The 60,948-nt window shown below is 52.0% G+C and overlaps 2 non-coding genes across 2 annotated transcripts; both read left to right on the top strand.

The window, feature by feature from the left end:
• Window positions 1–15,121: 15,121 nt before the first annotated feature.
• On the top strand, window positions 15,122–15,194 carry TRNAF-GAA (transfer RNA phenylalanine (anticodon GAA)). Its single transcript has one exon. It is a non-coding gene; the product is annotated as a tRNA-Phe (tRNA).
• Window positions 15,195–17,287: 2,093 nt separating this feature from the next.
• TRNAA-CGC (transfer RNA alanine (anticodon CGC)) lies at window positions 17,288–17,359 on the top strand. The gene has a single exon. It is a non-coding gene; the product is annotated as a tRNA-Ala (tRNA).
• The last annotated feature ends 43,589 nt before the right edge of the window (window positions 17,360–60,948 follow it).

Genomic DNA, 60,948 nt, shown 5'->3' with positions numbered 1-60,948 from the left:
CAGGTATTCTTAATACCTTATGTCACCCTATTGTTGTTCTCCTAATTCTAGTTTTTATTAGTATTGCTTTATCTGCAATACTGTATGTTTTAAATTGGCGAATGATAAAACAAATAAGACACTTGAGGTATGACTATCAGCACCTACAACAAATTGAAACAGGCAGAAATCTTATAAAGGACCTGGAGAAGAATGGGATAATATAAAGAAAATTAGTATAGGGTTTAGTATAGAGTAAAAGAATTTACTAACTTTTTAGAAAAGGGGGGACTGAGAGAAGGGATTAAGGAATTTTAGTAGTTGAATGATTAATAGGAGGTAGAAGATTGAATCAGTAGGTAGGGGTTTGATACTTTGTTCCTCACAAGGCCGGCTCAGCCTGATAAGGCCGACTTAGCTATGGTGTAAATTAACTGAGGCGCCTCACAAGGACAGCTCCCGATAAAGACTAAAAACTTGTCTCAAGAAGCCAGCTAAAACTGACCCTGCGCTATGGACAAAAGTAAGAAGACAACTGAGCCTGCGCAAGAACAAAAGGTCACTCGCGGTGACGAAGAGGAACTATCAGCCTTCATCCCCACGACCCCCGACGACCACCACTAGGAGGCAATGCGCAAGCGCAGATGGGAGGGGTCTATGGAAATGACTTCTTAGAACTCATTTTAATACAAAGCGGGGACAGGTCATGCATATGTATAGGCGTATTACAAAACTCTATGAATATGTAATATTTTACTGTATATATTTATGGTGAGTGCCGCACTGGCGCGCGCACGATTTTGGTGGGACTACCCCCCGTGCCGCCCAGCGCTGAATAAACATACCTACTTTACAATCTCATAGATTGTGGAGTCCGGTTTCCGCAAGTCAGATATCATCCATATAATGATAAATTACGACTTCAGGCAATGTGGCGCGGGCTGGACTAAGGGCCCGAGCCACGAACCATTGACATATGGTGGGACTATTTTTCATGCCTTGCGGGAGCACCATCCAATGGTACCGTTGACTCAGCTGGGCTACATTGGTCGCGGGTACAGTAAAAGCAAACCTCGGCGCGTCATCTGGGTGTAGCGGAATGGTAAAAAACCAGTCCTTAAGGTCTATTATAGTGTTGTGCCAGTTCATAGGTATCATGGTTGGTGAAGGGAGACCTGGCTGTAGAGCTCCCATGTCCTCTATGGCCTCATTTATACGTCTTAGATCATGAAGGAGCCTCCACTTTCCTGATTTCCTCTAGATGACAAAAACTGGTGAGTTCCATGGGCTCGCGGATGGCACAATGTGCCCAGCGCGCAGCTGCTCAGCAACAAGGTCCTGCAAGTGATGCAGCTTGTCCGTGGGGAGGGGCCACTGATCCACCCATGTGGGCTTTTCACAGGACCATTGCAACTTCAGGGTGTGCTGCCGATGAGTAGCCCCTAGGATAAATTTGTCCCCAGCATGATTCCCCATTGTGACAAACAGTCTCGTCCCCACAGCGTGAGAGGGGCCGGAAGAACGAACGGTCAGACATTGGCCTGCCGACCCTCCGGTCCCTCGATTTGAATTAATTGAACACTCTGCAGTGGTGCTGTTTGCCCTCTGATACCTGTAAGGGCAATCGGGACCTGTTTCGTCGGCCATTGAGCTGGCCAGTGTGACTGCGCAATGACTGTCTCGTCAGCTCCGGTATCAATAAGGCCGCTGATGCGCACAGACTGCTGAGGGCCACCGCCTGACAGGCAGCAAGTCAGCTGCGGTCGCCCCGCAGCGACAGGCTGCGCCCACCACCGTTGTGGCGTGCCGGTGGAACCAAAACCTTCACCCCTCCGTTCCTGAGGCTCTGCCGCAGGAGGGGCAGCTCGAAAGTAGACGAGCTATGCTATTCGTGCTCCTGCCGGCACGTAACAGGGCGGAGTAGGCGTCCACAACATGATTTTAATTTCTCCCGTATCGTCTGCATCGATAACCCCAGGGAGAGCGAACAAGCCCTGTAACGTGGCGGATGAACGTCCAGTAAGAGTGCGCTGTAACCGCCACCTAGCAACCCCCACACTCCGGTGGGCACCGCTTGAACAGCTGTAGAAGTCAGGTTCACTGGGTGGGATGGGGCCAAGTCCACGCCGGCACTTCCCCATGTCCAGGCGGATAATTCGGAGGCACGGATGCCAGCAGGGGGCTGGGGGCAGTTTCCATCATCGCATGGGGGGCTGCTTGTGTCATCGCGCGGCCCCTCCCTGCACTCCTGCAACCGTTTCCCTGGATAGGCTGACCATCTTTATCATACCGCGACTGGCATTGATTCGCGAAGTACCGGCCCTTCCTACATTTTGGACACGTTCCCAGCTGTGAGTCAGCCAGTTCGCGCCTCCGCCCGCCTGCCTGCGGGCACTGCCTCTTAAAGTAACCGGTGCAGCCACAGGTGAAGCACAGCTGTTGACTAAACTTAAAGTTTGCAAAAGCAGTAGCCATCGCCACAGCCTGGTGCTCCGTGATCCCCACACGGTTGCATTCCTCTATCATTTCAACTACCGTAGGGTTTTTTAACGGACGGAGCATCTTCTGGCAATCTGCGTTAGCGTTTTCAATTGCCAATTTTTGTAATAATATTTTAGCGCTTCCTCATTCTCTACTTGTTTGTCCAAAGCATCTTTTAATGTCTTGATAAATTTCATATACAGTTCCTGTGGTCCCTGCCTAATATTAGTAAACGAGCGTTGGGGCTTCCCTACATTGGGGACCTTCATAAATGCTAGGTAGGCAGGATTCTTTGAATCATTTAGGGCTTCCATTGGGAGTTGTGCCTGGACAGAGGCAGTGGCATATCGACCCTCTCCTACCAATGCGTCAACTCCCAATAATCTCAGTGGATCTGCCGCGGGACGCTCCAAATATTCCAGTGCTTTTGCCTCACAGCGTCGCCGCCACTCCCCATTCCAGAGCATAAACTGAGCAGAGGAGAGCAACAACTGCGCCAGCGTTCTACAATCGAGCGGACACAACGTATGACTCCTCATGACCGACCCTAGCATGTTCGCAGAGTAGGGGGCACTGAGGCCAAATTCAATCACTCCCCTTCCCAACTCCTTCACTACTTGGAAATTCAGAGCCTCCCACCGGGGCCTTTGATGAGCTTCATAAATCATCGGGAACGCCCGGACCTCACGGAGCTTAACTGCGAGGTCAGAGTCCCCTTCTTTCTGTGCCTCCCTTTGAATCCCCTTCCACACATCATGCAGATGCGGGGGATATAAATCCGGCTCTTTCTCTGGATCGACCAGTCCCGGATCGAACGGATTGGGATCATCACTGCTGCTACCCTGCTCCCCGCAGGCAGCCACCGCTCCAGCCTCGGTGGCCGGGGGCGCAGAAGGCCCTTTGGCCACAGATGCACTCCCTCCTGAGTTTTCACCTCTCAGCTTGTCTTTAGCACTGACGTGCTTTTTTAGGGTCTCATTCAGAGTCCTCCAAGGCGCTAGCAGTCCCGCAGCCACCGAGTCCGAACGAGTGGCAGCATCCCAAAGCTGGGTGCCTGCTTCATCCCAAATTTTTGGATCATAAATGTTAGTAGAATCGACTCCCTTAACGGTGGTTGTCACCCACTTCAGGAGTCGTCTCAAGTCCCCATTATCCATGGTTACTTGATATTTCTTCAGGATCAATTCCATGGTCCTGCAAAAAGTTTTTTCCTCCTTTGTCATGTTTAAACCCATGACTACCGCCCCCCGCTGCTCACCTCTGTTCTGCAGAGACAATTACGCGATGTCACTATCCTGTTTCCTTTCAATAGCTTTTATCCCGTTTCCTTTCAACGGCTTTGCAGTTAAATGGGGGATCGTCACCGGATCGGCAATTGCCGACTTTATGGCCCTTCAGACAGAATGTCCCTGGCCCTGTTCGGGCGCCATTTGTGGTGAATAAGGACACAGACTCCGTCTGAGAGGGCACAAAGACGTAGATGAAAATCCCGTATTATACAGCACAAGCGCCTTTTTATACCTCACATTATGCCACGTATGCACTTCAAAGAATTCCCTAGTACATCCCCTAAGCAAAGGTCATCTCGACACTCTTCCGCTAATTTCCTTATCTTTGTCACGCCCTCAGAATCGTTAACTGCCACCTCTTATCTTCCTTTTTCCCAGGGCTTCTTTCACTTCACCTTCACTTCCCATGGCTTCCTGTTTACCAACGCTATGATACTGCTTGTACTCTCAGACATTGATTCCTCCACACCAGCCCATGTCCTGGCTCTGACCCATGGGGTTTGGGGTGCCCTTTCTCTGTCTGGTCCATGACCTGTGGGTTTTGGAGGTGTTGTGTGCCATCCGGACGGTGACCCATGGGGTTTGGCGTTCCCTGTCCCTTTCTGTTCCATAACCTGTGGGGTTTGGGAGTGTCCTGCCAGCATCCTAGCTGTGACCCACGTGTTTTGGGGTGTCCTGTCCCTGTCTAGACCATGATCTGTGGGATTTGGGGTGTTCTGCATGTGTCTTCGCCTTGAGCCACAGGGTTTGGGGTGCCCTCTCCCTGTCTGGTCCATGACCTGTGAGGTTTGGGGGAGTCCTGCCCATATATTTGCCCTGACACACCAGGTTTGGGGTGTCCTGTCCCTGTCTGGTCCATGACATGTGGGGTTTGGGGATGTCCTGCCCATGTCCTGGCCCTAAGCCACGGGGTTTGGGGTTCCGGGTTGCTATCTGGTCCAAGACCTGTGGGGCTTGGGGGTGTCCTGCAGGTGTCTTGGCCGTGAGCCACGGGGTTTGGGGTGCCGTGTCCATCTCTGGTTCATGACCTGTGGTGTGTTGAGGTCTCCTGTCCCCATCATGGCCCTTACGCACGGGGTTTGGGGTGGCCCGTCCCTGTCTGGTCCATGACCTGTGATGTTTCGGGATGTCCTGCCCATATCCTTGCCCTGACCTATGGGGTTTGTGGTTCCGGGTGCCTGTCTGGTCCATGAGCTGTGGGGTTTGGGCTTATCCAGCCCATGTCGTGGCTCTGACCCATGGGGTTTGGGGTGCCCTTTCTTTGTCTGGTCCATGACCTGTGGATTTTGGGCTTGTCCAGCCCATGCCCTGGCTCTAACCCATGGGGTTTTCAGTGCCATTTCTCTGTCTGCTCCATGACCTGTGGGGTTTGGGGGTGTCCTGCCAGCATCCTATTTCTGATGCACATGGTTTGGGGTGTCCTGTCCCTGTCTAGACAATGACCAGTGGGGTTTGGGGTGTCCTGCACATGTCTTGGCCCTGAGCCTCGGGGTTTGGGGTTCCCTGTCCCCTTCTGGTCCATGGCCTGTGGGGTTTGAGGATATCCTGCCACTGTCCTTGCACTGAGCCATGTTGTTTGGGGTGTCCTGTCCCTGTCTGCTCCATGACCAGTGGGGTATGGGCTTGTCCAGCCCATGTCGTGGCTCTGACCCATGGGGTTTGGGGTGCCCTTTCTCTGTCTGTCCATAACTTGTGGGGTTTGGGAGTGTCCTGCCAGTGCCCTAGCTGTGACACGCGTGTTTTGGGATGTCCTGTCCCTGTCTAGACCATGACCTGTGGCGTTTGGGGGTGTCCTGCAGGTGTCTTGACCCTTCGGCAAGGCTTTTGTGGTGCCCCGTTCCTGTCTGGTCCATGACCTGTGGGTTTTGGGCTTGTCCAGCCCATGTCCTGGCCCTGACCCATAGGGTTTGGGGTGCCCTTTCTCTGTCCTGTCCATGACTTGTGGTGTTTGGGGAGATCCTGCCCATATCCTTACCCTGACCCATGGGGTTTGGGGTTCCAGGTCCCTGTCTGGTCTGTGACTTGTGGGGTTTCGTAATGTCCTGCCCATGTCCTGGCCCTGAGCCACAGGGTTTTGGGTTCACTGTCCCTCTCTGGTCCATGACCTGTGGGTTTGGGGCTGTCCAGCCCATGTCGTGCCTCTGATCCATTGTGTTTGGGGTGCCCTTTCTTTGTCTGGTCCATGACCTGTAGGGTTTGGGAGTGTCCTGCCAGTGTCCTAGCTGCGACCGACGTGTTGGGGTGTCCTGTCCCTGTCTGGTCCATGACCTGTGGGTTTCGGAGTGTCCCAGTTTCGACTGGGATAGGGTTAAGTTTCTTCCTAGTTCTGTGTTTTGGATTTAGCATGAGGAGAATGTTGATAACACACTGATGTTTTCAGTTGTTGCTAAGTGCCCTCCTAGTCCAAGGACAGCTCCCGTGCCTACTGACTGAGCTAGGTACACAAGGTGGGAGGGAACATAATCAGGACAGCCAGCCCAGCTAGCTAATGGGGTATTCCATACCATGTGACGTCATGCTCAGTATATGAATGGTAGGCGTGATCCAGGAAGTACCGATCGTTACTTGGTTATCGGTCAGCGCGGGTGGTGAGCAATTGCATTGTGCATCACTCATTCTGTATATTCTATCATTATTTATTAATATTATTTTCCCTTTTCTGTTCTATTAAACTATCTTCATCTCAACCCACGAGTTTTTCTCACTCTTACCCTTCCGATTCTCTCCCCGTCCCGGTGGGGATGGGGGGAGTGAGTGAGCGGCTGCGTGGTGTCTGGCTGCCTGCCAGGTTGAACCACGACAGTCCTTTTTGGCGCCCAACATGGGGCTCGAAGGGTTGAGATAACGATAGATCTGACCAAAGTGTGTTAAGGCAAAATTGTTATAAGCATTCGTTATATTGATTGGTCACAATGTTGATGTATTGGCTGTCAAAGTTGTGGGGCTGGCTCTCAATGTTGGGTCATGTAATACCTTGCTTGCAGTATGTGTTCCCTTTTGTGCTGTTTATCATTATTCGGAACTGGGCCAAGATTATCATTTTGCTGCTGTTTTATGAGGTGATAAAATCATTGGTCATAAGTCTAATCTGGTATCTGTACTCGGCACTGCCGTCATTTCTGTACCTCGGGAATCACCTCTTAGAAATTATTGGTAATTGCACTTTTTTCTCCTCGGAGAATGAATTTAAGGGGGAGACGGGATGGGACACTTTCTCCCACTTGTTCATCTTCCCTTCCATATTGTCAGAAAGTCCTTTTTCTTCTATCCTCTTCACAAAGATGTCTACAATATTCCCTGAGAATTTTGAATATCCTTGGGATGTTCAAACAAGCATGTTCATATTGCTATGTCTCCTGAATGTGGTTCAGGCCTTGTTTAGGTTTAAACAACTCTTCAGGAATACTGTCCAGAGATCAACCCTCAGGAACAAGAAAAGAGGGAGGGCAAACGGCGGTGCCTCGTTGGGACGGGCGGAGCGGCGAGTCTCAGGGGCGGTGGGCAGCGGGAGATCAACCCCGGCAACAGACACGGTAGCTACTCAAAACCCCACGACAGGTACTGCGGCTACTTCAACCCCCACGACAACCCCTGTGGCTACTCAAACCCTGGCAACAGTCACCGTAGCTTCTCCAACCCCTGCGACAAGCACTGCAGCCACTCAAACTCCGGCAACAGGCACTACAGTTACTCCAACGCCCATGACAAGCACTGCAGTTACCCAAACCCCAGCAACAGGCACTACAGCTGAACCAGAGGACCAACCCTTGCTGGCATCCGTTGCCCCTGTACGGAAGAGGAAATCTTGGAAGCAGAGGTCAGATCATTTAGAAAGGGATGATGGGAGAGCAGGGACATCACGAGGAGAGGACGAGGAAGAGGAAGAACTCATAAACGAGACAGAAACCACCCGGATCAATATCCCTGAGTGAGCTGCAAAATATGCGGAAAGATTTCAGCCGTCGTCCAGGCAAGCACATTGTTACCTGGCTGGTCCGGTGCTGGGATAATGGGGCCAGTAGCCTGGAATTAGAGGGGAAGGAAGCCAAATAGCTGGGATCCCTTGCTAGGGAAGGGGGCATTGACAAAGCGATTGGAAAAGGGACACAGGTCCTCAGCCTCTGGAGGCGACTGCTGTCAGGCGTGAAGGAAAGGTATCCCTTCAGGGAAGATGATGTATATCGCCCAGGCAAATGGACCACTATGGAGAGAGGTATCCAGTACCTGAGAGAATTAGGCATGCTGGAGGTGGTTTATAGTGACCTGGACAATGACCAAACACCCAAAGATCCAGATGAAGTCCAGTGCACGCGACCCATGTGGCGGAAGTTGGTACGGAGCGCACCAGCGTCGTATGCCAGTTCGTTGGCAGTACTGTGCTGGAAAGAGGAAGAAGCACCAATGGTGGATGTTGTGGTTAGCAGACTCTGGGAATACGAAGAAAGTGTCTCCTCCTCCCTTGTCTCAGCTGTGGAGGAGCTGTCCCGGAAGGTCCAGCAACTCGAAGAAGGTATGTCCTATTCTCCACCTGTATGGACCAGTATCTCATCCATTAGGAGTCAGCGTCCTACTGCTCAAGAGAGAGGATATAGAAAGTACACACCACGGGGCACCCTGTGGTTTTACCTGTGTGACCACGGAGAGGACATGAGGCAGTGGGATGGAAAACCTACCTTCATCCTAGAGGCACGGGTACGCGAGTTGCAAGGAAAAACAGTGACACAAGGGGGTTCTCCAAAGAAAAATGCTGCTCCAGTTTTCAGGAAAAACCTGTCTCACGACGGTCCAGTTTCCAGTGAACAGTTCCCCAGACAGAGTAGAAGACCGATCTTACTTTGGATTGTAATGGTGATGACGAAATTCTTGACTCGCGTTTGCAAGAAGTGAGAAGCGGATACTATGACCAGAACTAGAGGGGCCCTGCCTCCGGCCAGGTGGAGGAAAGGGACAACCGGGTTTACTGGACTGTGTGGAATCGATGGCCTGGCACATCAGACCCACAGGATTATAAGGCGCTCGTAGACACTGGTGAACCCTGATGCCATCAAGCTATAAAGGGGCATTTGTATTTCTGGAGTGACAGGGGTATCCCAAGAGTTAACTGTATTGGAGGCCAAAGTGAGCCTGACCAGGAATGAGTGGCAGAAGCACCCCATTGTGACTGGCCCAGAGGCTCCGTGCATCCTTGGCATAGACTATCTCAGGAGAGGGTATTTCAAAGACCCAAAAGGGTACGGGTGGGCTTTTGGTGTAGCTGCCCTGGAGACGGAGGAAATTAAACAGCTGTCCACCTTGCCCGGTCTCTCGGAGGACCCTTCTGTTGTGGGGTTGCTGAGGGTTGAAGAACAACAAGTACCAATCGCTACCACAACAGTGCACCGGCGGCAATATCGCACCAACCGAGATTCCCTGATTCCCATCCACGAGCTGATTCGTCGACTGGAGAGCCAAGGAGTGATCAGCAAGACTCGCTCACCCTTCAACAGTCCCATATGGCCAGTGCAAAAGTCTAATGGAGAGTGGAGACTAACAGTAGACTACCCTGGCCTGAACGAAGTCGCCGCCACTGAGTGCTGCCGTGCTAGAACTCCAATACGAACTGGAGTCAAAGGCAGCCAGGTGGTACGCTACCATTGACATCGCTAATGCCTTCTTCTCCATCCCTTTGGCGGCAGAGTGCAGGCCACAGTTTGCTTTCACTTGGAGGGGCGTCCAGTACACCTGGAACCGACTGCCCCAGGGGTGGAAACACAGCCCTACCACTTGCCATGGACTGATCCACACCGCACTGGAACAGGGTGAGGCTCCAGAACACCTGCAATACATTGACGACATCATCGTGTGGGGCAACACAGCAGAGGAAGTTTTCAAGAAAGGGGAGAGAATAATTCAAATCCTTCTGAAGGCTGGCTTTGCCATAAAACAAAGTAAGGTGAAGAGACCTGCACAGGAGATCCAGTTTTTAGGAATAAAATGGCAAGACGGACGTCGTCAGATCCCAATGGATGTGATCAACAAATTAACAGCCATGTCCCCACCAACTAGCAAAAAGGAAACACAAGCTTTCTTAGGCGTTGTGGGCTTTTGGAGAATGCATATTCCAGATTACAGCCTGATTGTAAGCCCTCTCTATCACGTGACCAGGAAGAAGAACGACTTCAAATGGGGCCCTGAGCAACGACAAGCCTTTGAACAAATTAAAGGGGAGATAGTTCATGCAGTGGCCCTTGGGCCAGTCCGGGCAGGACAAGATGTGATGAATGTGCTCTACACCGCAGCCAGGGAGAATGGCCCTACCTGGAGCCTCTGGCAGAAAGCACCAGGGGAGACTCGAGGTCGACCCTTAGGGTTCTGGAGTCAGGGATACAGAGGATCCGAGGCCCGCTACACTCCAACTGAGAAGGAGATATTGGCAGCATATGTAGGGGTTCGAGCTGCTTCGGAAGTGGTTGGTACTGAAGCACAGCACCTCCTGGCACCCCGACTGCCGGTGCTGGGCTGGATGTTCAAAGGGAGCGTCCCCTCTACACATCATGCAACCGATGCTACGTGGAGTAAGTGGGTCGCACTGATCACACAACGGGCCCGAATAGGCAACCCCAGTCGCCCAGGAATCTTGGAGGTGATCACGAACTGGCCAGAAGGCAAAGATTTTGGAATATCCCCAGAGGAGGAGGTGACGCGTGCTGAAGAGGCCCCACTGTATAACAAACTGCCAGAAAACGAGAAGCAATATGCCCTGTTCACTGATGGGTCCTGTCGCCTTGTGGGGAAGCATCAGAGATGGAAAGCTGCTGTATGGAGTCCTATATGCCAGGTTGCAGGAAGTGCTGAAGGAGAAGGTGAATCGAGCCAGTTTGCAGAGGTGAAAGCCATCCAGCTGGCCTTGGACATTGCTGAATGATAAAAATGGCCAGTACTTTATCTCTATACTGGCTCATGGATGGTGGCAAATGCCCTGTGGGGGTGGTTGCAGCAGTGGAAGCAGAACAACTGGCAGCGCAGAGGTAAACCCATCTGGGCTGCCGCGTTGTGGCAAGATATTGCTGCCCGAGTAGAGAACCTGGCTGTAAAAGTACGTCACGTAGATGCTCACGTACCCAAGAGTCGGGCCACTGAGGAACATCAAAACAACCAGCAGGTGGACCAGGCTGCTAAGATTGAAGTGGCTCAGGTGGATCTGGACTGGCAACATAAGGGTGAATTATTTATAGCTCGGTGGGCCCATGACACTTCAGGCCACCAAGGAAGAGATGCAACATATAGATGGGCTCGTGTTCGAGGGGTGAACTTGACCATGGACACTATTGCACAAGCTATCCATGGATGTGAAACATGCGCTACAATCAAGCAAGCCAAGCGAGTAAAGCCTCTTTGGTATGGGGGACAATGGTTGAAATATAAATATAGGGAGGCTTGGCAGATGGATTACATCACACTCCCGCAAACCCGCCACAGCAAGCGCTATGTGCTCACCATGGTGGAAGAAACCACCGGATGGCCCAGGCAGCACAGGTTCATGGAAGGCAGGTCCTGCTTGACCAACCTGATCTCCTTCTATGACCAGGTGACCCGCCTCGTGGATGAGGGAAAGGCTGTGGATGTGGTCTACCTGGACTTCAGTAAAGCCTTTGACACTGTCTCCCACAGCATTCTCCTAGAGAAGCTGGCGGCTCACGGCCTAGACAGGTCCACTCTTCACTGGGTAAAAAACTGGCTGGCTGGCCGAGCCCAGAGAGTTGTGGTCAACGGAGTTAAATCCAGTTGGCGGCCGGTCACAAGCGGTGTTCCCCAGGGCTCAGTACTGGGGCCGGTCCTGTTCAATCTCTTTATCAATGATCTGGACGAGGGGATCGAGTGCTCCCTCAGTAAGTTTGCAGACGACACCAAGTTGGGCGGGAGTGTTGATCTGCTCGAGGGTAGGAAGGCTCTGCAGAGGGACCTGGACAGGCTGGATCGATGGGCCGAGGCCAACTGTATGAGGTTCAACAAGGCCAAGTGCCAGGTCCTGCACTTCGGCCACAACAACCCCAGGCAACGCTACAGGCTTGGGGAAGAGTGGCTGGAAAGCTGCCCAGAGGAAAAGGACCTGGGGGTGCTGATTGACAGCCGGCTGAACATGAGTCGGCAGTGTGCCCAGGTGGCCAAGAAGGCCAATGGCATCCTGGCCTGTATCAGAACTGGTGTGGCCAGCAGGAGCAGGGAGGTGATCGTGCCCCTGTACTCGGCACTGGTGAGGCCGCACCTCGAATCCTGTGTTCAGTTTTGGGCCCCTCACTCCAAGAAGGACATGGAGGTGCTGGAGCGTGTCCAGAGGAGGGCAACAAAGCTGGTGAAGGGCCTGGAGCACAAGTCTGATGAGGAGCGGCTGAGGGACTTGGGTTGTTCAGCCTGGAGAAGAGGAGGCTGAGGGGAGACCTCATCGCGCTCTACAATTACCTGAAAGGAGGTTGTAGCGAGGCGGGTGTTGGTCTCTTCTCCCAAGTAACTAGCGATAGGACAAGAGGAAATGGCCTCAAGTGGCGGCAAGGGAGGTTTAGATTGGACATGAGGAGAAATTTCTTTACTGAAAGAGTGATCAGGCCTTGGAACAGGCTGCCCAGGGAAGTGGTTGAGTCACCGTCCCTGGAAGTATTTAAAAGACATGTAGATGAGGCCCTTAGGGACATGGTGTAGTGGGTATGGTGTGTTGGGTTGACGGTTGGACACGATGATCTTAGAGGTCTTTTCCAACCTGCATGATTCTATGATTCTATGATTCTATGATTCTATGGCTGGAAACATACCCTGTGCCCCATGCCACCGCCCAGAACACCATCCTGGGCCTTGAAAAGCAAGTCCTATGGCGACATGGCACCCCAGAAAGAATTGAGTCAGACAACAGGACTCATTTCCGAAACACTCTCATAGACACCTGGGCCAAAGAGCACGGCATTGAGTGGGTCTATCACATCCCCTACCACGCACCAGCCTCCGGGAAAATCGAACAATACAACGGACTGTTAAAGACTACGCTGAGGGCAATGGGTGGTGGGACATTCAAGCATTGGGACACACATTTAGCAAAAGGCACCTGGTTAGTCAACACTAGGGGATCTGTCACTCGAGCTGGCCCTGCCCAGTCCAAACCCTTACGTACTGTAGAGGGGGATAAAGTCCCTGTCGTGCACATAAGAAATATGCTGGGGAAGACAGTCTGGGTTACTCCTGCCTCTGGCAAGGGAAAACCCACCCGTGGGATTGCTTTTGCTCAAGAACTGGGTGCACTTGGTGGGTAATGCGAAAGGATGGGGAATTCCGGTATGTACCTCAAGGGGACTTGATTTTGGGTGAAAATAGCCAATGAACTGAATTGTATGATGTTAAATGTTATATGATATTGTATATCATTATTTCTATGGTTGCTATCAATGGTATAGCAGTAAAAATCACCCAGATTAACGAAGAATGAACTAACTCTGATGAAACCGAGCAAAGTGCAATGATGATAGAACCGGACGAGCGCAGCAATACTGAAATGAGAACTGGCTTCAGGATGCAACAGTCCAACACCACACACCATCTCTCCTGCCCTGAAAGACTGTTATGACAGATGGAGCCCAAAGTCATGGACTAAATGAACTCAATGGACATTTTAGAGGGATGTCCCTTGGACTAAGGGAATGATATCTGTGTGTATATATAAATATAAAGACAAGAAAGGTGATGGTGATTAATTAGAATGTATTGGAAATTGTGAAACCTAAGCATGACGTAAATGGTATAGCACAAGGGGTGGATACTGTCCTGGTTTCAGCTGGGATAGAGTTAAATTTCTTCCTAGTGCTGTGTTTTGGATTCAGTATGAGAAGAATGTTGATAAGACTCTGATGTTTTCAGTTGTTGCTAAGTATCTTGTCAAGGACAACTACCCTCTGCTACCAAGCTAGACTGGGAGGAGGGAACACAGCCACGACAGCCAGCCCAGCTGGCCAACGGGGTATTCCATACCATGTGACGTCATGCTCAGTATATGAACGGTAGGCGTGATCCAGGAAGTACCGATGGCTACTTGGTTATCGGTCGGCACGGGTGGTGAGCAATTGCATTGTGCATCACTCCTTTTGTATATTCTATCATTATCATTATTATTTTCCCTTTTCTGTTCTATTAAACTGTCTTCATCTCAACTCCTGAGTTTTTCTCACTCTTACCTTTCCGATTCACCTCCTCTTTTACTAGCAAGACCGGCCTTCAGGAATACCAGGTGCCAGAGATGAGGGGGGCAAGTCTGGAGACCAGCAGACATACTCCTGGTGGAAGAGGATCAGGTCAGGGAATACTTACGTGACCTGGATATACATAAGTCCATGGGCCCTGGTGCGATGCACCCATGAGTGCTGAGGGAGCTGGCAGATGTCCTTGTGAGGACACTCTCAATAATCTTTTATCAATCATTGAAACTGGGGGAAGTGCCTGAAGACTGGAAGAAATCAAATGTCACTCCTATCTTCAAGAAGGGCAAGAAGGAGGACCTGGGGAACTACAGGCCAGTCAGCCTCTCCTCGATCCCTGGGAAGGTGATAGAGCACCTAATCCTGGAAAATATTTCCAGGTACATTGCACTGGTTTTGGCTGAGATGGAGTTAATTTTCTGCAGAGTTAATTTTCTGCAGCTCTCACAGACCATAGGTGCTATGGTTGGGATTTGTGACCAACACAGTGTTGGTGTGGTCTTTTCCTGCAGCCCATGGAGAAGACCATAGTGGAGAAGGTAATCCCCGCAGTCCGTGGAGGAGCCAACACCAGAGAAATTGAATAATTCCTGGAAGAACTGTGGCCTGTGGAGAGCCCACAGTGGAGCAGGTTCACCTCGAAGGACTGTAGCTTGTAGGAGGGACCCCATGGGAAAAGTGTGAGAAGGAAGGAGCAGCAGAGAGGAACTGTTATGGCCTGACTACAACCCCCATTCCCCATCTGCTAGCGCTGCTCAAGGGGGAGGAGGTAGAAGAGCTGGGAACAAAGGAGGGAAGTTGAGCTGGGGAAAAAAGGGTGGGGAGGAGGCCTTCCATGGGGAAGGAGATAAGGTCTTCCAACAGCCCCACACTTCTTCCACCCTCAGCCTGTGCAGTTCCACGTGCTTGGCCTGCCCCCTTGCTTTGCCACTGTCGTGTTGGTCCTAAAGTCCCCCACACATTTTGGCATGGCCAGTGTAAGCTGGCCTCCACCCAAATCTGGAGCCCACCTGGCCATGGAGGCAGGGAGAGGCCAGGTCCCCTCTGCCCAGGGCTGGGAGCAGCTTCTCCCTGGGAACCTCCCCAAGGAATGCTCCTCACGTGTGTCAGCGTGTGGCCTGGCAGGGGTGGAACTGGGAGAAGGGCTGCTGGAACAGGGCCTAAGTAGCTCAGCTGGGAGAGCATTAGACTGAAGATCTAAAGGTCCCTGGTTCAACCCTGGGCTTCTGCAGGAGTTTCCTCCCTTAGTTTTTTGCAGAGCCTCTCTGCCTTCTTCCAGCCTACCCTGGCCCTCCTTGCTCCTTCACCTCTTGCCAGAGCACTGCCCCTGCACTGTAGCTGCAGATCTGCGGGTTAGAAGGAGCCTTCCTCTTGCACCACAAGTCCCCAGCCTCCCTCTGGGCAGGACTCTACATTCAGTGCTTCTTTGGGGTGGTCTCCATCTGTCGCTCCTTCCCTGCTCCACAGCAACTGGGATCTTTCCTTTGTGGGGTCTCTGCAAAGACCTTGTCTCTCTCCTCTTTGTCATTCTTGATGGTGCGCAGACAGCTCCCATCCTCACACACATCCTTCGCCTGGACCTTCACCTGGCAGTACCCAGACCAGAACATACTGCCCATCGGGGAGACCACTGTCCCCCCAGTCCCAGGGAGACGCACTCCCTGGAGCTGAGGCCCCAATGGCAGCATCCTCCCTCCCTCTTGTCACAGCAAGACCTCTGACGTGCCAAGGACAGAGGACAAAGCCATGCCCAAATATACTCACCCACCAGACAGGACTGTCTAGACCAGCCGCAGCCCCCCACAGCCATCAGTCCCTGCACAGAGGAAGAAAGACCTGCTCACGAGCTCCAACAAGCTGCGGGGCTCCCCTCTTGCAGCCTCCTGCTGTTACAGAGCCTTGCTCGCCCATCAGGAACACAGTGACAGCTGTGACCCAGGCCATCTCCCTCTGTCTCCAGTCTCAGCCTCTCCCCAGTCAGGCCAAGGAATGGCACATACTGGGCTATAGTCCCACAGCAACGTGCATGTTCTAACCCTGTGCGGTTCTGGTGCCTCATAGCCGGCTCCTCAGGGATGCACCTCCAGAGAAGTTTGGCTTTTGTCGTGAGTGAGCGCAAGTGCGAGGAGGGGAGAGGGAGAGACGGTCTGTCCAAGCCAAGTTACTGTCTCGTCAGCTTTGAGCACGAGCTTGAAAATGCTTGGCCGCGGGGGTAGTGCCTGCAGGATTATCACTGCTCCAAAAGAGTCCTTCTAGATCTTTCTGGAGCAAGAACGGGAGAGTCGTTGCTGAGGATAGGTTTTGGGGCCATGTATGCAAAGCAGAAGAGATGAGCAGTGCATCCCCTTAACTCCACTCAACGACTCCAGAAGTTCACAGTGACTGTGGTCTGGTTTTGATTCCCCTAAACCCTCTCTGCTAGGCAGGGGCTCAGCAGGGAAAAATCTATGGCATTGGGCAACACAATTGCCCCAGCTGTACCACCATGAGGACACCATCCCTGCGTGTGGTTGTCCTGGTTTCAGCTGGCATAGAGTTAAATTTCAGCGAGCAGCTGTGTGGTGTTTGGCTCCCTGCCGGGTTAAACCACTCCAGCGGTCAAACCCTCACCTTTGAGTTAAGAGCTGCACATGCCCACCCCCCCTGCCACAGAGACCCCAGCCAGGGCCGTCCAGGGCACTGCTTTGCTGTCAGGACAGTCACCAGTGCTGGAGGAACGGGAAGGTCCCTGAGCCAGACCCACATCCCCAGCCCCGTGGAGATGGAAGCCTGTGGTCCAACTCACCTCCAGGGAGGCTGGGAACAGAGGGGTGCAGGGGGAGGCCCGGTGCCCGGAGGAGGGCGTGTAAGATGTCTGCCTCCATGTCCCCTCCATGGCATGCCCTGGGATGCCATCAGAGCCTGGGGGCACATCAACCCAGGGAGCGCATTTCCCTCACCCTGCTGCACTGCTCCTGCTGTGGAGTTCGGGACAGATGTGGCCCAAAGGGGTGTTGCTCTGGGTGGCAGAGGAGGCTCAGGGGAAGGGGTTTTCTCCTCTTCATTGACCCATGCTGGAGTGGGCCCGAGCGTGGGAGCAGCACCCGCAGCAAGAGCCTTCTCCTGCCCCCTTGCCCTGCAGAGACGTTGAAGGGGCAGCGCTCTGCAGTGCAGCCCTGTGCCAGGATCAGACCCCAGCGGAGATGCAGTCCCAACTTCTGCCATCTCAGGAGGATTCGAGTGCTGTTTTCTGCAGAGGGTGCCTGGGCACCCAGGGGACAACAGGGCTGTGCTGTCATAGACACGTCACGGGAGGAGAGTGTCTCTGCCGCTGGCCGGTGTCAAGGGGATGTAGCTCAGTGGCAGAGCGCCTGCTTCGCGTGTGGAAGGTCCTGGGTTCAACCCCCAGCATCTCCAGGGGTGCTTTTGCCCTGACTCCCCAGCCTCAGGCAGGTGTGGGCTGGAGCTGGGCACTGGTCCTCCTGCCCACCCAGGGCTTGGCTGTGAGGTGAGGAGGGCTGTGGGAGGGCTGTGTGCCCTGCTGAGTCCTCTCCTGGAGGAGAAGCTGTGCTGGACCTGAGCTCACGGTACTGCCCTGCGCCACAGACCCACCCCACCCACCGCCCAGGGACAATGCTTGGCAGCAGAGTGTGCTTGTGGGGAGACCCAGGGAGGGGACAGATGTCAGCAGCACATTACAATCATTTCTGGCTGCACTGAGAGATGTGGTTTGAGGGTGCTGGTCCAGCCCAGGTGTCCTCTGGGACCAGGGCCACTCTGCCCTGGTGGCTTTCCAGGGGTAAGGGTCTGAGATTGTCTCCAGGTGGAGACCCCATACCACATGGGAAGCACCCCTCTGTGCCAGCAGGTAGGGGCGTCTGAGTTGGACAAGCCTGGGCAGGGCTGTGGGACTCCCAGCTGGAGGAATGACATTTCTTACCCTGAGCCTGTCTCCAGGTCCTTCTTCCACCATCACCGCTGGCTTGAGCGGAGCCTCAGCTCAGGGAACCTGGAACTGCTGAGGTCAGGCACAGCCCTGCAGAGGTGGGACTGGCGGGGCCAGCGCCCACCTCTTGTTCCTGGGGTGTTTGGTGTCTCTGTCGACGCTGTGCTGGTGGGATAAGGGAGGCACAGGTCTGTCCACAGCCGTGCACAGGCGGGGAGGGCCAGATGGTGCCTCGGCTGCTCCCCCGGCAAAAACACCCACAACAAAAATGGGGTGTGAGACACCTTCCACTGCAGGGTGCCCAGCCCCTGGGAATGGTGACCCCAGACTAAGAGCAATAAGGCTGCTCTGCCATGGGCTTTCCACAGCCGTGCTCTGCCTGGCGTGGGGCAGCAGTGCTGAGGGTTGGTCTCCCTGTGACCACCCTCAGTTCCCCCTCGGGAGCTGCAGGAGAAACCACCGGTCTGGGGCACAGTGACAATCCTGCTTTGCTGCAGAGAATGGACCCAGCCTGCAGGGCCAGACTGTTCAGGCCCCAAAATGCCAGGTGTGCTGCCCCCCAAGCACACCCAGGCCTGTGGCTTATCTCCACGAGGAATAGGAGGCAAACCTTTACCAGGTGCCAGAGTAAGGGAGAAATATTCCACCTGTGGGAGGGCAGAGCTGGTGGAGAGGTGGCACAGGACAGGCACTGGGCTCTTCTCCCCGGTCCCCACTTGGGCCACCTTGAGTCTGCAGGTCAATGTCCATGCTGCCCATAGGCCCCCACCGTCCTGCGTTCAGAAGAGAACACTCCCCTCTTCTTCTTTACTTCACTTTTATACCGTATTTCTCCGAGATGCAGGGCTGGAGCTTACCCTAGTGGGAGTTTTCCAGGGGAAGTAGGCTGGGTTTGCAGTGCCCATGTATGTCACCCATCACCGTGGGAGTCTCACCCTGGGCACGCTGCTCTCCCACAGGGGCTGCCAGCAAAAAGGCTCCAGGGTATGGAGCAGAGGGATGTGGCAGCCTGGGCCTCCTCCAGGTCCCCCCAGCGTGACCCCAGGGGTGGAGTAGCTCCCAGCAGGGAACGGGGCAATGATGAAGTGGGAGAGGATGTTGGCAAGAGCTGCCTCCTGCCCTCTCCTCCTCCAGGGCCAGACCCTGCTGTTGGCAGCAGTCCTGAGCTGCAGCAGCTCCCACAGGGAGCCAACGCACCTTCCAGCCTGCAGCAGAGGAGCCTTTCAGGGAGGAGCCGGAGGGTGTGCAGACCCACCAGCGGGAGAGGGAGGGCACTTTGGGCTCCAGGTCCTGCCCAAGGGTCAAAGCCTTCTCCCCGCCTGACTCCTGTGTAAGAGGGTTTTCTGCCCATGGGCACTGGGGCTGGTGAAAGCCCTGGCCAAGGGAGAGGGACCCTGGCTCAGCTCCCAGCAGCACCTCTTTTAGGGGAGGGACACAAAATCTCCTCTGCCACGGAAACGTTCCCGCATGAGCGGGACTGCGTTAACTCAGTTCCAGTCAGGAACTGACTCCTGACGCAGCTGGTAAGCGAGCCCACCAGGGGAGGTGCCTCGCTTGACCTGCTGTTCACAAACAGAGACGGACTGGTGGGAGATGTGGTGGTCAGAGGCCGGCTTGGGCTTAGCGACCATGAAATGGTAGAATTCTCGATACTTGGTGAAGTAAGGAGGGGGGACAGCAAAACCTCTCCCATGGACTTCTGGAGGGTGGACTTTGGCCTGCTCAGGACACTGGTCGAGAGGGTCCCTTGGGAGACAGTCCTGAAGGGCAAAGGGGTCCAGGAAGGCTGGACGTTCTTCAAGAAGGAAGTCTTAAAGGCGCAGGAGCGGGCTGTCCCCATGTGCCGCAAGAAGAACGGGCGGGGAAGGCGACCGGCCTGGCTGAACGGGGAGCTCTGGCTGGGACTCAGGGAAAAAAGGACAGTTTATCACTTGTGGAAGAAGGGGCAGGCAACTCAAGAAGAGTACAGGGATCGCGTTAGGTCGTGCAGAGAGGAAATTAGAAAGGCAAAAGCCCGGCTAGAAGTCAACCTGGCCACTGTCGTGAGAGACAACAAAAAATGCTTTTATAAGTATGTTAATGACAAAAGGAGTGCCAAGGAGAATCTCCATCCTCTACTGGATGCGGGGGGGAACGTTGCCACCAAGGACGAGGAACAGGCTGAGGTACTCAACGCCTTCTTTGCCTCAGTCTTTAGTAGTCAGAGTGGTCATCCTCAGGGTATTCAGCCCCCTGAGCTGGAAGACATGGACGATGAGCAGGATAAACCCCCCATAATTCAAGAGGATGAAGTTCATGACCTGCTATGCCACCTGGACGTTCACAAGTCTATGGGGCTGGATGGGATCCACCCGAGGGTACTGAGGGAGCTGGCGGAGGAGCTTGCCGAGCCGCTCTCCATCATTTACCAGCAGTCCTGGTTAACTGGGGAGGTCCCGGACGACTGGAGGCTCGCCAATGTGACTCCCATCTACAAGAAGGGCCGGAGGGAGGATCCGGGGAACTACAGACCGGTCAGCCTGACCTTGGTGCCGGGGAAGATCATGGAGCGGTTGGTTTTGAGGGTGCTCACAAGCCATGTCCGGGACAACAAGGGGATCAGGCCCAGCCAGCCCGGGTTCATGGAAGGCAGGTCCTGCTTGACCAACCTGATCTCCTTCTATGACCAGGTGACCCACTAGTGGATGAGGGAAAGGCAGTGGATGTGGTCTACTTGGACTTCAGTAAGGCCTTTGACACTGTCTCCCAAAGCATTCTCCTAGAGAAGCTGGCGGCTCACGGCCTAGACAGGTACACTCTTCGCTGGGTAAAAAACTGGCTGGACGGCCGAGCCCAGAGAGTTGTGGTGAACGGAGTTAAATCCAGTTGGCGGCCGGTCACGAGCGGTGTTCCCCAGGGCTCAGTGCTGGGGCCGGTCCTGTTCAATATCTTTATCAACAATCTGGACAAGGGGATCGAGTGCTCCCTCAGTAAGTTTGCAGACGACACCAAGTTGGGCGGGAGTGTTGATCTGCTGGAGGGTAGGAAGGCTCTGCAGAGGGACCTGGACAGGCTGGATCGATGGGCCGAGGCCAACTGTATGAGGTTCAACAAGGCCAAGTGCCGGGTCCTGCACTTCGGCCACAACAACCCCATGCAACACTACAGGCTTGGGGAAGAGTGGCTGGAAAGCTGCCCGGAGGAAAAGGACCTGGGGGTGCTGATTGACAGCAGCTGAACATGAGCCGGCAGTGTGCTCAGGTGGCCAAGAAGGCCCACGGCATCCTGGCCTGTATCAGGAATAGTGTGGCCAGCAGGAGTAGGGAGGTGATTGTGCCCCTGTACTCGGCACTGGTGAGGCCGCACCTCGAATGCTGTGTTCAGTTTTGGGCCCCTCACTACAAGGACATGGAGGTGCTGGAGCGTGTCCAGAGCAGGGCAACGAAGCTGGTGAAGGGCCTGGAGCACAAGCCTTATGAGGAGCGGCTGAGGGAACTGGGGTTGTTTAGCCTGGAGAAGAGGAGGCTGAGGGGAGACCTCATCGCGCTCTACAACTACCTGAAAGGAGGTTGTAGCGAGGTGGGTGTTGGTCTCTTCTGCCAAGTCACTAGCGATAGGACAAGAGGAAATGGCCTCAAGTTGCACCAAGGGAGGTTTAGATTGAACATTAGGAGAAATTTCTTTACTGAAAGAGTGGTCAGGCCTTGGAACAGGCTGCCCAGGGAAGTGGTGGAGTCACCATCCCTGGAAGTATTTAAAAGACATGTAGATGAGGCCCTTAGGGATATGGTGTAAAGGGCATGGTGGTGTTGGGTTGACGGTTGGACACGATGATCTTAGAGGTCTTTTCCAACCTGTATGATTCTATGATTCTATGATTAACTGTTGTGGGAGGTAATCCATGGCCGTGATGTCCCCTGGGGCTGGCTGGGGTGTTCAGGGCACTGCGGCCACCTTAGGGCTCACTTGTGTGGGGCCACAGCCCAGGGCTTACCCTGACACGGCAGCTCTGTTATGGCCTCTGCACTGTGGGACCAGCATGGCCCGGACAGGGCCTGGGGGAAAGAGGAGCTGGAAAGCCAAGGGTGAGGAAATGGGTGCTCCCGCTGGGGTGCATCACGGGACCATCAGAGAGACACTTGGACTAGAAACTGGCTGTGGGCAGCAGGATGGAAATGCCTCTGTCAGCAGGATTATTCCCCAGGGACCATGGGCTCTCGCAGCCCCACAGCCTGACCCCAAGCCTGCTGTCCCTGAGACGCGCCCCTTCCCTACCACCGTGTCCTTCTTCTCTGCGCCCCCTCATCAGACTCAGGGAGACAACCCGACACCTGGGCCCGTGTCGTGGTTTAACCTGGCAGGCAGCCAAATACCACGCAGCCGCTCACTCACTCCCCCCGCACCCCCAGTGGGATGGGGAGAGAATCGGAAGGGTAGGAGTGAGAAAAACTCGTGGGTTGAGATAAAGACAGTTTAATAGAACAGAAAAGGGAGAATAATGATAATAAATAATGATAGAATATAGAAAATGAGTGATGCACAATGCAATTGCTCACCACCCGCGCTGACCGATAACGAAGTAGCCATCGGTACTTCCTGGATCACACCTACCGTTCATATACTGAGCATGACATCACATGGTATGGAATACCCCATTGGCCAGCTGGGCTGGCTGTCCTGATTATGTTCCCTCCCATCTCGTGTACCTAGCTCAGTCAGTAGGCACGGGAGCTGTCCTTGGACTAGGAGGGCACTTAGCAACAACTGAAAACATCAGTGTGTTATCAACATTCTCCTCGTACTAAATCCAAAACACAGCACTAGGAAGAAATTTAACCCTATCCCAGCCGAAACTAGGACAGTATCCACCCCTTATTCCATACCATTTACATTATGCTTAGGTCTCACATTTTTCGATACCTTTCAATTAATCACCACTATCTTTTTTATATATATACATATATAATACATATACATACATATATACATATAATACATATACATACATATATATATACATAAATATATATAAATGTCCATTGAGTTCTTTTAGTCCACAACTTTGGGCTCCATCTGTCATAACAGTCTTTCAGGGCCAGAAGGATGGTGTGTGGTGTTGGGCTGTTGCATCCTGAAGCCAGTTCTCATTTTGGTACTGCTGCGCTCGTCCAGTTCTATCATCGTTGCACTTTGCTCGGTTTCATCGGAGTTAGTTCATTCTTCATTAATCTGGGTGATTTTCACTGCTATACCATTGATAGCAACCATAGAAATAATGATATACAATATCATATAACAATTGACATCATAAAATTCAGTTCATTAGCTATTTTCACCCAAAATCAAGTCCCCTTGAGGTACACACCGGACTTGCCCATCCTTTCGCATCACCCACCAAGTGCACCCAGGTCCTTGAGCAAAAGCAATCCCATGGATGGGTTTTCCCTTGCCAGAGGCAGGAGTAACCCAGACTGTCTTCCCCAGCATATTTCTTATGTGCACGACAGGAACTTTATCTCCATCTACAGTACGTAAAAGTCTTGATTGGGCAGGGCCAGCTCGATTAACAGACCCCCTAGTGTTGACTAACCAGGTGGTTTTTGCTAAATGTGTATCCCAATGCTTGAATGTCCCACCACCCATTGCCCTCAGTGTTGTCTTTAGCAGCCCGTTGTATCGTTCGATTTTCCCGGAGGCTGGTGCATGGTAGGGGATGTGATAGACCCACTCAATGCCGTGCTCTTTGGCCCAGGTGTCTATGAGGGTGTTTCGGAAGTGAGTCCCGTTGTCTGACTCAATTCTTTCTGGGGTGCCATGTCGCCACAGGACTTGCTTTTCAAGGCCCAGGATGGTGTTCCGGGCAGTGGCATGGGGCACAGGGTATGTTTCTAGCCATCCGGTGGTTGCTTCCACCATGGTGAGCACATAGCGCTTGCCGTGCCGGGTTTGTGGGAGTGTGATATAATCAATCTGCCAGGCCTCCCCATATTTGTATTTCAACCATCGTCCCCCATACCAAAGAGGCTTTACTCGCTTGGCTTGTTTGATTGCAGCGCACATTTCACATTCATGGATAACCTGTGCAATAGCGTCCATGGTTAAGTCCACCCCTCGATCACGAGCCCATCTATATGTTGCATCTCTTCCTTGATGGCCTGAGGCGTCATGGGCCCACCGAGCTATAAATAATTCACCCTTATGTTGCCAGTCCAGATCCACCTGGGCCACTTCAATCTTAGCAGCCTGGTCCACCTGCTGGTTCTTTTGATGTTCTTCAGTGGCCCGTCTCTTGGGCACGTGAGCATCTACGTGACGTACTTTTACAGTCAGGTTCTCTACTCGGGCAGCAATATCTTGCCACAATGCGGCAGCCCAGATGGGTTTACCTCTGCGCTGCCAGTTGTTCTGCTTCCACTGCTGCAACCACCCCCACAGGGCATTTGCCACCATCCATGAGTCAGTATAGAGATAAAGTACTGGCCATTTTTCTCGTTCAGCAATGTCCAAGGCCAGCTGGATGGCTTTTACCTCTGCAAACTGGCTCGATTCACCTTCTCCTTCAGCAGTTTCTGCAACTTGGCGTATAGGACTCCATACAGCAGCTTTCCACCTCCGATGCTTTCCCACAAGGCGACAGGACCCATCAGTGAACAGGGCATATTGCTTCTCGCTTTCTGGTAGTTTATTATAGAGTGGGGCTTCTTCAGCACGTGTCACCTCCTCCTCTAGGGATATTCCAAAATCTTTGCCTTCTGGCCAGTTCGTGATCACCTCCAAGATTCCTGGGTGACTGGGGTTTCCTATTCGGGCCCGTTGTGTGATCAGTGCGACCCACTTACTCCACGTAGCATCGGTTGCATGATGTGTAGAGGGGACCCTCCCTTTGAACATCCAGCCCAGCACCAGCAGTCGGGGTGCCAGGAGGATCTGTGCTTCAGTACCAACTACTTCCGAAGCAGCTCGAACCCCTTCATATGCTGCCAATATCTCCTTCTCAGTGGGAGTGTAGCGGGCCTCGGATCCTCTGTATCCCCGACTCCAGAACCCTAAGGGTCGATCTCGAGTCTCCCCTGGTGCTTTCTGCCAGAGGCTCCAGGTAGGGCCATTCTCCCCGGCTGTGGTGTAGAGCACATTCTTCACATCTTGTCCTGCCCGGACTGGCCCAAGGGCTACTGCATGGACTATCTCCTGTTTAATTTGTTCAAAGGCTTGCTGTTGCTCAGGGCCCCATCTGAAGTCGTTCTTCTTCCTGGTCACGTGATAGAGAGGGCTTACAATCAGGCTGTAATCTGGAATATGCATTCTCCAAAAACCCACAATGCCTAAGAAAGCTTGTGTTTCCCTTTTGCTAGTTGGTGGGGACATGGCTGTTATTTTGTTGATCACATCCATTGGGATCTGACGACGTCCGTCTTGCCATTTTATTCCTAAAAACTGGATCTCCTGTGCAGGTCCCTTGACCTTACTTTGTTTTATGCCAAAACCGGCTTTCAGAAGGATTTGAATTATTCTCTCCCCTTTCTCAAAAACTTCTTCTGCTGTGTTGCCCCACACAATGATGTCATCAATGTATTGCAGGTGTTCTGGAGCCTCACCCTGTTCCAGTGCGGTGTGAATTAGTCCATGGCAAATGGTAGGGCTGTGTTTCCACCCCTGGGGCAGTCGGTTCCAGGTGTACTGGACGCCCCTCCAAGTGAAAGCAAACTGTGGCCTGCACTCTGCTGCCAAAGGGATGGAGAAGAAGGCATTAGCAATGTCAATGGTGGCGTACCACTTGGCTGCCTTTGACTCCAGTTCATATTGAAGTTCTAGCATGTCCGGCACGGCAGCACTCAGTGGCGGCGTGACTTCGTTCAGGCCACGGTAGTCTACTGTTAGTCTCCACTCTCCATTAGACTTTCGCACTGGCCATATGGGACTGTTGAAGGGTGAGCGAGTCTTGCTGATCACTCCTTGGCACTCCAATCGACGAATCAGCTCATGGATAGGGATCAGGGAATCTCGGTTGGTGCGGTATTGTCGCCGATGCACTGTTGTGGTAGCGATTGGTACTTGTTGTTCTTCAACCCTCAGCAACCCCACAACAGAAGGGTCCTCTGAGAGACCGGGCAAGGTGGACAGCTGTTTAATTTCTTCCGTCTCCAGGGCAGCTATACCAAAAGCCCACCGGTACCCTTTTGGGTCCTTAAAATACCCTCTCCTGAGATAGTCTATGCCAAGGATGCACGGAGCCTCTGGGCCAGTCACAATGGGGTGCTTCTGCCACTCGTTCCCGGTTAGGCTCACTTCGGCCTCCAATACAGTTAACTCTTGGGATCCCCCTGTCACTCCAGAAATACAGATGGGTTCTGCCCCTTTATAGCTTGATGGCATCAGGGTACACTGTGCACCGGTGTCTACGAGAGCCTTATACTCCTGTGGCTCTGATGTGCCAGGCCATCGAATCCACACAGTCCAGTAAACCTGGTTGTCCCTTTCCTCCACCTGGCCGGAGGCAGGGCCCCTCTAGTTCTGGTCATAGTATCCGCTTCTCACTTCTTGCAAACGTGAGTCAAGAATTCCTTCATTACAGTCCAAAGTAAGATCAGCCCTTCTACTCTGTCTGGGGAACTGTTCACTGGAAACTGGACCGTCGTGGGACAGGGTTTTCCTGAAAACTGGAGCTTCATTTTTCCTGAGAGAACCCCCTTGTGTGATTGTTTTTCCTTGCAACTCACGTACCCGTGCCTCTAGGGTCAAGGTAGGTTTTCCATCCCACTGCCTCATGTCCTCTCCGTGGTCACGCATGTAAAACCACAGGGTGCCCCGTGGTGTGTACTTTCGATATCCTCTCTCTTGAGGAGAAAAACGCTGACTCCTAATGGATGAGATACTGGTCCGTACAGGTGGAGAATAGGACCTATCGTCTTTGAGTTGCTGGACCTCTCGGGACAGTTTCTCTACAGCCGAGACAAAGGAGGAGGAGATAGTTTCTTCGAAATCCCGAAGTCTGTTAACCACCTCATCCACCGTTGGTGCTTCTTCCTCTTTCCAGCACAGTACTGCCAACGAACTGGCATACGATGCTGGTGCGCTCCGTACCAACTTCCGCCACATGGGTCGGGTGCACTGGACATCATCTGGATCTTTGGGTGTTCGGCCGTCGTCCAGGTCACTATAAACCACCTCCAGCACGCCTAGTTCTCTCAGGTACTGGATACCTCTCTCCATAGTGGTCCATTTGCCTAGGCGATATATAACATCTTCCTTGAAGGGATACCTTTCCTTCACGCCTGACAACAGTCGCCTCCAGAGGCTGAGGACCTGTGTCCCTTTTCCGATTGCTTTGTCAATACCCGCTTCCCTAGCAAGGGATCCCAGCTGTTTGGCCTCCTTCCCCTCTAATTCCAGGCTACTGGACCCATTATCCCAGCATCGGAGCAGCCAGGTAACAATATGCTCGCCTGGACGACGGCTGAAATCTTTCCGCATATCTCGCAGCTCACTCAGGGATAGGGATCGGGTGGTTTCTGTCTTGTTTATGAGTTCTTCCTCTTCCTCCTCCTCTCCTCGTGATGTCCCTGCTCTTTCATCATCCCTTTCTAAACGACCTGATCTCCGCTTCCAAGATTTCCTCTTCCGTACAGGGGCAACGGATGCCAGCAAGGGTTGGTCCTCTGGTTCAGCTGTAGTGCCTGTTGCTGGGGTTTGGGTAGCTGCAGTGCTTGTCATGGGGGTTGGAGTAACTGTAGTGCCTGTTGCCGGAGCTTGAGTGGCTGCAGTGCTTGTCGCAGGGGTTGGAGAAGCTACGGTGACTATTGCCAGGGTTTGAGTAGCCACAGGGGTTGTCATGGGGGTTGGAGTAGCCGCAGTGCCTGTCGTGGGGTTTTGAGTAGCCACCGTGTCTGTAGCCGCCCCCGAGACTCGCCGCTCCGCCCGCCCCGATGAGGCACCGCTGCTTGCCCTCCCTCTTTTCTTGTTCCTGAGGGTTGATCTCTGGACAGTATTCCTGAAGAGTTGTTTAACCCTAAACAAGGCCTGAACCACATTCAGGAGACATAGCAATATGATCATGCTTGTTTGAACATCCCAAGGATATTCAAAATTCTCAGGGAATATTGTGGACATCTTCATGAAGAGGATAGAAGAAAAAGGAGTTTCTGACGATATGGAAGGGAAGATGAACAAGTGGGAGAAAGTGTCCCATCCCGTCTCCCCCTTAAATTCATTCTCCAAGGAGAAAAAAGTGCAAATACTAATAATTTCTAAGAGGTGATTCCCGAGGTACAGAAATGATGGCAGTGCCGAGTACAGATACCAGATTAGACTTATGACCAATGATTTTATCACCTCATAAAACAGCAGCAAAGTTATAATCTTGGCCCAGTTCCGAATAATGATAAACAGCACAAAAGGGAACACATACTGCAAGCAAGGTATTACATGACCCAACATTGAGAGCCAGCCCCACAACTTTGACAGCCAATACATCAACATTGTGACCAATCAATACAATGAATGCTTATAACAATTTTGCCTTAACACACTTTGGTCAGATCTATCGTTATCTCAACCCTTCGAGCCCCACGTTGGGCGCCAAAAAGGACTGTCGTGGTTTAACCTGGCAGGCAGCCAAATACCACGCAGCCGCTCACTCACTCCCCCCGCACCCCCAGTGGGATGGGGAGAGAATCGGAAGGGTAAGAGTGAGAAAAACTCGTGGGTTGAGATAAAGACAGTTTAATAGAACAGAAAAAGAAAAATAATATTAATAAATAATGATAGAATATAGAAAATGAGTGATGCACAATGCAATTGCTCACCACCCGCGCTGACCGATAACGAAGTAGCCATCGGTACTTCCTGGATCACGCCTACCGTTCATATACTGAGCATGACATCACATGGTATGGAATACCCCATTGGCCAGCTGGGCTGGCTGTCCTGATTATGTTCCCTCCCATCTCGTGTACCTAGCTCAGTCAGTAGGCACGGGAGCTGTCCTTGGACTAGGAGGGCACTTAGCAACAACTGAAAATATCAGTGTGTTATCAGCATTCTGCTCATACTAAATCCAAAACACAGCACTAGGAAGAAATTTAACCCTATCCCAGCCGAAACCGGGACATATCCCCATGAAACAGGTGTAGCTCAGCCAGCCCTCCTGTAAGGTCCTGCACGGGCGAGCGTGCCTGAGCCGAGCCCCTGATGAACGCGTGCACCGGTCTCAGCACCAGCTGATGTGTGCAGGAGCCCCGTCTCCTGTGGCTGGGAGAGCTCACTGCCTGCGGCTGATCCTCCATCAGCTCTCCCAGCAGGCTGCACAGCCTTAGCCCCTATGTTTGAGAAAGAACAGCAAGCGCAGATGATTAGCAGAATTCCCTTTTTATTTTCTGCTGCGAAAGCCCTGTTGTGAGGGGCCTGCAGCCCAGCGGGAGCCAGCAGCTCTGTGCCACTGTGCCTCTGGCTTCCACCCAGGCGGGAGGAGGGCTGGGTCAGCATAGGCTCCTGCAGCAGAGCTTCCCATCCAGGCAGCCGTTCCGCACACCTGGCTCGACGTCTGCCGCCTCGTCAGCCGGTGCCGCTCTGCGTGTCAGCCCCCAGCCCTCGCTGCAGCTCCGTGTGCTGCCCGACCCCACAAGCGGTATTGCAGCAGCATCCTCTTGCCAGAAGAGCTGGAGCTCCCACCAGGGTGTAGGTCGGAGCGTGCGTGGCGTCACCTCCTTGGTGAAGTGGTGGGGTGCAGTGCACTGCACTGTGGGGTGCGGTGACTAGTGTCAATAGTCGCTGGGGTATAAACAGATGCCCGAAAATTACTGCGTTCTGTCCGAGGGCCCCAACCATTATACCAGCCTCATATGGCCCTGATCACCCTAAAAATCCGTTGCATTTTCCAGGCCAACCAGTTTTGGTTGAACTCCCCACTGTGGGAACCGTACCCCTGGTACTGGATACTCCAATGAACAAGTATGCCTGGAAGGCAAAAGATGCTCACGGGAAGGAACACAAGATTAATGCACGGTGGATTGTTCCATCTTTCTAACGATAACCTGCCTCCGGTTCCTTAAAATGGGCTGAGTTTGTTTTCTTTTCTCTTTCAGGTAGAGACTCCGAAGCCAGCCAGAAGGAATACATGAAGCTGCTGATTGTCTGCGTGGTTTTGTTGGTGATTTCTTTGTTAATCTTCATAGGCTGTCTGATATACCATCGTAAACGATGTCTTGATCGACCATTATCACTGTCTTTAGTATCTGGGGAAGCTCCTCCTCCCTCCTTTCTGACTCATCATGGCAAAATGAATTTATTGTTTTAGGTCAACAAGCTGATACCTTTAATCTTACCAATTGTTGGGTATGTGGAGGGCCATTTGGTCTAGAAAGATGGCCATGGACCTCCATCCCCCTTTCTCCTAAATGGTTAGTGAGTAATTACAGCGAGACCAAAAATGATTCCTATTGGAGCGAGGACGCACAGCCCTGGACGGTACAATACCTGACCCGAGGTGAATGTTGTCTAAATCACACACAGGAGGGTGGTGGTTTTGTGGGAAATAGCAAATGTAATTGGACCTATAGGGAAACCATTGCTTCATTGAGGGCTGTAAGACAATGCTTAACTACAATAATGAACCTTTTGTACCTCGCGAGCTGGGATGGGTCTGGGTAAAAGAGACCGGGCACTGGAAAATATTTCCTTCCTATTGGTCTCTGATCAATCGTACGAAAATCATTACCAGTGCTGCTGAAAATTGTTCTTGGAGTGATGACACCGGTGCTTGGTCCTGTTCCATTTACAAGATACCTGGCAGCAACGTACCCCTACCATTAAACCATCCACTCGGAGCAGGTAATACCACATATTTCCAATTACCACGGACCCCCACCGGTCTGTTTGAAAATGGTACCTGGGCACTGAAAGGTCATTCCTGGATCTGTGGACATCACGCGTACAAGTGATTGCCCAAAAACTGGACTGGGGTGTGTTATGTGGGGCTAATTCACCCCTTATTCTTCTTACTCCTGGAGAACGGAGGTGACGGATTAGGTGTTAAGTTATATGATGATCTCAATCGATATCGGCGATCCATTGATACTTCTATAATGGGTGGAAGTGGTCAAACGTGGGGTAAGGACGAGTGGACCCCTCAATGTATCATACAACATTATGGACCTGCCACTTGAAACCCCAACGAGTGGATTAGCGGTGTTCGAGAACCTATCTATAATTTAAATCATATTATTTGGTTGCAAGCCGTTCTAGAGATTATTACTAATGAGACGGCCCATGCCCTGGATCTATTAGCAGACCAGGCCACCCAAATGTGAACAGCAATATTCCAATATCGGATGGTTCTCGATGACCTGCTAGCTAAAGAAGGGGGCATTTGTGGTGAACTTAATGACTCCAACTGTTCTTTAAAAATTGATGATAGCGGCAAAATTGTTAAACAAATTACCGCAGGAATACGAAAACTGGCCCATGTTCCCGTTCATATCTGGAAGGGTTGGGAATTTGATCCCTTCTCCTGGCTCCCAGGTGGCCCTGGGTTAAATGAGTTTTATTTTATTTGTTATGTAGTTTTGCCATGTTGTTGTTTTTATCATGTGTTATTCTGTGTTTTATACAGTTAATTCAACATGTTGCAACCAATATGCAATTTGTGACTACTGTTTCACCTGACGGTGTCAAACAAATTCGCACTGTGCGCCAAACTACGCCGTCAGTAGTGCCGATTGTATGAAATGTTCTGAAATGCTCTGAAATGCTCTTTTCTGGCCTTTTCTACATAACTATATTTTCTCAAAACCAAACCAAAAAAAAAAAAGGGAAATCCTTGAGCCACGGGGTAGTGTAAGGAACTGAAACATTTGTCAGTGAGTCCTGGCATTTGTCTCAAGGATTGCTTATCTAAGAAGAGCCGCTGCAAAGTGGGAGAAACTGAACTATAGAACATTTGTCTGCTTACCTAAGAACTATAAAAGATCTGTCTCAGAGATAAGAGCAGCTGCAAGGCCACTGAGGGCTGCGGTTTGCAGGGGATGCGCTCTGAGCAAGACTCGGTGTTGTCTAGGAATGTGGCAACGTACCGTTGCCATGGAAACCGCCGCCCTCGACCAGGAATAAAGGGGACTGACAAGACGACCCCCGTGTCAATCGACCACCGCCGACCCCGGAGAGATCGCCCACCGCGGACCCCGGAGCGACCGCTCACTGCCGAAGCACTAAAAGACTTGGACTCTGAGACATCGCGGATCCATGGCAGTGACTATTCTTGCAGGTCTATCCCGAACGCTTGCTTGATTTCTGTCTTTATTCTAGCTATCCTATCGCTACTAACTTTTACTTTTGATAATAGAAGCTGTTTAGGACATACGTCATTTCACCTCGTTTGTGTCTTAATCTCGCTCTTGGGATCACATCGAAACCTCCCCCGATATTGGATTGGGACAGGCCCTCAAAACCTGAGGCTCTGCATGTTCCGCTCTACTAAGTTCTTCATATTAAGTGATTTAACTACAATAAGCAAAACCTGCATTTTTTTCTAGTTCGCCATGTCCTTTTAACATACAAATCATAATATAAACCTCATGCAGAAGTGGATCTTCAAATGATTGAAGCCAGCTGATTTTTTTTAAGTAGTATTTGTTCAAATGTTTTTACTACACACGAGTCCGGATACAAGCAGGGTCTAAGGGAGTGACTGTAAATGATTTGGACCTTCAAGCACCTATCACTCAGATCAAACACTCATGGTTTTGGTTTTAGATGCATTCATTCACAAAAGCAACCAACTTGTTTCAACATTTTATTGAAGGGTTGTTTCATATACACAGCTTTTTCTCAACTGTAACATAATCCAGATCGACATCTATGAAATCATTTCCATTAACATTTACAGAAGACTTTACAGATACTTGACTAATTTGTTTGAACCCAAGCGGTTTACAAAACACATCCAAAAAACATTACTAGGAATAGACCAAAATTCAACTATGGCAGTTAATACATAGTAAAACAGAAAACTTCTTACAACACACTGCCTCCATGCTAAGCCAGTCTGCACTGAGGAGGTTAGAGTAAGGAACAGTTCTGAGCTGCTTCATGTTACGTTCCTGTATTTTTCTGAAATACTTAAATTTTCTTGAAAGCTTAAATGCGTACACTTGGACAGTTTTTCACATTTTAGAGTAAAACTTCACAGGGGTTTACAGAACCAAGGACACGTTTAGGGACAGCACTAATGGAGACCAATTTCTTTTGGTGGCTACCTTCCAAACTATTTTTTTTTTCATTTCTGCAGTGAGAGAGAGAAGTTACCAGTGGGAAGAGATTTCTCTTTCTGGGAAATGAACTCCAGCCTTTATTTTCAGAAGAAAGAACTGGCTCCTCTGCATTAGGCCCTGCCTTCTCTAATCTTTGTAACTTCAAAGACTAGTAATTTAATTGGCTAGCACTGCGCCTTTTCACAAAGTGCAATCCCTAGTGCTTTCCCATACAAAGTTACATGTTGTTGAGCAAAAAATGCAAGCAGTTCCATAGCAAAACATGGCATTACAACAGTCTCAGAAGGTCACGTTTGCTAATATGCCACACATACGCATTGGTATTTTCCTGTAAACAATTAGGTACATTTACACAATTTACACAGTCTGCGATCAAACAAATTAGGTTGTGTTGTCCACTATATATATACTACAATTTATGAAATTGTGCAGCATTCAAAGAATGGATCTATAACTATAATGACTAGAAATTCAAAAATAGCCATGCAGTTGTCCATGTTCCAGAAACGCTTCTATTTTGGCTCTTGCAACCCCCCCTGAAATGTCCATACTTTACAGCCAATTAAATTCTTCTGTGAAAATTGTGTTAGTTTCCAATGCAAAATGAACGAAAAGTATGAAAAACAGTAAACAGCTTCTGAAGTGCTGCTTCTTTGTGTCTTGAAGATGAGTAATACTGCGTTGAGGCATTCTCTCTTCCCAAACTGGCAGATACTCTTTACAGGATAGTATCAAAATATACACACATTTTAAAGTTAAGATAAAAACTTTAAATTATTAAAAAATAAATTAAAGTTTTGTTCACATTACAACAGTTATCCAGCTATAAAGCACAGTATAAGATTTAAAAATACAAAGCAAACACTTTTTTTTTTTTTAAGTATTTGACAAGAATATAGATATACCTTAATAAGCTGGGCCAGAAAAATAGATGCAGAAGTCATCAATCTGTTCATGAAAAATTAAACACATATTCAAGTTCTACAATCAAAACAGAGCAATAGTTAACCTCTACTGTAGTCTGACAGTCTGCACTATATCCTCCAAGTGTCACTGGAAGAGGCATTTCCAACCTAGTGTAATTGGTATTCAAAACAAAGTCCAAACCTGTGACAGCTTAAGAGTGCCTATGTGGTTAAGGAGAAGAAGCTAAACTAACCAAACCCGCTGGAGATCAACTTCTTGCTCCAGAATATCTCAGAGAGGGACCCTTGTCAAATGCTCACAGCTGCTTAAAAGTTGAAGGGGTAAGGAAGCTGTCAATTTTCAGCTAAAAAGGATTTAAAAAATACATTTAATTGTGAAGGAAGCATCACTACAGGAAACTTCTTTTCAGTGTGGCTTGTAAATTAATCAGTAAATGTCTCATCATTTATAAACGCACATGTTTATGCTTTTAGGAACACAGTAGTTGCCTGTCAAAGTAAAGCACAGGCATATCAGCCCTGAAAGATGAACTCTGCCCCTCCTGTCAGTAAGTTTAAAAATGCCAACCTCACCAGACCCCACAAAACCCAAATAAAAACACCAGTCCAAGACATCAGCCATAAAAGTAACCCACCACTTTGTCTAGAAAAAGAATAAACTGCTCAAATTATTGAATTAAAGGGGTTTACCGTGAAGGAGTAGCCTTCAAAAACTGAGAAAACTGATTTCTTGTATTTTATTAGGCCACAGGCCGTACTATCCAAATAGTTTGGGAAGTGTGAGAATTTAATAGTATTCTCCTTGCTATCATAGAATCATAGAATCATACAGGTTGGAAAAGACCTCTAAGATCATCGTGTCCATCCATCAACCCAACACCCCCATGCCCACTACACCATGTCCCTAAGCGCCTCATCTACACGTCTTTTAAATACTTCCAGGGATGGGGACTCAACCACTTCCCTGGGCAGCCTGTTCCAAGGCCTGACCACTCTTTCAGTAAAGAAATTTATCCTAATGTCCAATCTAAACCTCCCCTGGCGCAACTTGAGGTCATTTCCTCTCGTCCTATCGCTAGTTACTTGGCAGAAGAGACCGACCCCCACCTCGCTACAACCTCCTTTCAGGTAGTTGTAGAGCGCGATGAGGTCTCCCCTCAGCCTCCTCTTCTCCAGGCTAAACAACCCCAGTTCCCTCAGCTGCTCCCCATAAGACTTGTGCTCCAGGCCCTTCACCAGCTTCGTTGCCCTCCTCTGGACGCGCTCCAGCACCTCCATGTCCTTCGTGGAGTGAGGGGCCCAAAACTGAACACAGGATTCGAGGTGCGGCCTCACCAGTGCCAAGTATAGGGGCACGATCACCTCCCTGCTCCTGCTGGCCACACCAGTTCTGATACAGGCCAGGATGCCGTTGGCCTTCTTGGCCACCTGGGCACACTGCCGGCTCATGTTCAGCCGGCTGTCAATCAGCACCCCCAGGTCCTTTTCCTCTGGGCAGCTTTCCAGCCACTCTTCCCCAAGCCTGCAGCGTTGCCTGGGGTTGTTGTGGCCCAAGTGCAGGACCCAGCACTTGGCCTTGTTGAACCTCATGCAGTTGGCCTCAGGCATCGATCCAGCCTGTCCAGGTCCCTCTGCAGAGACTTCCTACCCTCCAGCAGATCAACACTCCCGCCCAACTTGGTGTCGTCTGCAAACTTACTGAGGGAGCACTCGATCCCCTCATCCAGATCGTTGATAACGATATTGAACAGGACCGGCCCCAGTACTGAGCCCTGGGGAACACCTCTCGTGACCAGCCGCCAACTGGATTTAACTCCAACCTGCGTGCTTTGTGCTAATAAACAAGAGACCCTGAGCTATTTTCCAGATGTCAGTGGCTGCCAGTTCGCATGGAACATGGCTTTCTCAGGTGACGGTGCAGTTGGACTGTGATCAGGGATGTGTACTTGCATGATGGGGCTTTCATGAACGTTTTCTTGTCTTGCCACTTCAAAGGCCTTCTCTTTTCTGGAAATTTTTAAGACGGCATTTCTTATTCTGGGGTTCAGACTGGAGTCGGACTTAATGTTGAACAGCTGATATAATGGGCTCCGTAAAACATGAGAGCGCGCTGCTTTTTTGCTGTTGTTTTCTAACACTGCCTGGACTTTGGTAAGCAAGAGGAAGAGTGAAGGTTTCCTCCTGCAGTACGATTTTGCTGGGCTGTGAGGCTGTATTGGAGTAGCAGAGGTAAAAACTGTCATCTTTGAAAGTAACGAAGCTGTAGCAAAAGAAGCAGGACAAGCTAGTTTCTTCCTAGAATGCTGCCTGACAAAAACAGTGGCAAGTAAAGGCACTTGCAGTTGGCTTTTTTATGCAGTCTTCATAGAGAGCTTTGGGTATTGATTGATTTCTGGGAAGCAAGCCAGCAGCGAGGAAAGAAAACTGGGGCTTGTCTAAACGGCTTCTTCGCCGTAGGCAGGGTTCGAGCCTTTGCGCTAGCACAGGTCTTAACTACAGTTTACGAACACAGAAAATGAGCTGTCTGTAAGGAAGGTTTCAGTAGAAGTAAGGGTCAATTTGCTAAATTGGCTGCTCTGTATGTGATGCAAATAAGAGATGACTTGGCAGCGTTTACATCTCAAGTGCAGTCGAGGTCTTTTCACGGGTACTTCTGGACGGCAGGTCGTGTGCCTGAGTGGTCCCGAGTCCCAGGATGAGCCAGCTCCTGCCGACAGTTTTATCTCCTGGATATATGTTTCATTTGGACTCATTTTCTCAGCTAAGTCTATCGAGTCTTACAGACTTGGGCCCCTTGGGATGGTGCCGTTGTAGTTCCAGTGCTCAAGCGGCACTGTTTGGTTTGCCGCTGCTTTGCCAAGGCAAAGCCCATTGCAGGATAACGCTCCCACAAAAAGCCTGGCACTGCAGTCTTCTCGGTAGTCGTCTGTAGCCTTCACGCTGCCAGGCTGTTGCTGCTGTTTCCTCAGAAGTAAAATTCACCCTAATCCTGGGACGTCTCTCCTGCCCTCTCTGGACGGAGTAATCGCTGGTCATTCATGAACTGGTCATGCTCTACCTTCAACCTAGGCAGGGTATTTTCCCTCATTCCCATCTTCTTCTGAAGTAAACATCACAGTTGTTATAATCATGAAAAAGCTGAATTTTTTTCTTCCTTGTACAAATACTGCTTTATACAATACTTTCTTGATTTCCCTGTTCTGTGTTGGTAGCTCTGAGCATTTAATCTGGTCTACCTGAGCCTCCTGAACCCTGAAGCAGTGTTCTGAAGGAGGCCTTATTAGGGATTTCTTCAACGCTGTTAAAATAAAAGCTGCTCGTTCTGCTTTAAATCGGGGTGACGGAAAAGGCCGCTGTGGTTTTTGAGTCCTTTTTTCCCTTCAATTTTTAGATCGGCAGAGGAAACTTCTGTCGGGCTTTCTCTTTGCGTGCGTCCTGGTGCCTTTCTCGCCAGCTTTCTTTGCCAAACGTGGGCTATTGCTTAAGACTTCCATCAGAGGTGAACGCCTGTCACACAGCAAGGGTTCTTTGGGTATCGAACGAGAAAACAACAACAGCCTACAGACCAGGTCTGATCAACCTCATTATAATAACATAAATTGACAATCAGTATAATGAAGCCTGAGTGGAGCAAGCTGAGCATGAGCAAAAGAGAGAAGGGGGAATCTCACTTGCCGTGTACAAGGCAGCAAGGTACAACACCGTTAACGATTAATCTTACCTGTTGATGAGCAACAGTCGGGGAAATTGTCGACCTGTCGTGTTCTCCGTCATGACGTAAGGACATCTCCTTCGCTGGGCAGCACCCCTGGACCGCGAGTCAGTGTTGGGGCACCTTATTGATGGGATCACGCCTTCTCTGTTCAGTCGTAAGACTGACAGGTTGACGTAGGCACGACCTTTACGTACAAAGCTGGACGTGTCTCAGAAGGGCTGGTGGTCCGCAAGGAGTTATATGCAATTGGTCACAGGTTTCTGTGTGCGAGTGGGTCCGTGCAGCTGTGTGAGCAGCGCAAGCACACTATGTAAGCGCTTTCCACTGTCCCGTGCCATCCCTGAGGCCAGGAGCGTCTCGCCACACTCCACCCCTTACGGCGTGGTAACAGCGTGATCCAGCGGTGGGGGTAACAGCCCTGCAGAGTGAGAGCGCGAGCCTCTCTTGCCTCTCCACGTGCGAAATGGCTGGGCGGTGAACGGAGAGGTGGTGGAGGAGGAGGAGGGCTTTCCCAAGTGGGGGGAAATGCAAGATTAATCCCTATCAGTGTGTTTGATCGTTTGCTTCTAGGACAAATGGCAAAGCAAAGCTTAATCACAATCCAAACCAAACTTCTTAACGGGCTAAAGAATATTAGACTAATAAGAGTTTTCGTTCCTATGTTTTGCAAATTTACGGATGGTGCCCAACTAAACAGGTCAGAAGGTGAAACTCCAGGAGGTATTGCGATTTGATGTATCGTTTGTCAATGTTTGGAAATGGCACGGACGTTGTGTTCGATTTGTCGAGATTGTTAACGTCGGTGCCACAGGTGGTGTGAGTCGATGCTCAGACACCTCCTTGTTGCAGGGTAAGCACATCAAGTACGAGACGATTTGTCCTACTATCAAAGCTCAAGAAGAATTTCCCTGTTGCAAGGCTGAAGTGGCACCTACTGTGCGATTGCCTGCGGCTTCCATGGTAGCGGATAGATTGTTAAGAGCTCCTTCTAGTTCGTTTACCCCGAGTCCAGGAATTAAGGTTCTGATTAAATGTCTCCATCTGGAATCATGGGGGGTTCCTCATATTCTGGGGTGAAGAGGTGGAGGGTCAGATCTACGCATGCGGCCGGGGCTGCATTAACTCCCCCCCACCTCCCGCTGCACGAATGACCGCAGGCAGAGGCGCTGTGAAACGAACATCAAACCTTTAATGCCTTAAGAAAGAAAGAGAGATATGGGCGAGGGCTGGGGCTGGAGTGGGCGGGTGCAGGTCGCACGTCGCAGGGATCCGTGCTCCACGCCTTCTCTATCAGCCTATCAACAGCGGTCAGGGGGGCGTGGAGCACTTTGTCCCCTGGCTCAAGAACCCCTCAGGGTTCTGGCTCGCTTGGTGGGCACGTTGTTGCCGTCAGATGCCCTGCGCTTGCTGCTGCCCGCTTGCTGCCTGCTGCTGCCTGCTGCCGCACCGTCCCCATCCAGCTTCCCCGCCCGCAGGGTTTTTGAGTGTTTTACCACCCAGCACACCACCATCTTCTTCCCCTTCTTGGGTGGCGTGTTGTCCCACGGGGAGGTCTCTTGTGTCCTGGGGGTGCCGGCTGGCGTGGGGCGCTTGGCCTGCTGGCCACCCGCCTCACCCGATCTGGGCACCATCCGGCGGGAGACGATGCCCAGCGACAGCGGCAAGTGGGTCAAAACCACCCGGGGCTGCCTCCGCAGCGCCTCCTCCGCCAGTTGGGCCATGTGGGGCGGATGGCGCTGGGGGGCAGCCACGGGGCTCAGCAGAGGACACTTCAGGGGATTCTCCGGAGGACTCTCTGGGCGACCCTTCAAGGGACTCTCCACGGGACTCTCCACAGAAGTCTCCACGGGACTCACCATCAGCCCGGTGGGGAGGACCGCTGCCACCCCGCCCTGCTTCCCCTTGGGGTCCAGCAAAGGGGAAGTCGCCACCCCCGAGAAGGGGTCGGTGTCCCCCAGCATCGCTGCCGCCACTCAGCCCACGGGGCATTCGCCCTCCGCGCCGTGCTCTGAGAAGTCGGGGGGCTGGTTGGGGAAGGCGGTGCTGGTGAGACTGTCGGAGATGTCGAGGACATCAGGGATGGTGTCCTCGCTGTCCCCCAGCCCCGCCACTGACGCTGGCTCCTTGGGGCATCTGCCCTCTGCCACGCACTTGGAGAGCTCGTTGAGGAGGGCGGTCAAGGTGCAGCTCTTGGGCTCATCAGGGGTGGTGTCCTCGCTGTCCCCCAGCCCCGCCACTGACGCTGGCTCCTTGGGGCAGCTGCCCTCCGCCACGTACTCTGAGAGGTCGGGGAACTTGTTGAGGAGGGCGATCAAGCAGGGGCTGATGGGAACTTCGGGGACATCAGGGACGGTGTCCTTGCCGTCCATGGTGTCAAGCCAGGCGAGCGTGTCGGCGATGTCCACGGTGAACGACTGCTCGTCCTGAAACTGCAGGTTGTCCCCTGCCAGCTCAGGAAAGGCCTCAGCAAAGGCATCTGGCCCCAGGTCGGGCAGGTCCAGGGGCTTCTCCGGGGCCTCCGGGATGGTCACCCCTGCTGAAAAAGCAATCAAAGCCAGCCCAACCCCGGGGCAACGCAAGCTTTCCTGGGCACGGGACGCCCGCCTGCGGCCTCTGCCTTCCCCCAAACCTCACCTTTAGGCTTTGTCTTGGTTCTGCTGGGTGGCAGAGCCGGGGCGGGCCAGTGGGGGCTGGCAGCAGGGACGTTGTCCTCGATGACCACCACGTCATTGTCAGAGGCCTCCAACGGCTGCTTGGTGCTGCCGGGCAGGGTGTGGACCACAGGGAGGCCCTGCACCCAATGCTGAGCTATCAGCTGGCGGGGCACCAGCGTCCCCGTCACCACCTGCTGTCCCCAGCCATAGGCAGGGGGACAGGGAGCAGCCACGGGGGTAAGCGGCACCACGCCGGGGAGCTGCACCACCTGCCCCGGGGCCCCCCGGGGCCCTGGCACCCCCTGCAAGGCGGTGTCCTGGGCCAGCTGGGAGGTGACAGTGTGGAGCTGGGCAGGCTCACAGGACACCGGCAGCCCCAGGACAGGGGGCAGCACGCCGGCAGTGACCCGTGGCGGCATGGCCGGGGCGGTGAAGCTCACGCCGGGCACCTCCGACGCCATCGGGAGCCGGAGAGGGAACCTCTCTGTTAGGGGAAGCGACGAGAGGTGATGGGGTGAGATATTGGCGGGCAGCGTGGGTTGGGGGGTTACCGGGGGGGCAGGAGCACCAGGAGGAGCGGGAGCCTGCTGCTGTACCTGCCGTGGCGGTCGGTCAGAGTGGGGTTGGTTTGGGGCAATCAGCGTTCCGGGGGTCCGTCCCCATGGCGATCATTATGACAGTGCCTGCTTCAGCCAGCCTTGCGATGGTTTCATTTTTCATAGCACAGCAACTTCCCATCTCAGTGGTTTCCCATCCTGCTGCTGATGTCCTGTCCTCAATGCTGATTTCGCATCCCCACCATGGTTTCCCATCTCAACGATGTCTTTTTTTGGGAGGTGATTTTTGTGTCCAAGGAGAAGGCATGGGGCCAGCACCGCTGGCCCTGCGTTGCTGACATGTGTGTGCTGCCCCATCTTCCACGATGCCGGAGATGGGAGGGGGGCCTGGGGCACTTTTGGGTTGTTTTTGTCCTCCCCCCTCTCTGGTCTGGGCCAGAGGTCAGTCTTGGTCTTGCTGTCGAGGAAGCGAAGCTCTGTGACGTTCGTGTGGCCCATGGGACTCTAATGGTATCTTTCTTAGCAGATCAGTCAGCCCCGATATTAAGAAAGACTTTTCTAAGTATGTGCCAGGATGGCAGGCAAAGGACTGGATGAAATAGTCAGCATTGCTACATCCGTGTTTAATAGAAAAGATGAAAGACAGCTCAAGCAAAAGGATAAAAAAAAAAGAAAAGGAAAAGAACAGGAACAGCGAGCTAGTCTATTGGCAGCGGGGTTGAAGAATAATCCTAGATTAAGGGGACAAGGAGATGGAGATTTCCAAGGTAGGGGCAGAGGAGAAAGTTCTAGAAGCAGTGGATCTCAAGGAAGAGGAGGCTGTTGTAAACTGTTGTAATTATTGTGGACAACAAGGGCGTTGGAAGTGGGAGTGCCCAGTATGAGAAAACAAAACGAAACAAAACAACAACCACCAACAAAAACCAGCCTCCGAAAAGGACCTCTCAATCCGATGCTGCAATCTTTCCCTGCTCTATGCAGCAGGGGCAGCTAGATTTCACCCCCGATTGGCAGTTAGCAGGGACCTATGGTGCAGTCACTGTAGGAGCCTCTGAATATGAAATACTTTCCCTTCTGATGAGAATCCGGTCTTAAACCTTTCTATTGATGAACATCATCACCCCTGTCTAGTAGATACAGGGGCAACTTTTCCTCCCTTAAATCAGTACACCTATTCATCCAGCCTTTTGCATTTACCTGGGGAAAGATAGAGCTCACACGGACAAGGCTCCCTCAGGGCTTTGCTGGGCCGTCCACTACTTTTTCTAAGAATTTTAGTAAAAGACTTGCAGGATGCTGTGTTTAAAAATGTACATTTTGGTACAATCTGTTGACGATTTATTAGTAGCCAAGGAATCTTACATAGCTGACAGCCGTACCTTGCTGTTTGCCTTTGCTGAGAAGGGCCATCGGGCTTCTCCACCTAAGTGACGATGTTTGTAAGAGAAGCGTAAAATGCCTGGGTTACATTCTCCAACAAGGGGAGTGTCGTTTATCCAAGGACTGTATTAAGGCCATTCAAAATCTTCCCCGGCCAGTTACTAAAAGCAAATGCGAGCCTTTTCAGGTGCTGTAGGATTCTGCCACCCCTCGATAGCTGCTTCTGGGGAAATGACCAAACCCCCGAGACAGACCGCTGCTCAAGACGCTGGAGCACCCCTTCACCGGACAACAGACAAGGTAAAGCCATTTGAGATTTTTGAAGCAAGCGGAGTGACTGCACTGCTCTGGGATTGCCAGACTACCTGGTTTGTACATGAAGACATTTAACCATCCTGTCCAAACCCAGTAGAGTCTGGTAGCTCAAGGATCCTTTGCTTGTGTCCCTAGGACAGCTGCTGCAGCTCTCCTAGTTGGACGGAGTAAAAACATGGTGCTTGGATCCCCGCTAGCGGTACCAGTACCAGATGAAATTGAAATGCTGCTGTCGCAGCACCTTACCCAGGCACTGTCACCACGGCGAGTACACCGCTGTGATGAGAGAAGGGATTAAGGAATTTTAGTAGTTGAATGATTAATAGGAGTTAGAAGATTGAATCAGTAGGTAGGGGCTTGATACTTTGCTCCTCACAAGGCCGGCTCAGCCTGATAAGGCCGACTTAGCTATGGTGTAAATTAACTGAGGCGCCTCACAAGGACAGCTCCTGATAAAGACTAGAAACTTGTCTCAAGAAGCCAGCTAAAACTGACCCTGCGCTATGGACAAAAGTAAGAAGACAACTGAGCCTGCGCAAGAACAAAAGGTCACTAGTGGTGACGAAGAGGAACTATCAGCCTTCATCCCCACGACCCCCGACGACCACCACTAGGAGGCAATGCGCAAGCGCAGATGGGAGGGGTCTATGGAAATGACTTCTTGGAACTCATTTTAATACAAAGCGGGGACAGGTCATGCACATGTATAGGCGTATTACAAAACTCTATGAATATGTAATATTTTACTGTATATATTTACGGTGAGTGCCGCGTTGAGGCGCGCACGACTTTGGTGGGACTACCCCCCGTGCCGCCCAGCGCTGAATAAACATACCTACTTTACAATCTCATAGATTGTGGAGTCCGGTTTCCGCAAGTCAGCTTTGGCGAGCCAGGCAGGAGACTCTCTGCTTCACCGCGGGATCGGCTGGGGAGCGGACGCCCCTGGGCGCGCCCCGAGCATTTCCTCGGAGGGGACTCCGCTGCCAGCCGCTCACCGTGGGAGTAGACAAGAACCTCCTGAGCCCGCGGAAAGGAAAGGTATGTTTTAGGAGAGGGGCCTGTAAGTCGTACGCATGGCTGGGGCTGCTGGTAAATCGCACAGAGACGTCTGGCGTGCAGCATAGTCCCCATATGGTAGGAGGGTACCCTCACGGTAATAGGGGGGATTCGCTGACCGATAGAGCGGCCGCTAGCGATCTGGGGAGTAGATCGAGTGAATCCGAGGTTTCTGCTGTATCCCAGTGTTGGGAGCCAGGACGGACCTGCTCATGACTGGTATATACGAAGCGGGAGAAGGGTAAGCAATTGCGATTGGGTCATCTTTACGGTTGCAGCTGCTGGGTGGGAGTACAACTAGTCTGAGGAGTTGTACGTGGCATGGCCATAAATATTATCATCTGTTGCAACAACTTATTGTGTGACTGAGTGTCTGTGTTGTATGAGTGAGACGCAGCACAGCTGCGAAGCGAGTGCGGAGTTCTGATCCGCGGTTCCGTAATCTCTGCAGGGAGAGCGGCCGGAGACGAACGAAGTGAATGATAGCATAGAGCCTTCGTCTTTTGTGTACGAAAACATTGTAGAATTTTGTGGAAAAGCAGTATTGTATATCTAGAGGGTTCTATGATAAGAAAACCTCCGATAAAAACACTGAGACAGTGCGGGAAGGAAAACCAGTCCCGGCATCTTATTAAAGGTTAAAAGAAAAGATCAATAAAGGGAAGACTCGGACGAAACTTCCACCCCCCCGGACAGCCCTGTATCATCCCGCACCAGAAAGAAAACTGCCCCAATAGCCTTACAGGCACCTCTTCGAGAGGCGGTGGCACCTGATGGCGGGACGATGCTAATCAAGGTACCTTTTTCCACTGCTGATTTAGGGGAATGGAAAAGGGTTGCAAAGGATTATAGGAGCGATCTGATCAGTGTAACTAAACATTTCCAGTTTATTGTGAAACAACATAACCCTGATTGGAAGGACATACAATTATTATTAGACTATATGACTGAAACAGAAAAGCAATTGATTTTAAAAACAGCAGGGAGTTTGGCTGATGAATACTATAGGACTACAGGAGGGGATGTTAAGGAATATTTCCCTCTACAAGATCCAAAATGGGATGCGAACAGATCTGCAGAAATGGTAAAACTACAGGGGTATCAGGAGTGGATTTCGAGAGGAATGGAAAAGGCTATACCCAAAACCATAAACTGGTCAGCTCTATATGCAATTAAGCAAGGTCCCTCCGAGTCCCCATCTGAATTCCTGGATCGACTGAGGGATGCAATGCGCCGTAACACACCGCTGGATGCTGGATCCGAGGTAGGAATACAACAACTAGTCTCTCTCTTTTTGGGTCAGTCCACAGGGGACATTAGGCGCGAGCTCCAGAAGCTATGCACTACAGAAAGTAGAAATTTGGAGGTGTTGCTAGATGAAGCATGGAGAGTATTTAGTAGCAGGGAAGAAGCATACAAACAGGTACGAAGGAGAACAGTGGCAGTTGTAAGGGAAAAAGACGAAAGGAGACAAAGACAAGAACCGCCTCGCTTAGAAAAAAATCAATGTGCACGATGCAAAAAGTTTGGTCATTGGAAAGGAGAATGTCCGATGAATAGGGGAAGAGGACGAAGTTATCAGGCAAGGAAAGTGGTAGCTCATGTGAAAAAGGACTGACGGGAACCTGGGGAATCCACCCTAGCGGATCCACTGGTTATAATAAAGCTAGGGAAGGAACAACAAGAGGTAGAATTTTTAGGTGATACAGGGGCAACATACTCAGTTTTGAATCAAGCCTTGATGCCCCTGGAGAATGATTACATCATGGTAAAGGGGGCAACTGGCCAAAGTGAAAAGGCGTATTTTTGTAAACCTTTAAAATATAAACTGGGAAAATAATGGGGAATTCACAGATTTCTATATATGCCCGACTCTCCAAAGGCCCTATTGGGAAGAGACTTACTAGAACAATTAGGTGCAAAAATTATATTCGAAAAAGAAGAAATTTCTCTGAAAGTAAAAGATCAAGAATACATTCAAATCCTGAGTTTATTCTTAAGCAGTCCTTCCATAAAAGGAGAAATTAGGGAGGAAGTCTTAAATCAGGTATACCCTGGGGTATGCGCTACCGATATACCCGGAAGAGCAAAGAATGCATTACCTCTTGAAGTTAGACTTAAAAAGGGAAACCAACAACCAGTAAGGATTAAGCAATATCCCCTAAAGAGAGAAGATAGAGAAGGGATTCGGCCAATAATTGAAAAATTTTTACAATTCGGACTATTAAAAGAATGTGAGTCTAATTTTAACACACCCATATTACCAGTTCGTAAGCCTGACGGGTCGTACCGTGTGGTCCAGGATCTACGGGCCGTAAACAAGGTAACTGAGGATCTCTACCCCGTGGTGGCGAATCCATATACTCTGTTGACTACACTAACACCTGAATTAGCCTGGTTTACTGTTATAGACTTGAAAGATGCCTTCTTTTGCCTCCCTCTCCATGAAGCCAGCCAAAGATTGTTTGCATTCGAATGGGAAAACCCCAAAACCGGTCGCAAGACTCAACTCACCTGGACGGTGTTGCCACAAGGATTCAAAAATAGCCCTACCATTTTTGGCAATCAGCTTGCAAAGGACTTGGAATCATGGGAAATCCCGTCTGAAAAGGGAAAACTGCTACAATACGTAGACGGTATCCTGATTGCCACCGAAACAGAGAACGATTGTGTCACCTGGACGGCGAGTCTATTAAATTTCTTGGGGCTCCAAGGGTAGCGGGTGTCTAAGAAGAAAGCCCAAGTAATACAGCGCAAAGTGATTTATTTAGGCTATGAAATCAGTGCTGGGGAAAGAACCTCGGGACAAGCCCGCAAAGAGGCAATCTGCCAAACCCAGAGACCTCGAACAGTGAAAGAGTTACGGACCTTCTTGGGAATGACTGGGTGGTGTCGGCTGTGGATTTATCATTATGGACTGCTTGTTGAACCATTATATGCCCTAATAACTACCAGCCAGGGACACCTTGAATGGAACAACCAGGCCGTACGAGCCTTTGAGAAACTAAAGAAAGCCTTGATGTCAGCTCCAGCCTTGGAGCTCCCAGATGTGAGTAAGCCATTTCTCCTCTTTTCCCACGAAAAACAAGGGGTTGCTCTGGGGATACTAGCACAGAATTTGGGTCCCGATCGACGAGCAGTTGCCTACTTTTCCAAACAGTTGGATACAACTGCGAAGGGTTGGCCTGGGTGCTTGCGGGCAGTCGCAGCTGTAATACTAAACATACAAGAAGCCCGAAAATTCACTCTGGCTCAGAAAATGACTGTGCTGGTGTCCCATACAGTACTGGAAGCGAAGGGCGGACATTGGCTTTCTCACCAAAGATTTCTAAGATATCAGGCTATATTGGTAGAACAGGATGATGTGGAAATAAAAGTCACTAACATTGCCAACCCAGCTTCCTTCCTAGAGGGCAACACAGGAGAACCAGTGCATCATGACTGCTTAGAAACCATTGAAACAACATACGCAAGCCGACCAGATTTGAAAGACAGCCTTGTAGAAGACAGAGAGAACTGGTTCACAGAGGGAAGCAGCTATGTCCTGAGTGGTAAAAGATACGCGGGATACGCTATTACCACTCGTCAGGAGATAATAGAATCAAGGCCTTTGCCCCTAAATACTTGGCACAGAAAGTGGAGATAATCGCTCTAACCCGTGCCTTGGAATTGGCCCAAGGAAAAATTGTAAACATTTATACAGACTCAAGATATGCCTTCGGAGTTGTGCATGCACACGGAGCAATCTGGAAAGAGAGAGGGTTATTGAACTCTCAAGGGAAGAATATTAAACACGCAGAGGAAATTTTGAGACTGTTGGAGGCAGTACAACTCCCTGAGAAAGTGGCAATTATACACATCAAGGCACACCAGAAAGTGAGCTTGGAATTGGAAAGGGGAAATGAGCTGGCAAACAGAGAGGCAAAACAGGCAGCCAAGGCAAAGGTAAAAATAGAAGGGGCTTTAGTCCCTGACGGGCGAATCTCCCTAGAAGGTAAGCCAGAATATACAAAAGAAGATCAGAAGCTTATTGCAGATCTAGAAGGGTCATATAATAGAGAGGGGTGGGCTCTCACCCCACAAGGGAAACTAATCATTCCCTCCTATCTAACATGGTCTCTGATAAGGGAAGAACATAAGAAGAGGCATTGGCGGGCGGAGGCTCTATATAAACAACTAATCAAAGAAATCGTAGCTAGGAATCTATACACTACTGTAAGGCAAGTGACACAGCAGTGCGATCTCTCTCTCCAGACGAATCCCAAGAATGCCCCCAAACCAGAAATGGGCCAAATTGGAAAAGGCAACGGGCCTGGGCAACAATGGCAGATCGATTTTTCAGAACTCCCAAGAAAAGGGGGGTGTCGATATTTATTGGTATTAACTGACACCTTTTCAGGTAGGCCAGAGGCATTCCCTACCAGGACAGCCAAGGCTCGGGAGGTAACTAAAATATTAATACAAGAAATAATACCACGTTTTGGGGTTCCAGCAACCATATTTTCTGACAGAGGACCACATTTCGTCTCCAAAGTAGTACAACAAATTAGCCGCCATTTGGGCATAGATTGGCAGCTTCATACCCCATATCGCCCTCAGTCGAGTGGCCAAGTAGAAAAAATGAACCACTTAATCAAACAGCAGATTGGGACAGAAAACTAACTTGGCCTTTTTGAAATCTTGTATGGACGACCCTACAGAGTACAGAAAGGGATGTCCACACAAGTTGGGGATGAAGTCATGACCTCCTACATGAAAACAACTTGCTTCCTCCTACATGGAAACAACTCAGGAAAGTTGAGAAATATGTGGTTGGGACTCGAAGCAGGGGTTTGGATGGGCCTGTACATAACATACAACCTGGAGACTATGTGTATGTAAAGTCTCTTGCAGAGAAAAGGCTTTGGAACTGCAGTGGGAAGGACCATTCCAGGTACTCCTCACCTCCTTCACAGCAATCAAAATCAAAGAACAGAATGCCTGGATCCATCATACCAGAGTGAAGGCGGCACACAAATCTCTGTGGAAGGTCACGCAAGCCCAACCGGGAAAATTATTTTTTTCACGGTCATAATTATGATTTGGGGGTGGGAAAGCACTTCTAGCCAGGATAATACTAAGCAGCTTTGGTCTCAGGCTTATATCAAATATACTGGATCCATGGGGTATATTTGGGATCCATGGGGTCTGATCTGAGAGGCTTAAATCTATCTACTGTGGTCATACACGGAAGCCAGGTATACTTGAGAGGGGAATGGGGTAACACTACAGAAACTCATCAGCTCCAGGGGACTGTAGGGGAAGAAATCAAAGTGGGATGCCGAATGACTAATGGGACGACTACCCATAAAAAGGCATCCCAGATTAGTAATCGGAACATCTGTCCCATAGGTGATACCACAGAAGTCTGCCCTAAAAACAAGGAGGACTGCATGACAAATACAGTCTGCCCTCCAAATAACATAACGGCCTGTACCGGAAAGGAATTAGAATGTTGGCATAACTTCACACTAATACGAACCACTGAGGTGGTTTGTCTCTGGGCCAGGGATAACATTGGACTCTCATTTAAATTTAGGATAAATGCTGTGGCAAGGCCTGTTGCACCGGTCACACCGGTCACACCGGTCACACCTCATGCACTCAAGCTCAAACCTAGAGTGTATGAAGTCGGGCCGTATGTAATAAGGAATACAGGACAACAACAAATGCTATTTAACCCGGATTGGTCCCTTAAACAAGTTAAATAACAAATGCAGAACAATGTCTCAGAAATTCAACCGGCCTGTTCTCCTTTTTTGCAAACCTCTTACGAGGGGTGGACTACCTGGCTGCATAAAAGACGAATATCAAGAGACTTAACTGGTATTTTAGGTACAGGGTGAGGGGTCCTAAATAGCATTGACGCAGAGGTAATAATGAATGAATTGGCTGCCTCTACTACCGAGCCGACAAAATTACACCAGCTTTTACGATCTTCCCTATTGGCTCTGGGAACCCATGAGTGGCTACTGTCAAAAGTGTTACCTGATTGGGAAAGAATAAACAGAGGAGACCATGAGATAATCATGAACTCACTCGGTGGGCTCCAAAATAATGTTTCTCTAGCTCTCAGCTGTATTCAGGCACAATTGTGGATGCAATCAGTAACTGCTTCAGTCCTAAGAGAGGGTGAAGAGGGAATCTTCCCCACTGAAATTCGGAACATAATTTGGGACAACGCAAATGACTTCGAAAACAAATTTCAGTCTTAATGGAACTTAGTGAATTTTACTTATGATCCTGCTACAAACACAGTTGAGGTTTTGTATTAACTATTAGCAAAGCTACAGTATATATGATCCACCCTATTATAGTGTTAGGACTGAATCACAAGACTCTACTTTACCCTTTTGAACATAGGGCATGGGCTCGAAAAACAGGGAATGAGTGGCAAACTGTAAATTTAGAATCTTGCATTGTACGAGAACAACAAGAGTTCATTTGTGAGAATAATGCTATCGATACGCAAGATATTTGTCTTGACACTGATCAGAAAGTTTGTCATTTTGAAATTCACCCCAATGCTGACCTTAAAACCATATTAATATACACTGCAAAGGTTGCGTATGTTTGAGAACTACTTGTAGTTTTATATCTGTAGAGGGCACGAAGGTAGACACTAAAAATCACTCAAATTTTTGCATTTGCAATTTTACTAAAATCATTGGATGTGACTTTAATTATATAGCTCCAGTCATATCCCATCAGGTTCTTAGATCTAATTATAGATGTATAGATTACTGTGCTCCCTCAGTAAGTTTGCAGACGAGACTGAGCTGGGCGGGAGTGTTGATCTGCTGGAGGGTGGGAAGGCTCTGCAGAGGGACCTGGACAGGCTGGATCGATGGGCTGAGGCCAGTGTATGAGGTTCAACAAGGCCAAGTGCCGGGTCCTGCACTTCGGCCACAACAACCCCAGGCAACGCTACAGGCTTGGGGAAGAGTGGCTGGAAAGCTGCCCAGAGGAAAAGGACATGGGAGTGCTGATCGACAGCGGCTGAACATGAGCCGGCAGTGTGCCCAGGTGGCCAAGAAGGCCAACGGCATCCTGGCCTGTATCAGGAATAGTGTGGCCAGCAGGAGTAGGGAGGTGATCGTGCCCCTGTACTCGGCACTGGTGAGGCTGCACCTCGAATCCTGTGTTCAGTTTTGGGCCCCTCACAACAAGAAGGACATGGAGGTGCTGGAGCGTGTCCAGAGGAGGGCAACGAAGCTGGTGAAGGGCCTGGAGCACAAGTCTGATGAGGAGTGGCTGAGGGAACTGGGGTTGTTTAGACTGGAGAAGAGGAGGCTGAGGGGAGACCTCATGGCGCTCTACAACTCCCTGAAAGGAGGTTGTAGCGAGGTGGGTGTTGGTCTCTTCTCCCAAGTAACAAGTGACAGGAGAGAGGAAATGGCCTCAAGTGGCGGCAAGGGAGGTTTAGATTGGACAATAGGAGAAATTTCTTTACTGAAAGAGTGGTCAGGCCTTGGAACAGGCTGCCCAGGGAACTGGTTGAGTCACCATCCCTGGAAGTATTTAAAAGACGTGTAGATGAGGCGCTTAGGGACATGGTGTAGTGGGTACGGTGGTGTTGCGCTGATGGTTGGACTCGATGACCTTAGATGTCTTTTCCAACCTTAATGATTCTATGATTCTATGATTCTATGATTCTATGATATACACAAACCCCAAAGGCCATGGAACAGAAAGGGACAGGACACTCCAAACACCGTGGCTCATGGCCAAGACACGTGCAGGACACGCAAAACCCAACAGGTCATGGTTTAGACAGGCACAGGACACTCCAAACAACATGGCTCAGCACAAGGACACTGGCAGGACACTCCCAAACCCCACAGGCCATGGACCAGACAAAGAAAGGGCACCCCAAACCCCATGGGTCAGAGCCACGACATGGGCTGGACAAGCCCAAAACCCACAGGTCAAGGACCAGAAAAGGACAGGGAACCCAAAACCCTGTGGGTTAGGGCCAGGACATGGGCAGAACGTCCCCAAACCCCTCAGGTCATGGCCCAGACAGTGACCCAGAACCCTAAACCCCATGGCTCAGTGCCAGGACATGGGAAGGACAGCCCCAAACCCCAGAGGTCATGAACCAGACAGGGACAGGACACCCCAAAACATGTGAGTCACAGCTAGGATACCGGCAGGACACTCCCAAACCCCACAGGTCATGGACCAGACAGAGAAAGGGCACCCCAAACCCCATGGGTCAGAGCCACAACATGGGCTGGACAAGCCCAAACCCCACAGGTCATGGACCAGAGAGGGACAGGAAACACAAAACCCTGTGGGTTAGGGCCAGGACATGGGCTGGACAACCCCAAACGAAACACGTCATGGACCAGACAAGGACCCTGACCCTCAACCCCGTAGCTCAGGGCTGGGACATGGGCAGGACATCCCCAAACCCCACAGGTCATGGACCAGACAGGGACAGGTCACCCAAACCCTGTGGGTCAGGGCCACGATGGGGGCAGGACACTTCAACCCACCACAGGTCATGAACCAGACAAGGACAGGGCATCCGAAACCCCGTGGCTGAGGGCCAAGATACGTGCAGGACACCCCCAAACCCCACAGGTCATGGACCAGACAGGGACAGGGCACCCCAAACCCCATGGCTCAGGGCCAAGACACGTGCAGGACACCTCCGAAACCCCACAGATCATGGAACAGACAGGAACAGGACACCCCAACACACGTGGGTCGCAGCTAGGACACTGGCAGGACACTCCCAAACCCCACAGGTCATGGACCAGACAGAGAAAGGGCACCCAAAACCCCATGGGTCAGAGCCACGACATGGGCTGGACAAGCCCAAAACCCACAGCTCATGGACCAGACAGGGACAGGTCACCCCAAACAACATGGCTCAGCGCAAGACCAATGGCAGGATATCCCCAAACTCCACAGGCCATGGCACAGAAAGGGACAGGACACGCCAAAACACGTGAGTTACAGCAAGGACACTGGCAGGACACTCCCAAACCCCAAGGTCATGGACAGACATAGAAAGGGCACCCCAAACCCCATGGATCGGAGCCACGACATGAGCTGGACAAACCCAAAACCCACAGGTCATTGAACAGAGAGGGACAGGGAACGCCGAACCCTGTGGGTTAGGGCCAGGACATGGGCTGGACACCCCAAAACCAAACAGGTCATGGACCAGACAGGGACCCGGGACCCTCAACCCCGTGGCTCAGGGCTGGGACATGGGCAGGACATCCCCAAACCTCACAGGTCATGGACCAGACAGGGACGGACCGCCCCAAACCCCGTGTGTAAGGGCCACGATGGGGACAGGACACTTCAACACACCACAAGTCATGAACCAGACAGGGACAGGGCATCCCAAACCCCGTGGCTGAGGTCCAAGATACGTGCAGGACACCCTCAAACACCACAGGCCATGGACCAGAAAGGACAGGGCATCCCAAACCCCGTGGCTCAGGGCCAAGACACGTGCAGGACACCTCCGAAACCCCACAGGTCATGGTCTAGACAGGCACAGGACAACCCAAACAACATGGCTCAGCGCAAGGACACTGGCAGGACACTCCCAATCCCCACAGGCCATAGACCAGACAAAGAAAGGGCACCCCAAACCCCATGGGTCAGAGCCACGACATGGGCTGGACAAGCCCAAACCCCACAGCTCATGGACCAGACAGGGACAGGGAACCCAAAACCCCGTGACTCAGGGCCAGGACATGGGCATAACGTCCCTATAACCCAAAGATCATGGCCCAGACAGGGACCCGGAACCCCAAACCCCGTGGTTCAGGAGCAAGACACGTGAAGGACACCCCAAACCCCGTGACTCAGGCGCAAGACACGTGCAAGACACCCCCAAACCCCACAGGTCATGGACCAGAAAGGGACAGGACACCCAAAACCCCATGGCTCAGCGCAAGGACACTGGCAGGATATCCCCAAACAGCAAAGGCCATGGACCAGAAAGGGACAGGGAACCCAAAACCCCGAGGCTAAGGACTAAGACACGTGCAGGATACCTCCGAATCCCCACAGGTCATGGAACAGACAGGGACAGGACACCCCAACACACGTGGGAGGCACCTAGGACACTGGCAGGACACTCCCAAACCGCAGAGGTCATGGACCAGACAAAGAAAGGGCACCCGAAACCCCATGGGTCAGAGCCACGACATGGGCTGGACAAGCCCAAAACCCACAGGTCATGGACCAGACAGGGACAGGGAACCCAAAACCCCGTGGCTCAGTGCCAGGACATGGACAGAACATCCCCAAACCCCAGACGTCATGAACCAGACAGGGACAGGCCACCCCAAACCCCGTGACTCAGGCGCAAGACACCTGCAGGACACCCCTAAACCCCACAGGTCATGGACCAGACAGGGACAGAACACCCAAAACCCCATGGCTCAGCGCAAGGACACTGGCAGGATATGCCCAAACAGCAAAGACTATGGACCAGAAAGGGACAGGGCACCCCAAACCCCGAGGCTCAGGGCCAAGACACGTGCAGGACACCTCCGAAACCCCACAGGTCATGGAACAGACAGGGACAGGACACCCCAACACATGTGAGTCGCAGCTAGGACACTGGCAGGACACTCCCAAACCCCCCAGGTCATGGACCAGACAAAGAAAGGGCACCCCAAACCCCAAGGGTCAGAGCCAAGACATGGGCTGGACAAGCCCAAAACCCACAGCTCATGGACCAGAAAAGGACTGGGAACCCAAAACCCCGTGGCTCAGTGCCAGGACATGGGCAGAACATCCCCATACCCCACAGGTCATGGACCAGACAGGGACCCGGAACCCCAAATCCCATGGCTCAGGGCCAGGACATCGGCAGGACATCCCCAAACCCCACAGGTCATGGACCAGAAAGGGACAGGGTACCCCAAACCCCGAGGCTCAGGGCCAAGACACGTGCAGGACACCTCCGAAACCCCACAGGTCATGGAACAGACAGGGACAGGACACCCCAACACACGTGGGTCGCAGCTAGGACACTGGCAGGACACTCCCAAACCCCACAGGTCATGGACCAGGCAGGGAAAGGGCACTCCAAACCCCATGAGTCAGAGCCATGACATGGGCTGGACAAGCCCAAACCCCACAGGTCATGGACCAGAGAGGGACAGGGAAATCCAGATCCTGTGGGTTTGGGCCAGGATATGGGCTGGACACCCCCAAACGAAACAGGTCATGGACCAGAAAGGGACCCGGAACCTCTAACCCCGTGGCTCAGGGCTGGGACATGGGCAGGATATCCCCAAATCCCTCAGGTCATGGACCAATCAGGGACCCAGAACCCCAAACCACGCGGGCCAGGACAATGGTATGGGCAGGACACCCCCAAAGCCCACAGGTCATGAACCAGACAGAGACGGGCAATCCCAAAACCCATGCGTAAGGACCACGATGCGGACAGGACAATTCAACACACCAGAGGTCATGAATCAGACAGGGACACGGGACCCCAAACCCCATGAGTCAGAGCCAGGACACGTGCAGGACACCCCCAAAGCCCACAGCTCATGGAACAGACAGGGACAGGACACCCCAAAACAAGTGGGTCACAGCTAGGACACTGACAGGATCCTCCCAAACCCCAGAGGTCATGGACCAGACAAAGAAAGGGCACCCCAAACCCCATGAGTCAGAGCCATGACATGGGCTGGACAAGCCCAAAACCCACAGGTCATGGACCAGACAGGGACAGGACACCCCAAAACAAGTGGGTCACAGCTAGGACACCGGCAGGACACTCCCAAACCCCCCAGGTCATGGACCAGACAAAGAAAGGGCACCCAAAACCCCATGGGTCAGAGCCACGACATGGGCTGGACAAGCCCAAAACCCACAGCTCATGGACCAGACAGGGACAGGTCACCCCAAACAACATGGCTCAGTGCAAGACCAATGGCAGGATATCCCCAGATCCCACAGGCCATGGCACAGAAAGGGACAGGACACGCCAAAACACGTGAGTTACAGCAAGGACACTGGCAGGACACTCCCAAACCCCACAGGTCATGGACAGTCAGAGAAAGGGCATCCGAAAACATGTGGTTCACAGCTCGGGCACTGGCAAGACGTCCCCAAACCCCAAGGTCATGGACAGACATAGAAAAGGCACCCCAAACCCCATGGGTCAGAGCCACGACATGGGCTGGACAAGCCCAAACCCCACAGGTCATGGACCAGAGAGGGACAGGGAACCCAAAACCCTGTGGGTTAGGGCCAGGACATGGGCTGGACACCCCCAAACCAAACAGGTCATGGACCAGACAGGGACCCGGGACCCTCAACCCCGTAGCTCAGGGCTGGGACATGGGCAAGACATCCCCAAACCCCAGAGGTCATGAACCAGACAGGGACAGGGCACCCCAAACCCCGTGACTCAGGCGCAAGACACGTGCAGGACTGCCCCAAACCTCACAGGTCATGGACCAGACAGGGACAGGGCACCCCAAACCCCGTGACTCAGGCGCAAGACATGTGCAGGACTGCCCCAAACCTCACAGGTCATGGACCAGACAGGGACGGGCCACGCCAAACCCCGTGTGTAAGGGCCACGATGGGGACAGGATACTTCAACACACCACAGGTCATGAACCAGACAGGGACAGGGCACCCAAATCCCCATGGCTGAGCGCCAAGATACGTGCAGGATATCCCCAAACCCCACAGGCCATGGACCAGAAAGGACAGGGCATCCCAAACCAAGTGGCTCAGGGCCAAGACACGTGCAGGACACCCAAAACCCCACAGGTCATGGTCTAGACAGGCACAGGACACCCCAATCAACATGGCTCAGCGCAAGGACACTGGCAGGACACTCTCAAACCCCACAGGCCATAGACCAGAGAAAGAAAGGGCACCCCAAACCCCATGGGTCAGAGCCACGACATGGGCTGGACAAGCCCAAAATCCACAGGTCATGGACCAGACAGGGACAGGGAACCCAAAACCCCGTGGCTCAGGGCCAGGACATGGACAGAACATCCCCAAACCCCAGACGTCATGAACCAGACAGGGACAGGCCACCCCAAACCCCGTGACTCAAGCGCAAGACACGTGCAGGACACTCCCAAACCCCACAGGTCATGGACCAGACAGGGACAGGGCATCCCAAACCCCGTGGCTCAGTGCAAGGACACTAGCAGGATATGCCCAAACAGCAAAGGCTATGGACCAGAAAGGGACAGGGCACCCCAAACCCCGAGGTTCAGGGCCAAGACACGTGCAGGACACCTCCGAAACCCCACAGGTCATGGAACAGACAGGGACAGGACACCCCAACACACGTGGGTCGCAGCTAGGACACTGGCAGGACACTCCCAAACCGCAGAGGTCATGGACCAGACAAAGAAAGGGCACCCGAAACCCCATGGGTCAGAGCCACGACATGGGCTGGACAAGCCCAAAACCCTACAGGTCATGGACCAGAGAAGGACAGGGAACACAAAACCCCGTGGCTCAGGGCCAGGACATGGGCAGGACTTCCCCAAACCCCAACGGTCATGGACCAGACAGGCTCCCGGAATCACAAACCCCAAGGGTCAGGGCAAGGATATGGGCAGGACAACCCCAAACCTCACAGGTCATGGACCAGACAAAGAAAGGGCACCCCAAACCCCGTGCGTAAGGGCCACGATGGGGACAGGACACTTCAACACACCACAGGTCATGAACCAGACAGGGACAGGACACCTCAAACAACATGGCTCAGCGCACGGGCACTGGCAGAATATCCCCAAACCCCACAGGCCATGGAACAGAAAGGGACAGGGCACCCCAAACCCCGAGGCTCAGAGACAATACACGTGCAGGACATCTCCGAAACCCACAGGTCATGGACCAGACAGGGACAGGACACCCCAACACATGTGGGTCGCAGCTAGGACACTGGCAGGACACACCCAAACCCCACAGGTCATGGACCAGACAAAGCAAGGGCAACCCAAACCCCATGGGTCAGAGCCACGACATGGGCTGGACAAGCCCAAACCCCACAGGTCATGGACCAGACAAAGGGGACCAGAACCAGAGAGCGACAGGAAAACCCAAACCCTGTGAGTTAGGGCCAGGACATGGGCTGGACACCCCCAAACTCCACAGGTCATGGAACAGACCTGTGGAAGCCCTGTCGGCGAACGTGGAAAACCAGGACAAAATGCTAACTTCAGAAGAAGATGTGCGTGGGGACAATATGGAAAAGAGCCAAAGGGAATCCCCCAAAAAATCACGTGAGCCAGACAAACCAGCCAATGAGCCCATGAACTCCAAACTGGATTTCGAGGTGCCAAAGAGAGAGGAAGGGTGCTGGTGGGGAACTCCCTTTCCCCGTGGTTGTGGGGGATCTGACAGCTACCTGTAAGACCCCTGTGGGGTGCAGGTGGGGGCTATATAGGTCTCCTTGTCCTTAGGTTGATGACCTGATTGCATGTTTCAAAAAGCTCTGGCTGACTGAGTGAGGGGAGAAGTCAGGAGGGTGCTGGCACTTGCCCACGTCCACCTGAGCCACGCCAGCCAAACCCAGTATGCTGTGTGCGTGTCATGCCAAGGGATGGGGAAGGGAGTGGTGGTGGTGGATGTAAATGTACTGAATAATGTAGGACCTGAGCAGGATGCACACGGTATGGAATAAGGGGTGGAGGTTGTACTGGGTCTGGCTGGGATGAAGTGAATTTTCTTGTTAGCAGCCCCTCTGGTGCCGTGCTTTGCCTTGGTGGCCCAAACAGCTCTGATAACACACTGACATCGTAGCTATTGCTGAGCAGCGCTTGCCCAGCGTCAAGGCCTGCTCTGTTTCTCCCTCTGCCCCAACAGTGAGGGGGCTGGGGGTGGCAAGAGGCTGGGAGGGGACAAAGCCAGCACAGCTGACCCCCAAGTGACCAAAGGGATATTCCACACCACGTGATGTCATGGTCAGCAATAAAACTGGGGAGGAGGGTGTGTTCTTTGAAGTGGCCTTTACTCAGAGACTGGCTGGGCATTGATCTCCTGCTGTGAGCGATTGATTCTGCACTTATTAAACTGTCTTTATCTCAAGCCATGAGATTCTTTTTTTCTCGTTTTTTTTCTTCCAGTTCCCTCCTCCATCCCACTGGTGGGGAGTGAGCAAGTGACTGGGTGGGGGCTGCCACATGGGGCCACTCCCCCACGTGGGCACATAGCAAATAGGTTGGTATGTGCTTGTGAGGTCCCTGGTGCCTAAGTAGATCATAGGCCGAGAGCTGGCACATGGCTTGTGTAAGTGGTTGTGACATTACTGATACCTGAGTAGCTGATAGGCCAAGAGTAGGCACGTAGCTTGTGAGGTCACTTGTACCTTCACATCTCGTAGGTGAGTAGGTAGCAAATCGGTGGCTTTGTGGTGGTCAGGTCACTGATGCCTGAGTAGATGATAGGCAAGAGGGAGGCACATGGCTTGGGTATGTACTTGTGATGTCACTCTTGGCTGAATAGCTGATAGGCCAGGACCAGGTGCATGGCCTTTCTAGGTGCTTGTGAGGTCACCGGAGGCTGAGGCCCTCAACAGCAAGTACACGGCAAATGGGTGTACATGTTCTTGTGAGGTCCCTGGTGCCTGAGGAGCTGATAGGGCAGGAGCAGACATCTGGCATTGTACTGGTTTTGGCTGGGACAGAATTAACTTTCTATTTAGTGAAACAGTGAGCGCGCGACTGTATGGGACTTAGCTGCTGGCCGGGGTTAAACCACGACAGGTACGTGTAGGTTGTTTTGAGGTCACTGGTGCCTGAGGAGCTGATAGGGCAGGAGTAGGCCCATGGCTTGTGTCTGTGCTTATGAGGTCACTCATGCCTGAGTAGCTCACAGGCCGGGAGTAGGCCCATGGCATGTGGAGGTGCTTATAATGTCATTGCTGCCTGAGGAGCTGATAGGGCAGGAGCAGGCCCATGGCTTGTGTCTGTGCTTATGAGGTCACTCATGCCTGAGTAGCTCACAGGCCGGGAGTAGGCCCATGGCATGTGGAGGTGCTTATAATGTCATTGCTGCCTGAGGAGCTGATAGGGCAGGAGCAGGCCCGTAGTTTCTGTAGGTGGTATGAGGTCATTGGTGCCTGAATAGCCCATAGGCCAGGAGCAGGCCAATATGAGAGGCAGATGCTATGACGTCATCTGTGGCTGAGTAGCAGATAGGCCAGGGGCTGTGTAGGAGCTTGTCTTGTCACTGGTGCCTGAGTAGCTGATAGGCCAGGAGCTGGCACATAGCTTGTGTAGGTGCTTCTGATGTCACCAGAATAATATTTAGGCCATGCCCAAATGCGGCCTTTTGGAAGAACCAAGGTCAGCAGAAGTCCGTGCGCCGCGCACACGTGTGACAGCGTAACTCATACACACGGTGTCGGCAGTAGGAGGGTGTGAGGTCACCACCAGTATAACTCATGGGCACGCAGCAGTGGCAGGAGGAGGGTGGCAGCAGCCGTGGCACCGATGGCACCCCGTGGCTGTGGGGCTCGGTGCAGAGCGGCCGTGTGCTGCCACAAGGGCATCCCGGGGGATGGGAGCTGCCCGGCCCGGTGTCTGCGAGGCCGAAGGAGCAGCCCCTGCAGCCCTGGCTGGAGCAGTCGGGGTGGGGGTGGCTCGGGGGCACCCCAGGGCTGTGCCCGGGCACGGTGCCACGAGGAAACCACAGACTTCCTGCCTGGGCGCTGCGCGGGGAGCACGGCGAGCGCCGTGAGGCCACGTGGGCTGTGGTTTGTGCACCTGCAGGCTGCGGCTCCCGATGCGCCGGCGGGGAATAACGGCCCCGTGGTGACACGCTGAGAGCCAGGGATGTGTCTGAGCCTCTGGGCTGTTCGTCTGCTGCCAGGGCAGGGACGTGTCCCAGCGCTGGCTCCTGGGAGGGGTCTTCCATGGGCTCTCCAGGGAAGGAAGGGGGAGCCAGCACTGCTGGGGTGAGGTTCTGGCCTGGGCTAAGGCCCATTCGCAGCTGCTGCTGCCAGCAGAGGGGGGTCTGTAGCAGGGGCAGGGGCTGTTTCCTTCCCTTCCTGACACAGACCCTGCTGCAATCCCAGCCCTCGGGTCCCCCTGGCACGGGGACGGCTGGACTCTCTCACCTTGGGCTCTTGGATGGGCCTGGCGTAGGAGATGCTCAGTGCTCCTGGTCAACACAAGAGGGTTCCAGGGGTGAAAACCCC

The sequence above is a fragment of the Calonectris borealis genome, unplaced genomic scaffold (genome assembly GCF_964195595.1).
Source record: "Calonectris borealis unplaced genomic scaffold, bCalBor7.hap1.2 HAP1_SCAFFOLD_40, whole genome shotgun sequence".
NCBI lineage: Eukaryota > Metazoa > Chordata > Aves > Procellariiformes > Procellariidae > Calonectris > Calonectris borealis.
This window is presented reverse-complemented; position numbering and strand designations above follow the sequence as displayed.